This window comes from Thalassophryne amazonica, chromosome 2 (genome assembly GCF_902500255.1).
Source record: "Thalassophryne amazonica chromosome 2, fThaAma1.1, whole genome shotgun sequence".
NCBI lineage: Eukaryota > Metazoa > Chordata > Actinopteri > Batrachoidiformes > Batrachoididae > Thalassophryne > Thalassophryne amazonica.
Window position 1 is genome coordinate 148,882,224 of NC_047104.1, and position 68,958 is coordinate 148,951,181.

At 40.2% G+C, this 68,958-nt stretch overlaps 2 protein-coding genes across 3 annotated transcripts; one reads left to right on the forward strand and one right to left on the reverse strand.

Annotated features, from left to right (window-relative positions):
• Window positions 1–280: 280 nt before the first annotated feature.
• On the reverse strand, window positions 281–27,685 carry LOC117500626 (very-long-chain (3R)-3-hydroxyacyl-CoA dehydratase-like). 2 transcript variants are annotated; one of them, XM_034159372.1, is made up of 11 exons: window positions 27,521–27,685; window positions 23,310–23,352; window positions 22,881–22,954; window positions 17,611–17,775; window positions 9,990–10,044; window positions 9,698–9,808; window positions 6,729–6,856; window positions 3,287–3,399; window positions 3,105–3,211; window positions 1,727–1,858; window positions 281–569 (listed from the first exon to the last, which is right to left on the reverse strand). In XM_034159372.1, exons 1-11 carry the CDS (start codon window positions 27,599–27,601, stop codon window positions 493–495), a joined length of 1,086 nt encoding a protein of 361 aa, XP_034015263.1. In that variant the 5' UTR covers window positions 27,602–27,685; the 3' UTR covers window positions 281–492. The 2 variants fall into 2 exon arrangements, with proteins under 2 accessions (XP_034015263.1, XP_034015269.1); XM_034159378.1 differs by having other exon boundaries at window positions 282–569; window positions 9,990–10,041; window positions 27,521–27,684.
• Window positions 27,686–30,648: 2,963 nt separating this feature from the next.
• Window positions 30,649–65,899, forward strand: slc22a18 (solute carrier family 22 member 18). The gene is made up of 6 exons (XM_034163865.1): window positions 30,649–30,986; window positions 53,896–53,993; window positions 54,150–54,295; window positions 62,428–62,560; window positions 63,194–63,306; window positions 65,706–65,899. Exons 1-6 carry the CDS (start codon window positions 30,837–30,839, stop codon window positions 65,897–65,899), a joined length of 834 nt encoding a protein of 277 aa, XP_034019756.1. The 5' UTR covers window positions 30,649–30,836.
• Window positions 65,900–68,958: the final 3,059 nt, after the last annotated feature.

A 68,958-nucleotide genomic window follows, 5' to 3' on the forward strand; every position in this document is an offset into this window, starting at 1 on the left:
TCTACAAACATGACCGTGTGCAAGTGACTTATTCATGTGACACCCATGTAACATACAGAACTTGTATCAACTGTAAATGTATTTCTTGGCTGCCTCGGCCCATCTGAACTTTGATGCAGTTTTCTTGTGTCAAGTAAAAAAATTGCTTCCAACTGCCATGTAATAATAATTGCAGTAAGTAATGCATCTTTGGTAGTAAGAGTATTTGACAGGGACCCAACCATGTGTACCACACACACACACACACACACACACACACACGCAATTTACAAAATTCAATCAATTTGTACTTTATTTTAAAGTAATGTCCAAGCACAGGTAAAACTGGTCAGACCTACAGCATTTAGCCAAAGTGGGTTGGTAGTTTAACTCGTGGAAACGCATACACACAAAAAGTTAAAGGTAAACCACCATGACAGAAAATAAAAGAAGGCATTTGGGAATGAGGGAGAACAAAAAATAAGTTTCATCTTCATTTGGTGAGAAGTGTATTCATTTGACCTTCCTCTTCCTGGAACGGAATCGTCTCCTCCTTTGATGGTAGAGGTGCCGAAAATTGATAAAGAGGCCTGAAGATGAACAGAAACCTGTTAGTATTTACCTAATAAACTCAACGTTACATTGTTCATGAATAAACCAAAAAAACCGACAAGTACTTTAGTAGCTCCTCTGCACCCCCTTTAACATCCTCAAAAGTCTATGCAACTCCACCTCACGGGAAGCTCACAGTGACTTACGCTCCACCTCCAGAACACCCACATTAAATATTAATCCTTTGCCAAAAGAACACACTTAAAAAAAAAAAAAAACTAAAACATAGCGATGAAGACTTGGAGAGTGTTACCACACCTGAAAGTTCAAATCAATCTGCACTAAGGTCAGGGCTTATGGACTTCTTGCACAGTCACCTCCACGTTCTACGTAATAATGCTCTGTTGTTTCCTGTCGGACATTGGTAACATTCTAAACCCGCTGCCTGCAAGTTTCCAAAACTCAACCTCACCAACATTCATTCAGACCAGAAACAACCAAGCAGTACATCACAAACTCTCGTGCGTATAGTCCGCTACAAAAATGCAAAGTTTGATATTGACACAGATGTACAGATGGTTTCCTGTCCTCACCCACGTGTGCTGTAGTTGCCTATAGTTTCAAATGAATGGTTTGTGGAACAAACACACTTTACATCTGACATTGGTACTTCGTCAATTCTTAGAGAGTTTTCCAGTCAGATCAATAAGAGAAAAAGTGCAGCTTTATTTTAGCTCATTTCATTGCTGTTATAGTATCAATGATGGTATCACAACCAGCAGCAACAACTTCACCTGCAGTAGACTGAATCGGTAGCTCAATCTCATGCAAATTCTGCATCTTCGCAAATAGCAACAGTAGAAGGGCATGGTATTTGGTTTTTGGAGAGACCAATAAGGTGAATGACGACAGCCTACTTTATTAAGTGGTCTGAAAGAATCATCCACAAGATTTTCACACCATGAAATTTGACCCAGACTGAGCTCATCTCTCCAAGTCAGCCATAATTTGTCTGCCGAGTCCAAATCTTGGCCGGCGAGAGCTTTTACATTGCTCTGCCCAAACTGAAAAGTCCACAGTTATGAACCAAACAGTGTAGGTGCTAACATCCTCCAAAATGTCTTCATCTCAGTCTTTTCTTCAACTAACAAAACAGAGCTGAGGAATCAGTGAATGGTGTCTATCAATGTCTCACCCAGAAACATCAGGACCAGGTAGACTTGCAGAATGTAGGAAAAACTCAAAGAACGTCCCAGTGACTCAGGGAGGTAGAGGCTGAAGAGACGGGTCTCATCAAAAATGGGCAGGGACTGGATCACAGCCACCGCTGGGAAAGTGTACAGAACAACACAATGATCGAAGATGCTAGAAACCTATGCTGTAGACTAATGGGGTCCAATTTCAGCTATCTATGGCATATAGTCAAAAGAGCACAGTGCAAGCACATTAGGGGTACATAATCTGAGTACATAATCTGAATACAAAGTAGGTTGCAGTTTGCAAAGGGGATGTATTTAGTCCCTTAAATGAAAGTTGTACCAACAATTTAATGTCATTACATGTTGCACTAGCATCTCAGGAGGAAGACACTGGATTCCCTCTTCGGCCTCTCCAAGATAGAAAATATTTGTTTGCTACTATCTTAATGCACAAAAATGTATTTATACAACATTTACTCATTGGTGTGTTTTGGGTAATCTATATTATAATAGCCAAGTGGCCTCTGTGTGCATGCATACGTGTATATGGCTTTGATCACAGAGAAAACGGGGAGAGCTGACATTTGCCGTTTGGTATGCTTATGTATTTTGGGTCAAGGATGAACGCTGCAAAAACACAAAATTGATAGAACTAATATTTTTGGAGAAATTAGTGATAGTAGCTAACAACAGTGAACAATGGAGGTTGTGCTGCAATGCACCATGGGAGTTCAGGGTTTTAAACGTTATTGTGATTTATGCTAGTTTAACAGTCTGGTTAGTTTGATTGATTTATTGTTTTTCTTATTCAATTGGTTTAGTCAGTTTAGTTAAGTGTCATGTTGCTGTTACCATGAGTGAGAAGTGTAGTGTGTTTGATGTCTTCCTCCACCACTGTTTGCACCTGCGTGTAGCAGAATGCAGAAAAGACAAAAAGTGCTGCATTCGTGTGTGTGTGTGTGTGTGTGTGTGTGTGTGTGTGTGTGTGTGTATATATAACTTCGATCACGGACAAGCTGTGGAGAGCTTATATTTGCCGTTTAGTATACTTATATATTTTGGGCCAAGGATGAGAGCTGCCGAAACGGGACGTTGATAGCACTAAAATTTTTGGAGAAACTGCAGATATTAGCTAACAACACTGAACAAAGGATGTTGATAATAACATTCTGGTTATATTACACATCATTTAATAGTTTTCTTACGTGTACAAACCGAGAGAATGTGTCTCATGAACCTGGCTATGTCAGGTTAAACTGAACACTGTGCTGTTAAAATAGCAGAAGAGAATGGTGCTCAAATGAAACACTGGTTTGTGACCATTTTCTGAGTAAATGCAATACAGTGCACTGGAAGATACAAGCAGTCACTGACCTTCCGCTATCACACCCAGTGGGTACAGAGGGATCCAGAGACTATATCTCAGCCACGTTAACAGCTTCCACTCTGTGTCGATGCAGGACAGCATGTAAAAGGGATACCTGATGTAAAGAAGGAAACTTTGTTATGTTAGAGTACAACATATTCAACAGAGAAGCTGAAGAAATTAAGATGACCTGAAGATCTCAATGGTGCTCCACAGGTAGAACACAAAGAAGACAACAGGTTTGTTCTGCATCTGCTCCAGGCTACCAAAAATGGCAAACAGTATCACATTCCTCCCTGCCACCTGCAACCACACAGAGCACAACACAAATCAGTACACAAAGAATATACCTCTTACAGGAAAAAAACAAAAACACACACCTTATCGCACAATGATAAAGTCAACACCGAGTGCATGTTCTGGTGCTGCACACTGCTGCATCCACGACACCACAGAACTACCTTCTGTTCTGGATGCCATCCACACAGGCAAACAACTGATCCCCACATCTCCAGCATAATCATGTATCTGCTGGCCATCATAAACAATGTGATAACTAAGTTGTTTTAATCAATTGTTGCATATGAAGTCTAATAATCTAATCTCCCCTTGAAGATGTTTGACTGGAATTATGGTGGAGTACAATCGTGCAGTGTTTCGTTGAAATTCACCAAGAGGTTTTTGGAGCTGGGCTTATAAGACTCGCTGACAGACAGATGGACAGGGAGATTACTATTTTTCCTCCAAACCTTTATTTGCAGTGGTTATTAAAGTACAGACCTACGTGGACTTTGAATCCTCTTGATGTCGGTGCAATGGCAGTCCAGTTTGTAGAGTCTGTTGTTCACTCAGTGAATGGTCAGTGGGTGTCATCCCCAAATGTGATGGAGTTTCAAAGTTTGTTTAAGCAAGACATCGAACTGCTCAACCTTAGGGCACGCTGTGTCCTTCAACCCAGCACCAAAGTGAGACATACATATAAAGATAAAAAAATAACGCAATGCTAAAATACCCTTGGCAGTATGAGCATTGCGTTCTATATAATTTGCCATTGTTTAAGCAATTATTAGGTTCCAGAAGTGTTTCAGAAGTGTTAATTTCTTGCTAGCTTTTAAATAATATCTGAGAAAGGTGTTATTTCTAGCAAAAAAACAAAAAAACAAAGCGAAGTTAGCACCAAGCAATAGCAGGAAGAGACATCACCACACTCGCACACTAACATCTGCGAGATCATGCCATAAAATTAAGTACAGAATGTGACATTTTAACATCTTAAAATACCTCTTAAAATAGGTCAAGGTTAGCCATCTTCGAAGTTGTCCAAGGTCTTTGTCTGAAGAATGTTCTCTGTGAATTTGAAGACTCTGGCAGTAATAGAACTGGACTTATGCTGTACACAGACAGACGGACGGATGGAAGGTCTTCGCAATACCGATGGCCATATGTTGGCCTTGGGTAAAAATGGTTCTTGTGTCAACGTGAGAGCTCTGCATGAACATAAGTCACACTTGCTCCAAAATTAAATCAGTCTACTCTGATATATGTTTTCTTATTATATGTCTTATGATATGTCCATTTTCTTGAGCCGCTTGGGTGGGTAGGGAGAGTTCCCATGGGATAAAAAAAAAAAAAAAAAAAAAAAAAAAAAAAAAAAAAAAAAAAAAAAAGATTTTCAACCTACCATCCCTGGTTCTCAAGACCAGGCACAAGTGGCTCTACTCTATTCTACTCTTTGTTTGTATACACTAGTAGAGTTCTACCTTAGAAATGGAATATATTCTAGAAGACATACCTTACTGAATTTTCATGAGTGCCAAGTATCTATATTGAGAAAACTGTGAACTTTATTGAGAACTTGATTTCTTTGTGAACTTTATATTTGAGATATCTGCTCATTAAGTGCTTTTCTTTATCCTGGTACCTGGATGGGGAAGTAACCTGCAATGGACTGGTATCTCATCTGGGGGAAGTTGTAGACTCTCATACATATTAAGCAACAGAAACTAGGGGTAAGCGCCAAACCAATGAGCTTTGGTGCCTGTATAGGACCTATTAAGTGAAGAAAAAAAAAAATGTTTCAGTGCACCTTGATATTCAGGTCTCATAAAGTCTATGAGGTTTAACTGTAAGAGTGTGAGACCTGAATGCTAATTAGTGACCTTAGATGAGAATCATATTCTTCATCACAGGATCTCTCAAAATGGTCTTTGTTAATGAGTCCTGATTCGTCGGTGAACCTGAATGCATCATGAGGGAAGGCCATTTTTTTTTTTTTTTTTTTTTTTTTTTTTTTTTACAAAAGGCCCATGTACAGTTGTGGTTGTAAGTTTACGTTACACCCCTGAGGGGCATGAATTCTATGGTAATTTTGGGCTTTTAAACATGTTTTTTTAACTGTTCTTTTACCAGGGTGGAATGACTGTACAGCATCATTAACAAACGAATTGGGTGCACAAGTATGTATTTATTTTGGATCTTCTCTCATCCACATATGGTCAAAATTATACATACAGGTTCAAATATATAGGGTGTCCCAAAAAATATGCAACATTTAAAACACTCGGTTTGACCCTTAAATGCTACAAACTTAAATCACTTATGTTTCTTTTTTACTTGGAGAGACCCTGAAATTTATGTTGATGCCAAGCAAGACTCAGGCAAATGCCAAGACTAACCATACTACAGCGAGCAAAAATTGCTGAGTTTTGGCACTAGACCGAGAGTGTCAAACAGGTGCAGCGACTTTATGCTAGACTGACAAAATGCAGGGCCAATATCGACATAGGTATGAAAAACTTCAACCTTTCAGCTTTCTATCCAGTCATAAATTTATTTCCTAGACATATGCTTTGACCATTTTCTTTGCTGATAAAGTGTTGCATATTTTTTTGGGACACCTGATATACGTACACAGAATCACTCAAATATTTTAATAAGCAGTAATGAAGGATCTACAGTGTCTTAACGTAACAAGGCCAAGGCCCATTAACTGCTCCTTAGTGATTATGATTGACTACAACAGGTAATTTTGCTTTGGCAGCATAAAAAGTATGTGTTTGACAGCACTCATTAGACTGACCAATACTCAGAACAACACAACTCAGGTAAGATCTAAGATGGAGAATTGTAGAGTTATATAAGTTGGGAAGATCTCTTGGAGCCATTTCTAAACTGCAGATTCTAAGAGCATCAGTTCAAACAATAACGTTACATGGAGAATCGGCAAAGGTAGTCTTGAACTGGGAACCTTCTGATATAAAAACAAGCACACAATTAAATTATTCTCAGTTTGTTTTCTTCTTCTACTGTTTAATGGGTAACTATTACCTCCCATCTTCCTGTAATTTGTGCTAAAGTCCAAACTATCCAAAAGTGTTTTCACACTGCAAATGTACACCAGCCTATGGTTCAGCTTGATCCAGACAGAGAACTCTTTTGGTTGGACCAGATTTTGGCCATTTTGTGTGAATGGTGTTATGAGGCAGCTTTCACACCTGCTATTTTGGTTCGGACCAAAGTGAAAAATCTGAAAGTTCACATAAAAAAAAAAGGTATGTGTGAAAGCACCCTTAACCATCAGAGATGAAGATTAAAACCACAATATAATGAAAAGTGAGACTCCTGTGTCTTACCTGTATCATTGCTGGAAAAAATCCCGTCTTAACCAGGCCCAATAAGGGATTAATGACCTCGAGCACAGCCATCATCTGACAAAAATACATCATATCAGCCATGGTGTGGAAGGTATCGTAGAAAGAATCTGTGGAGGGAGAGAAAGAAAATTTAATAACATGGCGGGGTGCACTATTCATAACGCACATCAATGACAAAACAAATCCCAGCTGGTATTAGTACTCTCCATTCAGTCCAAATGTATGAATGCCTCCCCAGCAATAATCCCACAACCAACTGTGCAATTTGACCCCAAAATAAAAGGAAATTATATTCATGATATCCATAATAGGTAATGCGTCACATTTGCAGCATTCGGGAACCTAAAACAGGGTAAGATGCATCCCAGCAGACAGTTGCATTATTTGTGCAGGGTACTTTTAAGGCAACAGAGTATGTATAGATTGTAGATGCATTTGTCGCTGGTCTTCTCACAGTAATGCTCATTTTTCTTGTTTTCTCCCCACAGAAATAAAGATCACTGGTGTCATTTGGACACATTTTACCAGAAAATACATTGTAAGCAATCAAATGGCATCAAGACCACAAACAAGTCAGACACCAATGTAATCAAGGCCACCTTTTTAAATTTGTTTGGTAGATCAGATATAAATATGAGCGCCCAGACAATGTCACATAAGGCAGGTGAGATATGTGATCTTCTAATGTTCACACATTATAAAAACTTCAGTACATATTTGAGCTGTCACTTGAGAAAGCATCAAAGCAAAAACAACAACAAAAATCAGTTTAGACTCCTCACAAAGCAGAAGGATATACAAAGTTATCACAAAACAGTAACTTTGTATCATCAAGAAATTCAAAGCGAGCCACAAAGTACAGAACAAGCCTGACAGAGGTAGGAAGTGAAAAATGTGTCCAAAGACCCAAGAACAACTGCCAAGACACTAGTTAATGGCAGCCAAGTCAGGAATTGTAGACTCAAAGAAGATAATCACTAGAGCCCTGGACAGAAGTCGACTGCGAAGTTGCAGACCAAGAAAAATTCCACTTCTGCAGAAGAGACACCTTCAAGCCAGACTGACGTGTGCTGAGGACAACCTGGAGAAAGCTTACACATACTGGAAGAGTGTCCTTTAGTCAGATGAGATAAACTAGAGCTCGTTGGCCACAGAGATGCTGCTTATGTCTGGAGAAAGAAGGGAGAGACATATAACCCAAGGAACACAAGTCCACTCAGTGAAACACGGCAATGGGACGATTATGCTGTGGGGATGCTTCAGTGGGTCTCGAACTGGGAATCTCCTCAAGCTGGAAGGAATCATGAAGAAAGAAGGATGCATGAAGATTTTGAAAGAAAGCCTCAAGCAGTCAGCAGCAAAAGTGGATCTGGGTCATGGCTTTGTCTTCCAACATGGCAGTTGCCCAAAAAAATGTCAATCCTGGTGAAGAACTACATCCAGAAGATCAAAGTGAACCTTATGACTGACCTGCACAAAACCCTCACTTGAATCTCTTTGAAAATCTGTGGTGTGAACTAAAGACCAAAGCTCATGTCAGAAGACCATCAAGTCTGGAGGAGCTTGAGAGATTATCCAAAGACAAATGGGCTGGGATTCCTCAGGAGTCATGTCTGAGACTTGTTGAAAATGACAACAAATGACTACAGCAAAAAGGACACACAACTGACTTTTAGCATCAGGGTGATAATGATTTTGACCTTGGCAATTTATGGATTTTGTGAAATAGTTATGGATTTTGTGAAATAGTTTTTGTTCCTGTGTGCAAAGTAACATAATGTAAGTATCCAAAATAAAGCTAGGATGGTTCTGAAATGCTGTGTTGAAGGGAAGAAAAAACACTTGGGAAAGTTTTGAAGAAAACATTAACCCCCAATCTCAATTCTCTTTTGTACCCCTTCCCCTTGGCCCTACCCCTTCCCCTACGCCTACCCCTTTAAAACAATGGGTAAGGTGAAGGGGTATGCCTCTAGACCTATGAATTGAGACACCCCTCCGCCTTAGGAGGAAAAAAAAAACAAAAAAAAAACTGCCCGTGTCAAACTGCCATCTTCACTGTTTGTTAACATGGCAACCAAAATGCAACTTGTTGCAGTAGCCTGTTTGCTCTTTTTATTTTCTCGCCTTTCTGCGTAAATGCAAAGAAATAGAAGAAGTCGCAGATTTTTCTTTGATGCGTTGTAATCATGTCATGTTAATTAAATTAATTTGTAATTTAATTTTACGAGAATAAAGACATAATTTTATGAGAGAAAAACTCTGCATCCCAAAATTAGATCTGTGGAACGCTAAGTTGTACTTGAGTATAGGTTTTACAAATAAGGAATTACTTCCTCTTTTGGTCCATTGCACCACATTATCATTATCACTTCTCGTATAAATACAACTTTATTCTCGTAATATTACAACTTTTTTCACATAAAATTACAACTTTATTCTTGTAATATTATTACTTTATTCTCAAAGTCTAAAAAAACCCCCCCAAAACTCAATGTGGCCCTAAAACGCCGCTGTAGTTATATGTGTGCAGTACACATAGGTGTATGGTTTGGCTGTAAGCTGTTTCTGACTAATGTAATGAGTTAAAGTCCACAGATAGTAAAGAAGTTCCATTTTTTAAAGTAGTGAGTCATGTGTAATACATTATCACATTGAAAAACATTAGTGGGTAATGACCCCAACACTGACTGTGGGAATCCCAATATAAGACACTGATGTCTGCCTGCAAAAAGTCACTCTGCCAAGAGGAATTTTCAAAACAAGAACTTTTTGAGACTGGAATTGTAGTGTTTTGCTGACACTATTATTATGTTTTCCCCCAAAGCAAGCAAAATTCACATCAGGAGAGACCCGTAACTTCAAGTTAATCTAGAATATACCAGAGGTTCTGAGCACATTAAGCAGAACGGGGCTCATCCTTCTCAATGTCTGGCTACACATCTACAAACCTTGGCCAAGAATGAAAAGACGAACAGTCATGTTGATAAAGATCCAGGAGAATCCCAAGAACTGTACCAAGTTGTACATAAATAGATAGCCTTTCTTCAGACTCAGGTACGCTGAGGAGACAGAGGAGAAGTGGAAAATGACTATAATCATCCCTCCTGCAACACTCAATATAACAATTCTGTCCAATCAAGACGGCTATTTTACATTAGGAACAGCATTACCAACAAAACCTGACATTTAAATTATTTCTGAGTTCTTCTGATTGTAGGTGAGGTGTGTGGTGCGACTCACGGTCTTTACGAACTCTTGACTCCACACTTATCTTATTTATCTTCTCCTCCTCCTCCTGAAAGAAAACATTACCAAATTCTCATTCAAAAATAAAACACATTCTGCTTTATGTGCAGCCATCTGCAGCTGATGAAGTGGAGCAGACAAAGAATTTCTTTCACCAAAACTGGTCATTTGATAACATCTGGGTCAAAGGACAGGTAACATGGCAGTATGTCCGAAATGTGTCGCTACCACTCACTAACTTCCAACAGTTTGGGAGGGAGTACTAACCAACAGCATCTAAGTAATAAGTATTTGGCTGTATGGTAACAGTCAATACTGTGAATACACCAATCAGAATCTCAGGATTGACAAACAAAAGAGCCATGGGTCACTTCACTTGTTTGGGAACAATGGATCCAGAAAGGCCCCGAAGATAGATGACAGAAGAACATGAGGAACAGGGTGGGGTGGTGGTGGAAAAGCAAGAGCAATAGAGCCCAACCGATATATCGGCCGATATAAGCCCTTTTCAAAGTACTCAATATCGGCTGAAATTTTGCCAATAGAATGCCGACAATTTCTCATAAACAGAACAGTTACTGAAATAATGTTTGTGTCAGCAATGTAAAATGTCCTTGCACCGTTTGTCCAGTAGATGGAGCTCTGACTCCATTCAACTGAGAGCTGCTTACACCCCTGCTTAAATGTGTTTCCCACCGGCCCCCGTAGTTCGCCATCACAATGCACTGATCGGCTGACAAAACCATACAAGTAAGTTTATAAGGATCTATATCCTTATCCTGAACCTATATCTAAGTTACAACAACAAGAGGTACAAGATCAGATGCATTTCACAACTCTTTTTAAGGATATGTATTTGCTAATTTCACAAAGGTTTAATTCTTGATTGCATTTTTTTTAACTTGAAAATTCTTCTGTTATAAAGTTAATCAATATGAGGACAAAGCTTCAGCTTTTAGCTCATACCTTTTTTGTTAAGGGTCCAAAAAAAGAACATTTTATTCATTTAAAAAAAAAATATAATAATAATAATAATATCAGCTGATTTATCGGCTATCGACAAATCAGCCAATTTATCGATTATCAGCATTTTTTTCATCCAAATATCGTTATCGGCATCGGCCTAAAAAGAAAAAAAATCCATATCGGTCGGGCTCTAAAGAGCAAGGCAACAATTTTTTTGGGGAAGAAATTCATGCCACTCTTGTTGATCATGTCCTCGTCCATGGGATGTCGGTGAGGTAAGCAGAGCAAACTAGAACCGTTTTACAGTTGTTGCTATAATTTGCACCTTCAGAGAGGAAATTCAGGAGGTAATTTGCTTACCTCTCTCTACTTTACATAACTTTGTAATGCTGTAGTCTGCACTCTTACAGCACATACAAGGATGGTAGCCGTTTGCTTTGTTGCAATGTTTGCTGTCTGAAATGTGCTATACTGTACTATCTCAAATGTACTTCAAGTAACTATGTTTTTACTGTACGTTAGTGCAAAAATGGGTGCAGCACTTTTCCCCAGAACTGAGGTGGAGGCAGAAGAAAGCCATTTTCAGAGGAGCAAGAAAGGGAATTCACGAACATGGTCATTGCCAATAACGTCATTTAGGTGCAAAAGGAATTATAGAGGACAAACGAGTATTCCAGGGAATTCATGCACTCAGCATCTCTCGAGTAGACCACATTCTGTGAAGGAACAGGTCAAACATGAAACAGGCCTTGAAAGGAAGTTTAATACAACCCCTGGCAAAAATTATGGAATCACCAGCCTCGGAGGATGTTCATCCAGTTGTTTAATTTTGTAGAAAAAAAAGCAGATCACAGACATGACACAAAACTAAAGTCATTTCAAATGGCAACTTTCTGGCTTTAAGAAACACTATAAGAAATCAAGAAAAAAAGATTGTGGTAGTCAGTAACGGTTACTTTTTTAGACCAAGCAGAGGAAAAAAATATGGACTCACTCAATTCTGAGGAATAAATTATGGAATCACCCTGTAAATTTTCATCCACAAAACTAACACCTGCATCAAATCAGATCTGCTCGTTAGTCTGCATCTAAAAAGGAGTGATCACACCTTGGAGAGCTGTTGCACCAAGTGGACTGACATGAATCATGGCTCCAACACGAGAGATGTCAATTGAAACAAAGGAGAGGATTATCAAACTCTTAAAAGAGGGTAAATCATCACGTAATGTTGCAAAAGATGTTGGTTGTTCACAGTCAGCTGTGTCTAAACTCTGGACCAAATACAAACAACATGGGAAGGTTGTTAAAGGCAAACATACTGGTAGACCAAGGAGGACATCAAAGCGTCAAGACAGAAAACTTAAAGCAATATGTCTCAAAAATCAAAAATGCACAACAAAACAAATGAGGAACGAATGGGAGGAAACTGGAGTCAGCGTCTGTGACCGAACTGTAAGAAACCGCCTAAAGGAAATGGGATTTACATACAGAAAAGCTAAACGAAAGCCATCATTAACACCTAAACAGAAAAAAACAAGGTTACAATGGGCTAAAGAAAAGCAATCGTGGACTGTGGATGACTGGATGAAAGTCATATTCAGTGATGAATCTCGAATCTGCATTGGGCAAGGTGATGATGCTAGAACTTTTGTTTGGTGCCGTTCCAATGAGATTTATAAAGATGACTGCCTGAAGAGAACATGTAAATTTCCACAGTCATTGATGATATGGGGCTGCATGTCAGGTAAAGGCACTGGGGAGATGGCTGTCATTACATCATCAATAAATGCAAAGTTTACGTTGATATTTAGGACACTTTTCTAATGTTTGAGGATGATGAAATCATTTTTCAAGAAGATAATGCATCTTGCCATAGAGCAAAAACTGTGAAAACATTCCTTGCAAAAAGACACATAGGGTCAATTTCATGACATAGGGTCAATGTCAACAAGCAGATGTGATTTGATGCAGGTGTTAGTTTTGGGGATGGAAATTTACAGGGTGATTCCATAATTTATTCCTCAGAATTGAGTGAGTCCATATTTTTTTCCCTCTGCTTGGTCTAAAAAAGTAACCGTTACTGACTGCCACAATCTTTTTTTCTTGATTTCTTATAGTATTTCTTAAAGCCAGAAAGTTGCCATTTGAAATTACTTTAGTTTTGTGTCATGTCTGTGATCTGCTTTTTTTCTACAAAATTAAACAAGAGAATGAACATCCTCCGAGGCCGGTGATTCCATAATTTTTGCCAGGGGTTGTAGAATGAAGGATGTGCGTCTGGACTGCATGCAAGTTTGTTTTTGCACACTATGTGTTGGCTGACCTTTTCCACACTAACAATGTACGTATTTCAAAGTAGTCTTTTAATCTCCTGTGGTTCATGCATTTTGTAGAGAATCCTTGAAACCGAAAAAACACTTAATTCCTCATGACCGTTACTGCTACATTGTGAACAGCCCTGGGCAGCAATGGTTTTGCTGGGTTTTCTCAATGATGTTGATCATCTAGAGCCAGCATACCAGAGCAGTCACGGTACATTGTCATTTCAGACGTCGGCATCCAACCGGGGTGGTGTAGTTCGTGTTCACCAACAGCCTAAGGCAGGGGTGCCCAACCTTTTTTGAACCGAGATCTACTTTTAAAGTCAACAGTACATCGAGATCTACTGAGCCATATGGAACGCCACAGCGTAGCCGCAACATATTGTGCACCAATATAATAACACAATTTTCTGACAGGTTTTAACAATAATAATGCATCATTGAAGTAAATGTGCACGGTGGAAAAGAATAAGCACAAGTAGGCCTAGGACTGGCCTCAAGTTGGAAAAGTTGTTCCCCACCTTAGTGGGACTTCTGGCCCCGAGAGAAGGAAGCTGGTCTCTCATAGTCCGGACAGTAGGAGCTGAGTGCAGCCGTAAGCAGGCACTCAGACACTGTCTGCATTTGATTCCAGATTTGGACATTCATGCCAGGTGTTGCTCTGGATTTTATCTCAATGTCATTTTTCAGTGTGAGGATCCAGGTTGAAGAGTGATGCCACTTTGGACAATATACAGTCCACATCTATATTTTCCCCAAGTGGAAAACAGAGAAAACTGACAACAGGCTCTTTGGAGGCAAAGTCAGTGAAGCACCTGTCAAATTCTGACAAGATGCTCTGCACATGATCATCATAACGTGCACTCTTAGGATCCACGTGCTTTGTCCTGGTTCTTAGGTTCTGTGTCCATGTGTGTAAAGTTCTGCAGGTCACACTGTTGCAACCTGCTTGATAGCACGTGTAATTTGCTTTTAAACTTGCTTTCAAATCCAAAAGCTGTGCATGTTCTGTTCATGGTTTGAACATTTCAGAAATTCTTTAATTTCAGGCAGAAGACTGTTCCAGAAAGGGCTGGACTGAAAGGCGCAGAAGACCTGAAATGAAATAAAAAAAATAAAAAAAAACCTCGTGTGCCGTGGTGGCTGCTGTATCAATTGTATTACATTACTAAGTCAGATATACAAGGTCTATTAGAAAAGTATCCGACCTTATTATTTTTTTCAAAAACCATATGGATTTGAATCACGTGTGATTACATCAGACATGCTTGAACCCTCGTGGGCATGCGAGAGTTTTTTCACGCCTGTCGGTTACGTCATTCGCCTGTGGGCAGTCTTTGAGTGAGGAGTCGTCCACCCGCTCGTCGATTTTTTTTCATTGTTTAGGAATGGCTCCGAGACTGTTGCTTTGTTTGATAAAATTTTTTTCAAAACTGTAAGGCACAACTGAGTGGACACCATTCAATAAATTCAGCTGGTTTTCGGTAAAAATTTAACGGCTGATGAGAGATTTTGGTCTGGTAGTGTCGCTTTAAGGACGGTCCATGGCGCCTGATGGCGATCTGCGCTTCGAGGCGGCAGCGTCTCGCCGTTTCAAGTTGAAAACTTCCACATTTCAGGCTCTGTTGACGCAGTAAGTCGTCAGAGAACTTTCAGAAGAAGTCGGCATGAGGAGTTTATTCGGACATTCCATTGTTAACGGTCATTTTGTAATGAAAGAACGTGCGGGCAGAGTCGCATGTCGGGCTGGACCCGACCGCGGGGGGTCGCGGCAGGAAAAACACCTCCGTTGGAAATCTTAACGGGCAAGTTGGAACATGCCCAAGCTGTTAAACAATTTCTCAGTTACTCACTTGTTGAAAGCCATTAAAAGCCGCCTGAATTCTACAAATGGTTTTCAACACGGAGGTGTTTTTCCTGTCACGGCGCACACAGATTTGCCGAGTCGTCACGGAAACGACTCGGCGAATTTGCGCGTACGTCTTTCATTAAAAAAATGTCCTTAAACAGTGGAATGTCCGCATAAATTCCTCATGCCGGCCTCTTCTGAATCTTCTCTGTTCTCTCACGATGTCCTGGGTGAATTAAGCCTTAAATTAGGATGTTTTCAGCTCGAAACAGGCCGACGACAGCGCCTGGAAGCGCTGCAGGACGTCCCGCTCCGTGGGAAGTCCTTACACCGACAGAAACACCCCATAATCTCTCATCAGCCGTTAAAGCTTTCACAGAAAACCAGCTTAATTTCTCGAATAGTGTCCACTCGGATATTCCTCACAGGTCCAGAAAAAATTTTGATAAAGCAACGCGCGCCGTCTCGAGCAGCGTGTGAAACAAAGGAATTCAGCCGAGAGGGCGGGACCACATCTCACTCAAGGCCTGCCCACAGGGAAATGACGTCACCGACACGCGTGAAAAAACTCACGCATGCGCACGAGGGTTCAAGCATGATTGGTGTAATCGCATGTCATTCAAATCCATATAGTTAAAAAAAATAATAAAAGGGTCGGTTTATTATCTAAGAGACCTCGTATTGATTTATAACACAAAACTGTCAAAAGGGGTAACAGATATAAGTGTAAAGACGCTTGAATATATCATTGGAGCAGTAAATTGATCACTCCATGTGAACATCACGCAGAACGCTGCTGCGTTCAGGTACCATCGGAAATTACAGGACTATTGCTACGAGCAACAGCTGAGTTTGAAACAACTCAGCTGTTGCTCGTAGCAGGAATGTGGTTTTTGTTATATTTTTGGTATATATATAAAAAAAAAAAAATCATTGTATCCACACAAAATATTAATTCTGGCCTATATAAGGTGCCTGAGCCCAGTGAAGCAGATTGGATTATTTTGTATGTGGGTACATACAAAGTAATTCAAGCAAACAAGCTATAATTTCCGACGGTACATGAATGCAGCAAAGATCTGCGTGGTGTTCACGCGGACTGATCACTTTATTGCTCTGTTGATATATTCAAGCAGCTTTACACTTATATTTATTACCCCTTTTGACAGCTTTGTGTTATAAATCAATATATATGGCTTAGTAACGTAATACAGTGTTACAGCAGCCACCAGACCTCTGCCGAGCCACCTAACATCTGTTTGCAGCAAAAGTGCGTCTCCTCCAGGTGTGAACAGAATAAATGCATCCTCAGACTCCTGCCCCGAACAGAACACTGCGATCTTGTTCGCCACATTCATCACTCTTCATATTTATGGACCATGAACCATTGTGCTGCTCGCCGACTTTTCAATTCCTCTGCTTTTCGAGCGAGCAGAGGGGATTTTTCCGGGTTAGCATTAGAAGTTAGCATCTTATTTCTTGTGAATCGTCTGAAATGCCGCTCCAAATTACCTTTCTTCAGTAAAGCCACATTTATATTGCAGATAAGACAGATGGATTTGCCATAATCTAGGATGAAAATTAGAATTTTTCATTTCTTATCCACCACAGAAGAAGAGCTCTTCTTCTCTGGCATTTAACGGCAGCCGGCGTCCTTGGTAGTGCATTGCTGCCACCTGCTGCATGAGTCTGTTATAGCAGCACTAAATCCTTTCGAGTCCAGCGACAGATTTTTTTTTTTTTTCCCCATGCGATCGACTGGAACTCAGCCCGCGATCAACCAGCTGGGCACGCCAGGGCTAAGGTATACCATCCTTTTGCTTATTCCTCCTTTGTAAACCCCAAACAGGAGTCTATATTTCATCATGGCGGTGGAAGGTCTATGAATGAGACCCCTACATCTGACCTCCTCCAGGCTACGGAAGAAGCTTGTGAAGACTTCATGGTTGAAGCTGGCCAGGGGCTAGATAAGACATGAATGATGACTTTCCCCTCACTGCTTGACTCAAGCTAATATTGCATGTTATTCTCTGGTTTGACCAAAACCAGAGACAAGGGAAGAAAGAGTAAATTTCTTTTTTTCACCAATTTACATATATTTGTTGAGAAATTGTACTGTACAGAACAAAGAATGGGGAAAAAAAGCCAAACAGTCGTACATTTGCCATTTCTTTTACACCATCTTCAGAGGACGTTGTTGTAGGGAAAAGTTATACAGCTTTTTATGCAAGTTTCTACACCAGTGTTCTGAATTGATCCCACCACTCTGTAAGATTATGTTGTATGTGTTTTTGTCCGTTATCTGAGGCAAACTTTTTCAGCAAGACTACATGGATTTCAGTAGTTGTAATTTTGACTTGGAAGGTTGAAACTTGGGGTGTTGAGTGTGTAGTTGTGGATGTGTATACTTTCAGGAAAAAAAAAAAATCTTAGCAATCAAGAAAAACTGTAATAAAAAGGTATTTTACCAAGTCCATACCTTAGCTTGCAGCTCCATCTCAGCATCAGACTCGTCTAACCAGCGATCGAAGTCTGGAGCCAGAAACAGAGGCTTCTTTTCCTGCAGTGTCAGTCGATCCCACCAGTGCTCTTTCTGCTTCTTGATTTTGATGTCAACTTGACGCTGGGTGGACTTATGTCCAACCTGGATACGGTATGACGGAAACATTCTTAGAAAGTCATACCTTGCAACATGTCACCAATTTCTGAAAATATAATAAGGAAGATGTACACATACTACTTACTGTACATATTATTACATGAGTACTTATTAACAGCTAATTTAACGGAAGCTCATCTAGCTATAGTTAGCTCTTTCGTGATTTACTTATTTTACATGGTGTAGATTTTTAATATTCTTCGGTTTATGGGTTCTTTAATAGATAATAATATATAGTATCTAAGTTTGGGGTTTCCATTAGATAGCATATAGAATATGTATTTTGTCTTCCTACAGAAGCTAGAAGGGTGAACTTTAGATAGATACCTAAAACATATTACATCATAGTTCTGTCTCTATAATAAATTAACCAGTGGTGGGCACACTTCCGATAATCCGATAACAGATAATTATTGAAGATAATGTTTTCATTATTGGATTATCTTTTTAGATAAATATAAAAACCATCATCGGACTAATTACCTTCCAATGAATTACCGTACGATAACTTTTAGACCGATAACGTACTAAACTAAGATGAACAGTGAAAAACACTTTTAAAACTGTTAAAACTGTTGAGACCCACCTGTTAAAAGTTTCCTAATAAGCATGTTGTTCTATCCTCTGCAATCAGAACCCACTGTATCGTCTATAAGCAAAGAAGAACTGGTGACCAAAAAAAAAAGTCATTTCCTTTAACACCATACTAATATAATCACAATGTCACCAAGTCATCCAGAGGCATACATGTTTAACTTATGGTTCAAATTTTAACCACTCATTTTAGACAAGTTATTTAAAATTATTGTCATGTCTGAAGTTTATAAAGTGAAAATATCAGATATATGTTTTCGTTTTAAAGTAATGTGCTAATTTGTAAGGTTTTGTGAGCACATGCTGTGCCAGGCAGCAATGCATTATGGGTAGCATAAGGTAATCTCAGACGTTCACTACAGGACAAATACATTTCAGACACTCTGTTCAGGGTCCACAGATAACAGCATTAAACTCTAGTGCCTAAAACTCTCGTGAATATATTCTCTGGGTTTATAGACGTTAGTGTATTTGCGTTTGTTAAATTCCACGCATCTTAAATGTAGCAGACACGGATTATCTGGAATTTTGTTTGACATTTTTTTTCAAGGCCGCTACTGCCATCTACTGGTCAGGAGTGTTCATGGCAGTATTAAACGTCTGGGTACATGGCTGCTCTCAAAGTGTTGGTATTGTCCATTGTCCAGACACTTTTTGTGTGCATATATGTTAACTTTGTATCCTAAAACTACGGTTAGAAGTAATTCCGACTCCTTATCGGTTCACACGAACGAGGTTGGCGCCATGTTTTTAGTTTTTGTGGAAGTGACGACAAGAGAATAAGGCTCCTGATTGGATAGAATTTGAATCAGTACCGCCACCCAAAGGTTTGGCAGACTAATTACAACACATTTATACGGTTCAATGTGGATGGATTTTTTTTTTAAACGACGTAGTGTGGATGAAGTTTTTTCCCCAAACTGAAAGGGTAAGATATTCAGTTTTACAAATACCCGACAACGTGTGTACATGGCCTTATGTCTGTGAAAGGCACTATATAAATAAATTTACTTACTAATATTGAGTGCACGTTTTACAACATCATAAAAGTTTTAAAACATGCAATTGTGATGACACTTCCAGGGCTCCGTAAAAATGCCTGTTTTTACAAATAAAAATGGAATATTTTACAAAAGTACATTTATCTTTAAACCAACACACGACACGTCACATTAACGTGTTGGTTTACATAATGGATTACTGAACCAATCATTGTTTAGCACTTTTACCCAGAATGCTTTGTGGTCTGTGTTTGTTACAAAACCTCAGAATTAGTGCCTTATTCAACATTAAAAGATATATGTTATATTTTAACTTTGTACAAATGACAATTGACATTAATGGAGTTATTCTATCAGTATTTTCAAAAAACCATAAGTTAGTATGACTTTATTTTTCAAGTCGTCCGCCTGACCGGAGTGTTGAAATTGATAGGGAGCTGGCCTTATGGCTGCTCTTGGTGTGCATCAGGGGCAGAATGTAGAAAGAAAAATGATTATGATTAGAAAAGCCTTGACTTCGTGGGTGCTCTCAGGATTTGTCTGTGCTGCTTCCTGCAGGGGGCAGCATGGTCAAACATTCTTGCTTATTCTTTAAGTCTTTTACCGCGATCGTGTTAAAAATCAATTTCAGCTCTTTAGTAACTGCAAATGTCCCATAGACAACACCGGAATTTATCGGTTATTTGTAACTTCCGATACATTTTGGGTGGTTTATCGGTTTATCTTTATCAAAGATAACTTTTCAGTTATCAAAGTTAATTTTTTGGTTATCTGTGCCCACCACTGAAATGAACCATATTTATAGCTTAGCCTACTAGCTATAAATTTATTTTACTACTAGTCTACAGACTAGGTATACGTATAATATAATCTTGTCCTGTAAGAATATTTATGTTTTAGAAGCTAATTCCTATATATTATGTAGTACTATAATTCTTGTATATTTTGTTTATTACCCTTATTGTGTAAATATCACTTATACACACAATGTCAAATGTCTGGAGCCCCTTGGGTGGGTAGGGGAGTTCCCATGGGATAAAAAAAAAAGCTTTTGAACCTACCATCCCCCCTGGTTCTCAAGACCAGGCACCTAAGTGGCTCTACTCTACTCCACTCTTCTTTTTTTAGATATACCTTAGTATACACTAGTAGAGTTCTACTTTAGAATTGGAATATATTATAGAAGACATACCTTACTGAATTTTCATATATAATTATGCACTATGCCTGCAGTTACAAGAATTCTGGGATGAGGTTTTTTAAAGTTCAAATAAGACCTTTGGATGTTCCAGGGGAGCACCAGATGATTCTACATTCCTACACTGTGCACAGCACCATCTCCTTTCCTATGGTCTACTTTTTCCTCTTGCTTTGTGGGGTTGGAGGAAGAAGAAGTGTCAACTTTTAAATCCTGGATAACAATACTGGGTTAAGTATTAAGCAAGTGGCATCGTCAGAGAAACTTCATAAAAAGTGATAGATATCACAACAAGTATCTCATTTTCACAGAGATCCATACAGTTTTGATGTGACATGCCATTTCTCCATGTCCCGCCTTCCCACCCTCCATGTTTTGAGGTGTGATGTGGGCCTGGTTTTAGTGTTGTTCTGACTGTGTAAATACAAGGCTGCATCTGTGTTGCTCGTGGATTAGCTGCCCCCTCCTCAGGTGCTTACTTACAACTTTTTGCTAATTTGTGCTGCTCTTGGTAGATTGCATTGGTCATTTTAAAAATAAAGTAGCTGTTCATTCTGTGTTAATTCAAAACATGTCTCTCCCATCCACTTTTATTCATTTTAATCGCTGCCCTATAAGCATGAGGCAGCGATTAAAATGCAGTCTCATTTAAACCCTGAGTGATATCGCGGGATTTGACCACTTACGGGGATAGAGGCTCCCATTGCACAATATATACACAGCATAACTACACACGGGAAAATGGTGTACTGTTTTGTTTTCGGCTGCAGTCACCGAAACAGTCGCCAAAAGTGCAGGGGTTTTTTTTCAGTTCCCAGCGGAGAAGAGAAGATGAGGCAAATGCGAGAGGTCGTGTCAGTAAGTGTTAGCCTACACAGCTAACAAGAGTCGCTACTTTCTCTCACCTGCACAACCGCCTTCACACGTCTGAGCTCTGGGTCATAAACAAACCACAACACATGTCCATTTTTCACCGCATCGTCACTTTTTCTTTGCATTTTCACTTTGTGTGTGTGTAATTTGCTCAAAAACTCAGAAAGTGCTGCGTTCTGTCCCCGGAATTTGAGAAATTATGTCACATGCGTCATATTTTACCCATTTTGCGCTGCCCTCAAACGAGACTGCGCTGCCCAATTAGCCAAGTTGATTAAATCTGTGCCTGGGAGGAAAAAAAATATGATATGCTTCAAAATGCTTTACTCATTATGACACCATGCCTATTCAGTGACAAACTTAAAATTACACAAACTAATAATAGTCTAAAGCTGAAATGGAAAACGACAAATTACGTATAAGTTTAATTTTCCTCTTTATGTTGGCACAGAAGTGATTTGTGCTCATTATTACTAGGAGTGGGCAACATAGCCTTAAATTTAAATCATGACATTTCAGCTAAATTCACAGTAACATTTATGACAATATAGAAAAATATGACTTAATAGCGATCGGAGGAAGACACGCTTCTCTCGTTTTCAGACTTGATTGGGCTTGTGTCGTTATGTGTAAAATTCTAAACTGCACAAATGGAAACGCATGCATTTCAAAAAACAAACAAAATAAAAAACATAATGCAATACTAAAATACCCTTGGCCATAATGAGCATAAACATAGGAAACACAATGTGACCTTTTGACCTCTTAAAATAGGTCAAGGTTAGCCATCTTTGAACTTGTGCTGTTCTTGGGCAAGTGCCTGTGTGTGGATGGTTGCAGAGGATCTGTCACACTTCAAAACCAGTCAGCCTGGACAGTGAAGCAATTCTGATGCTTTACAAACTATATTCCACTCAAGTGCAACCTTTGTCCTCACAAGATGAAACGTTATTTTGACTGCGGCTCACTGCCTCTACCCTCCCCTGCTCGCGCTCTCACTCGAACGAGAAAGTGACTCGCTCATTTCTCAAGCACAGCGGCAAAAAAAACAAACAAACAACAACAACAAAAAAGACAAAACCTAGAGCACCACGCTCGTAGAATGCAAACCTCCGCCAACATTAGTTTACAATTCCACAAATTTTTACCTTGGAAAAATTTTCCAAGGTCAAAGTCCTGTTAGAAGTGGATATGCACAAGATAAAACATAATAATACAATAACATGCTTTTGGAGGGCAGGACTCTGAAAATGCATACCGCACGACAACTGCATGTTATTTGCATTATTTGCAAAAAAAAAAAAAGTGTTTAAATCAGTAACCAAGACTCTGCCCAGTGTAGCCCGTGTTCACTTATTCTGTTCAAACAAACACACATGGGGACAAACATAACGTCAACAGTAAAAGTAATAAGTAATCAATACCTCAGGTTTGACGGGTTCCAGGAACTCCAAACTGAACTCATATTCATTGTCTCCTTTCGCTCCATGACCCTGTGCTGTTGAACAATAGCAAAATTAGATTTACACACACACACACACACACATATATATATATATGAGTGTACTGGAACCTCAGTGTGTTTCATGCACAAACTACTGTACTGTGATAAAAGAAACAAACAAAAGAAACACTGGGATGGTTCTAAAAGTCTGTAACAGTGTTTTTAAAATGTTTTATTTTGAAATGGCTATTGTGCAACTGAAAAACGTCTCAAAGTCTGTAACAGTGTTTTTAAAATGTTTTATTTTGAAATGGCTATTGTGCAATTGAAAAACGGCTGCACAGTTCACCGACACTGTGTCCTTCCTTCACTTCCCTGTTGAAAGGACAAGCTCAAATTTAACACCTACCTCTGAAATGTAGTGTGTTGCCTTGCAGGTTGATGTTTAGATTCTGAAAGCACAAAAGTATTTTTTTAGTCCATTCAATGCCCTTTGAAAGACATGTTTTCCTTTTTTTCCTCCTTTCTTTTAAAAAATCATAGAAATAAAAATTTCAAACATCAACTGTCACATCTTGTTTGACAAACACTAACACTCAAGAAAAACATTTAGCCATTTTTGCCTGATTGCAGATTTAAATCAATTATCAAAATCATACGTGAACAAGAGGAATCAGAGATTTCTGACGTCCGCCAATCCACATCACCTCCAAAATTCAGTGGCATCTTCCATGTCCTAATATCTATCAGTGGTGCAAATTTGGTGAGAATCTGTGAAGTAGATATGACATGATCCTTCAAAGCCTAAATAAAGTGAAATCCTGATCCAGAATCCGGATCACCTCCAAAATTCAGTGGCGTCTTCCATGTCCTACCTAATATGTCGTAGTGTAGCGAAAATTTCTTCAAAATCCATGCAGTATAGTTTCAACGTAATTCTGCTAACAGACAGACAAATAAATAAACGCAGATGATTTTATTGCGTCCTTGGCGGACGTAATAATTTTGTGTTTACCAACTGAAGGGTGAACAGAATGTTTTCCCACTGTCTTACTGAAAGCAAGTGTTCCTCTCAAACGTGGTTTCAGGTGGTTGGCTGCAGTTACCAGGAAGCCATTATTCAAAAAGCTTAAATGAGGCCCTGTAAAACTCTCATGCATTTTTTATAAGATATTGGCGCAACATCTTGAGTTGCATCAGAAAGGGCACCTGATGAAAAACCTGTGCTGCAAACAATAAGCTGTTCATAAAGGACAAGAGATGGGTGATTCATGTAGATGAAAGAAAAAAAAAAAAAAAAAAACATACCATGCTGTTGGAAGTGAAATTAAATATATGCAGCACAGCAACATTTTTTAGCTAAGGTCTGTGTAAGACACACAGACACACACACACACACACACACACACACTGAATTACACTGTATAAAAGTGAATACAAAACCGACACTACAGCAGACTTTGCTGTCCAATCAATAGGTGCCAGTGCACATGCAGGCGCTGCTCCAACTGGAGCTTTTCCAGTTTACCATTCCTACGCTGGACATCGTGTTTCTCCCCATCTGCTGCTCGTTAGCCGACACCAATTTCATGGTCGGATATTTCATTAGCAAAAAAAAGTATCTTATGGGATTGATTTCGTGCATCAAATTTCACCCCAAAGTGATATTTGGGGTGGGTCCATCTATGTTGTTTGCTCTTTGTAAATTTGGTGAGTTATAAGAAGATGATAGCATTTAGTCATTTTGAGTTATCGTCTGCACAGCCTGGCTGAGACGGGACTCACTCACCTACCTATTTTTGCTGTACAAGCCCTGTGTGAATTACTGCATTTTCATGAGCCTTCAGAAACTATTAAATTGATTTCTGTGAAACGTGATGATGGAGTTGGTTTCATACTGAGACGGATCTTCAGAAAGGCGATGATAGCGGCTGACAGTGCATACATCCTCACAGATATGCGCATAGAATGCAAATTGGGACAATTTTTTTGCATTCCTGAACCTGACCACTATTTAGTGGTGCAGCACATTTACAGTTAGGGGTGTTAACAATACACAAAAATCATGGTTCGGTACATATCTCGGTTTGGTTACAGTATGGGAACAAAATGCAAAACCTAAATTTGCTTGTTGTTTAAACCAACAATTTATTGTAACATTATACAAACAGGAAAATAAAATAATTGCAAATTGCTGCCCGGTAAGTTAAATAAAATGTTCTCAAATAAATGACAAATGTATGAAATATTATTAAAAAAAAAAATACATTCCTAGTAAACAGCTTTTAACAAAACCTTTCCACAAGTACAGCGCAGCACAACAGTTCCAGCATGAAGTCCTGTTCAATTGCATTCAACATTCATATTTTTTGCCAGAAAAATTAACTTGTCCAAACTGTCACACTCTTTAAGGGATTTTTTTTTTAAGAGAATTAATGTTAAAGAATCCCTTTACTTTTGTACAATTTATTTTATATTCTTATCTCTTTGTATTAACTGTTCATTTAATGTTCGTTATATCTTTTTAAACAAAGTTTTGAAAACAAACACATTGTGGGAGAGGCAAAAAAGTGAGTAAAACCACCTTAAAATATTTAGAAGCACAAATAAACTTGATTCTTGGTTTGTTTATTTATTTTGCCATTAAAATTGGCCATCGCTTATTAAAATAAAATAACTTCTCAAGGGCAGGGCTTCTCAAAGTTTGGGGACTATTTAATCACAGCGCAGCAAATGAGGTCAGTAGGCTGAGTGAGTATGAGTGAGGAGGATTGTAGATATCCCTCCGATCAGTGCTTTACAGGCTGCTGCAGGCAGCCGAGGAGGCGGAGACCCGCTGCCACTCAGTGACAACAGAGACTTTCACTTTCAGTCACCAAATATCAGAAAAGTCTCCGGTAACACCAGGAAAAGTAGATTTGTCGCTAGTCATTTCTGAGAAAATAAGTTGTCAAGAGGGTTTGGAAAGTTGGCAGATTTAGTGAGAAAGTCGCTAAATTGGCAACAGTGAATGTAAACACACATAACGCAAACTCACCCGTCAACAGCTCTGTACCAAACCGAACGTCCCGTACCAAAAGGGTTCAATACAAATACATGTACCGTTTGCTGCACTGTGACTAATTAGTCTACAGACTTTGAGGATCCCTGACCTTGAGAAGTTATGTTATTTTGAGAAGTGATAGCCAATTTTAATGACAAAAAAGCACTTTGCACTGAAGCACTTGTCACTTTAATACAGTACTTTTGCACCTCAACACCCATCATAAAACTCCTTTGGCTCCTCCACCTGTCGGCTACTTATCTATCAATTATTGTTACCTTGTATTGTAAATATTTGTATGTATATTCTATTTTAATTGTTTTTCTGTCATGATTAATTTATTTTGGTATGTTGTGTAGTCTTAGTCTGTTTCTATGTTACTGGGACTATGGATGGAAATTAGCATCCTGCTATAATCCATCATATTTACATGTAACAATGTTCATTAATATGCACTGTCCCATTTCAAATAAACATATTTAAAAAAACAAACAAACAAACCAACATTCAAGTTTATTTGGAATTCAATATTATTAAGGTGTTTTTACTCACTTTTTTGTCTGTCACAACGTTTTGTTTTATTTCAAACAAATACATTAACAGTAAAACAAATAGCAAACGATCAAAGGACGAGGCCACAATAACACTCACAGTATTATCATTATAAATTACGACGGAGTTTTAGGGCCACATTTAATTTTTTTTTTTGGGGGGGGGGGGGGGGCTTCGAGAATAAAGTCACAATACTACGAGAATAAAGTCGTAATATTACGACTTTATTCTCGTAATATTACGACTTTATTCTCAAAGTCTAAAAAAAAAAAAATTCTATGTGGCCCTAAAACGCCGTCGTAATAAATAAAGAGACAGAAAAAACAAAACAAAACTGTACAATAACAAAAGTACGGGCATTCTTGAACAGTAGCTCCAAAAAATTCCTTCTAGAGTGTGCCAGTTTTATGACATTTGGGAGAGTTTATAAGTTTAATAAATTCATTCAGACATCTGTGTAAATTAATTTTCATTTGAATATGGAATTTACCAAACAATATTTAAACGTTGATTAACGTATTCAACAATCTCTCCCAAAATTGTTTTTTCCCTACAGCATCTGTGACGACATCATACTATGCAAATAATATGCAAATTAGCCGATGGCGTCATTTGGCGACTTTTAGCACAGCCAATAGATACTTATCTTGCTGAGGAGTTGGCAACACTGATCTGGTCCTGGGTCTTCCTCGGTACAAAATGGAAGGATTATATTTCCCAGGTGGTTTAGGAATGCCTCGGGAAGAGTCACGGGACTTAAAATGTGGGCTGAGTCACCGTGACCCAGACAAGCGGCAGAAAATGAATGAATGAGAAATATGGCCAAATATTTGATAGACTCTTAGGATTCATACCCTTCGTGTTCGGCTAACTACTTCCTTTTAGCTGAGGTGGGAACGTATCAGCTCCACTCAAATAAAAAAAGTGTGCATAAAAAATAAACCTTGTGAAAACTTAATGACATTATGGGACGGAAACGTTTGTACATTTTGCGTGGTGTGAAGCCGGTATGTTTGTCGTCTTACCTTAGCGTCGCTCAGTTCCACTCGGAGATAAATGTCTCCGTGACGCTGAGCCCAGTACACATGAGGGGTGAGAGTCTGCATCGCTCCTCCGCGTTTTATAAAAATCTACATGCCAAATACCGACAACCGAAAAGTGACGAACACGAACAGTGACGGAAGACTACAAAAGAAAAGACAACGGAAACATAGCTGCCCGAGCCCTTCAGATTAAAAGCATCAGAGCGCTGAACTCGTGATGCGTTCCAAGCAACTCGGAAAATGAACCTTCCAACCTTCAGGCCTTAGCAACACTGAGTCAGTCTATATAGATATAGATGATCAGATTAAACAGAGAATGATGAGTGAACGACTTTCCTCATTTTAAAACATACAATTGCAACCTTCACTTAAAGTTTTTTTTTTTTTTTTTTTTTTTTTTACAACAGTGTGGTTTCGCTCAACCCAACTTTTGGCAAAGACATGGGTCTAAAAACCGCCGGAATTTATGAGGTTTGTATCCCCTGCCATCCATAAAGACCAGTAGAGGGATATGAGACTGTACTCCGCCCATGCATGTGTGCCTCAGTCACACTTTCTTGTGCCGATGATAACATGAAAGAAATTTGGATGTATTATATAGTAGATATAGAATTACTCCCTGAATACTCCAACCCTCCATGGAGTGTGTGCTAGTGATGGTCGATACCACTGATTTCCATTCCAATCCGATACAGAGTAAAATTCAGGCTGGTACCAGCGATACCGATCTGATACCGAGACTTTGTGCAAATACAGCTAATGTGTATGGTAAATTTTAAAAAAAAGTAGTGTATTTCAGTTCATAGCTTCATAATGAATTACTTTGTCTTTGCATTCATCAAACAGCTTTACAAGATGTGTTTGAGGTTTTTTTTTTTGTGGGAGTTTATATTTTGGGTGAAGAGCTCTCACAAATCCTTGGAAACTTTGGTCTTCCTCTATGGACAGAGGCTGGAGATCCTTTGCAATCCTCTCTCCCAGGCTTCTTGTAAGTGTTGCTGCTCTTGGGGAATCATACGTATTCAAACTATTTAACAAATGATGGGGCTACTCTGCAATCCCCCCAGGTAGCCTACAATAAGGGGATACGATCACTTACTTTATATAATACTGGGTGACTCAAATTGAAATTGCCAGTAAAATATTTAATTAAATAAATAAATGCCACAATAATTTAAATCCTTATTGAGTGTTGTTAGAAGGAAAGGTGATGTAACACAGTGGTAAACATACCACTGTCCCAGCTTTTTGGAAACGTGTTGCAGGCATCCATTTCAAAATGAGCAAATATTTGCAGAAAAACAATAAAGTTTATCAGTTTGAATATTAAATATCTTGTCTCTGTGGTGTATTCAACTGAATATAGGTTGAAGAGGATTTACATATCATTGTATTCTGGTTTTATTTACATTTTACACAACGTCCAAACGTCATTGGAATTGGGGTTGTAACAGACAGACCTGAGTGGAATAGTGTCCTGCGTCATTGGAAGAGTTCACCATCAAGTTTAGAAAAAAAAATCTAATAGCCCAAAGTCTGTTTTTATTTGCCTGTGGGCCTGCACACAATTTGTTTTATAAACCGGTTATTGATTAATTTGCTTTTTTTTTTTATTCTCCCTGTCAATGATGTTGGATACTAACAAAAAAAACCTCCCAGTAATTAATGTATCAAACACAGAGATGTGCATGTACTGTAGAAACACTTATACTGTACTATGGATTATTTATTCAGGTAAAAGGGACCGTTTTAAGTAGCCACTAACTCGCGCTAACTGTTGCTAACATTGACTAACGTTGTTCATTACAGAATAGGCTACATACTAAAATAAGTCAACTCAGTCTTATATGTAAAACAAGAGCAATCAGGGATTTCTGACGTCCTCCAATACAGATCCAGATCACCTCCCAAATTCAGTGGAGTCTTCCATGCACTAATCTAATTTGGTGCAAATTTGGTGAGAATCTGTGAAGACGTTTTGACATAATCCTTCAAAGTGTATATAAAGTGAAATCTTAATCCAGAATCTGGATTTGGATCTGGATTGCCTCCAAAATTTAATGGAGTCTTCCATGGCCTAATATGTATCTGTGTTGAAAATATCATCAAAATCCGTGCAGTAGTTTTGATGTAATCTTGATAAAAGTAATCCTTCAAAGCCTATATAAAGTGAAACTTGATCCAGAATCTGGATCATCTCCAAAATGTAATGGGTTCTTCCATGGTCAAATATCTATATGTGGTGGAAATGTCATCAAAATCCGTGCAGTAGTTTTGATGTAATCCTGCTAAAATGAATCCTTCAAAACGTACTGTATATAAAGTGAAACTAGATCCAGAATCCGGATCCGGATCACTTCCAAAGTTTAATGGGTTCTTCCATCTAAAATAAACTGTATCCTTTGTCCCGTTTGGAGTGGGCTGTGGGAGTGTGTGTCTCTGTTAATCTGCACACATCTTGACAGGTCACTGTTGGAAGATCTAAAAGTGATTCTGTAAAAAGAGTAAACGTTCTTTCGCTTAGACTGACTCGCCGTTGTACCGGAAATCTCAACTGAGCAACCATACAAGGAGAAGAGTGAGGAAAGCCACAAATATATAGTAGGGGTGGTGGCCAAGTGGTTAATGCGCTTGGTTTCAGTGCAGAAGGTTCCGGGTTCAAATCCCACCCCTGCCACATTTCTCCATGTAATGTGGAGTTGCGTCAGGAAGGGCATCCGCCGTAAAACCTGTGCCAATTCAACATGCAGATCCATCTTGGATTTGCTGTGGCGACCCCGAGTGCAAACAAGGGAGCAGCCGAAGGGTCTTACTATATATATATATCCATGCAAAACCCACAAATATTAAAGAATTTGGTAATTCCATTTTTAAAATGCATTTTTCTTCATTAAAAAAAATGGTCTTTATCTAGCCATCTCACACATTTAGTTAGTTTAGTCAGAGCTGTAAAACACCATACAAACCACTCTGACATTTTATATAAAGCCTTTCAAATATAAATATTTGACATTTAACATTTAACAAGTTACTGCGCAAAACTTGCCCACCAGTAGACTTTTGTAGTATCGGTAACTGCGCCGCACGGCATCGATGTAAAAAATAAAAGCAGTTCCGCCTCCTTGTCGTCTCATTTTGGGACAAAGTACAACTTTATCAGGCGCCTTCACCATGACGTCAGCATTTTTTTTTTTTTTCGCTGACGTATGACAACATTTCTGCACTTTTCTTCGGCTTTGTCGGACTTTCACTGAGTGTTCTTAACGTGCCGCTCACAGAACTGAGACCAGGAAACAAAATGAGACAAAGAGATAAAACGACCGAGGAAACGACCAGAAACATGACTTCGGACATCAGTCCAGGACAGAGGAGAAAAACAGTTTTCATCGCCTTCATCATCGCTGCTTTGAATATGATCTGCATGTTTCTGACGTTTGCCGTCACCCCCGTAAGTGTTTCCCCTGTGTGCCGACAGCACTGCGGATTATTTCTCCACTAAAACTGGGTGAAGAAACTCCGTCAAGCTGCAGCGGAAAGAGGAATTCAAAAATGACACCTACAGCTGATTTGTCGAATGATGCGTTTGGAAGCTCGGATTTCAGACCCGAAGGCGTTCTAACGTGCGTTTTTCTTATATCTTTTTCAGTTGGAGTTGAAAGTAAATCATGAACACGTCAGCTTTACGTTAAGAGTATTAAATAGCAGAGTTTGGTATAGAAGTCATGAATCAGCAAGTCCCAAGTCAAGTCGTAATGACCACCAGTTGTTTGCAAGCTGACTTGAAACTTGACTTGGGACATGCAGATTGATGACTTGAGAATAACTTGACAGTGACTTCGCCCCCCTTAAACAGTAATTCTTAATCAGGTAATCTATGATGGAACCATAGGTTTACACAATCAGATTTGGCTGGAAATTTGTTAAAGCAAAGAAGAATAAAAATAAATAATTCAAGATTTGTAATGTTTTAACTACTGTAAGAGCACAACTCGAGCCAATTTGAGTTAAGGGTGAGATTTCATAGCTGTTAAAGGACTACGGAAAGCAACACTCTCCGTAGTCGGCAATGGATTCACCCTATTGAGGTTTCAAATCTCGTGAGGTCTCAGAGATGTATATTATATTGTATTATCATATATATATATATATATATGAATGAATGTTTATGAGTTCAGTGGTTCGGTAAAAGCTGGAACATACCATTCAACGAGGCATTCCATTGAAAGAATGTAAAAACATTCATTATTTGTTTTAGCTCTAAAATAGATCCTTGTCATTTGATATTTTATTAATTTATAAACAACACAAAAGGAACTTACATTTTGGTGTTCCACTGCTGCTAAAGTCCAAATTGTTACGTGGAGTCTGGTGATGCTGTGCACTGACTTCGGACTTCCATTAAAAAAACAACAAAAAAAAAAAAACAGACTTTGTGTCGTTCCTCAGTCCAGCCAAAAATCACGTCAGCTTTTCATGTAAACAGTTCTTCATGTATCCAGACGGCTTACAGCGGAGTGGATTTTGTGTGTGTATGTGTGTGTGTTACAAGAATTAGCAGCGTCAGTTAGCTCAATCAAATCGTCTCGGTAGAGTTGTTGTCCCCCGTGCATGCGCACACATGCAATCGGGTCGGCGCTTGTGCGCACGTGTACTGCCAAAAAAAAAAAGGCTGTGTACATCCTCAGTGCAGCAAAAAACAACAACAAAAATAATCATGTCCGAAATTAGTCCAGCTTTTCATTCCAACTTCCTGCTAACAGCCTCCAGACAGCACAATGGATTTGTTTTGTGTGTGTGTGTGTGTGTGTGTGTGTGTGTGTGTGTGTGTGTGTGTGCGCGCGCGCCTACGTGTGTGTGCATGTGTGCAGAGTGCAATGGTACCAAACGTATGGAACCAGCACGGTGAGTGTAAATATAAACTATTTTCATTAAATATATATTTTTAAGTTGGATTACAGCTCTTGTCGTTCGAGATGGATGACTTTACTATGCAGCATTTCTATTAATTTTTTTGACTAGTCACGCCACATGTCACGCCAGACCGCCGTCAATATTTTATCATTTTTTAGTTTGTTTAATTTTTGTGTAAATTACAGCATGTCATAAACCATCATCAAGATTAGGGCTGCAGCTATCGATTATTTTAGTAATCGAGTATTCTATTGATTATTCTGTTGATTAATCGAGTAATCGCATAAAAAGTACTTTTGAGTTTTAAAACATTAACAGTCCAGGGCTCTCCCTAAGTAATGGCACAATGTCACTGCGTCATCACGGAGACTGACAAATTTAGTGTATCCCTTTGTTTTTCTGGGTAATTATTTATTTTTTCACATCTTTACAAGTTTTGGATCTTTCCTAGTGTCAGAAGCTCAGTCAAAGTCTTGACATTTCGCTGAAATGGCGATGGGATGTGGCTTTCTATTTTTTGTTTTCCCCAGCTTGTAAAATTTAACCATTTTTATTTATTTATTTATTAAGGTTGTGGACTGGGTCCCTGCATGAATTTCTTTTTAACACTCTCTGCGATTCAGCCAGTGCATTTAATTTTCGGCTGGAGGCTGAACATGCAGCCTCGCAGTCACTGGTTTATGTATTATTATTATTTTATTTGAGTTCCCGTGTTTGTGAAGGATTGTGTGTTGCCCAAAAAAGCGAAACACTCATTGCGAGTCACACATAAGAAAGAGTGGACTTCTTCCAGAGACTGTGGCCGGGACGGAGCTCTGTGAGGGCAGTGCTGAGCCGCTCACACCGGGCAGAGAGAGACAGTAGCTGGCCGGCGCGCGTAGAGCGGCCAGCGAACGAAACTGTGTTTAAAAAAAAAAAAAAAAAAAAAAACACCCTGCTTTGCTTTAAATGCACTATTTCAGATGATCAGCGTGGACCGTCTTTTTCCTAAAAGGCTTTATTTCACTCTGTTTCACTCGCGTTGGAAAGCTGTAGCTTTTGTGCTAATTTGATTAGCGCTTGCTCTACTTCTTCTGTTTGTTTTTCTGGGGACATTACAGCGCCTGGCATATGTATTACAACATTTCGAACATTTTTTGTAATCGAATCATTCGAATTACTCGACTAATCGTTTCAGCCCTAATCAAGATTTTATCGATATTGATGCCATTATCAGTTCTGCTTATCCATCCAATTCCTTATCGATACCTCTTGTGAATTTTCTGTGTACTAAAAGTAGACTTTACAGATTTTCTATGTCAGCAACATTTTAAATTAGTCACTGGATCCTTGATCTCTGGGCATAAATAAAAATAAATAAAATCTGTAGTTTTTGTCAAAAGCATTTCCTTTCAGACATTTTGGCATGAATGTCTCTCCGTGCCTCTGAGCTGAGCTCAGCCGGCTGCTGCACGTCAGCGCAGGACATCTCGTTTTGGAAGGAAAAAAGGTTTTGATCGATTGCAGTTTGTTTGTAATACATTTGGAAAGAGGTGTCATTTGATTTAAACGGCGTTTCGCTTTGAATTTATTAATTCCGACTGGACTCTATCGTTCTAACTTGACTCGGCAGAGAGCCGCACAGCGTTTGGAGCTGTGTGAACAGAACGGAGGACGATTCTCGTTTCTTTCTCGCAACAAGACAGGAGTCCCAGTTAGTAACTTTAATCCACACAAAAGTGACTCACGATTGACATATTCAGGGATGAAAGTGGTGAAAAACAAAAAAGCTGAAACCCAAAATTACCCCCACCACCACCTGCATGAAAATGTTTAAATTCCAGAAGCTCTGAAATGCAATCTGGGACTATTCCAGACGATAAACTGCAGTGAGTCCAGCAACCATTTTGGTGAGAAAAAAACCCAACTTTCCTTATTCAAATCCATTCCAGTAGTATTCTGCTCTTACTAGGATGCAGCAGTTTTCTAGTTTGGCAGATAGTTCTGGAGGAAATCACTGAAGAAATTAACACATTGAAAATATGGTTTGACCGAAACAAACTGTCATTAAACTTAAATAAAACAGGGATGAAATGGAGGTGTGAGAGTTCTCACTGGAGGTGTTCACAGGAAACATTTATTTCTGTATGTATTTATTTATGTTCATTGTTATTTGGTTTTATATTTTCTGTTGTGTTTCTAATCAGGTTCTTTTGTCTCTTTCTCTAAAATTGTATTGTAGCATTATTAGTTATCACTATTGTTGTTGTTGCTCTTAGTATTATTATTATTATTAATAATATATAAAAAAAAATTAAAAAAATTACAGTTTGTAATACATTTGACTCTTTTACGACAACAAACGCTGTGCCATTAATTATTATACAGAAAACAAATGCTAAGATGCGAACAGCTTAATGCTAACTTTAACATTGAAAACGCCGTAGACATCCTAATGCGTTAGCATCGGTCCTGTTTTGAAGTTATAAAATACATCTATCAACTGTTTCAGAAGACCATAACAGGTCAGTTTAACATTAAAAAAGGTAAATATTACTCACAGACATATGGTCTTTGTGGTTTTAGTGGGGAAAAATTAAGATAAAGTGAAATAAAACAAAGAATGAACAAAGCAGCAGGTCGGATCAATTCTTCATTGCTTCAAGCTTCAAAGAAGAGTCATGCTGCAGAAACGGTTGATTACAGACCCTGCAGAGGTTCTATAATCAACGTAGAGGCATGATCATTTTCCTGACAAACACCCCAAAAACAATGGTCTCTCTGAAGGATCGATAAGGGAATTGTTAGTCAAAAAAGCTATCAATGTCGGTGGATCGAATAATTTCTTAACGATACTTTAAGAGAACGGGTTCTCGATACCCAACCCTAATTCTGTACCGATTAAAAATCATCGTAGACAGCAGCGCTATTCAGCGGACATACCATGCGTGAAATCTGACACCAGTTAATATAAAAAGTCAAATTAATAATAAGTCGTGTAATGTAATAAGTTGGTGGTGCTGTCGTAAATATGCATGCAGCGGTCTGATGTCATATGGAGAGAGTGATTCAACACAAATGTGGATCATGTGCTTTGGTTTTTCGGTAAAAAGTAAGTTTCCACTCTTAGGGTCCTTTTCACAGTCTGTGTTCACACACAGAGAAGAAAGCAGGAGAGAGGGACAGCAGCGATTCGCTGCCAGCAATGAGGAAAAACAAATGAAATGGAGGCAACGTTCTATTAAAAACTGATTTTTGAGAATGCACGTGATGTCCCAGCACGTCTCGTGGTGTAGCTGGGAAGATGGTACATAGTACATATAAACCTCATTAAGGGCCCCTTCACACATAACGCGAATGAGGCTGAATGGCGCACGGCGGAGGAATCGTATGCCATTCGTGAAAAATCGGAGCCACCTTGAATGCCTCGCACAGCAGTCGCCACAAACCATTTGCGCATAGCACATGCAGTCTACATTTGCAGGCAGAATCACCGGCCACCGGCATCCCCACACCACCAGAACACAGACAGAAATGAAAAACCCTGCTGCACAGGCTGCATGTCGCAGAGCAGGCCCCCCAGACAAGGGGGAAAAAAGGAAGCTAAAAACAATATGTCGCACGTGCAATGCGCTGCGCGACAGCACGCAATGCACGCACCATCAAGCAGCCTGGCCCATGTCAAAATATCCGACTGATCATCATGATTGGCCAGCTGCCCAAGCATATGTCACGCCCACCACATCGCAGTACACATGACACAGTCCCCAACGGCGAGCCGCGCAGCGACTGGCCAGGCAGTTGGACGCCCAATGTGTCATATTATTATTATTATTAATATTTCTGTTATTATCAATATTATTTTTGTTACTATTATTATAATTATTATTAGTATTATTAGGACTTTTATTTTATTATTCTTATTGTTCTTATTGTTTTATTTTGTCAATGTACATGTCAGTGAGTAGAGAGTTTCCAGCTGCTGGCAAATTTGTGTACGTATTGGATAACACACACTCTTTCAGGCACACAAAACAATCTCAGATTCAAGTCACTTCAGCTTGGAATGTGGACAGGGCTCCTGTCCTGTCTGGTGAGATTCCAACCCGTTGTGCCATCCTGTCTGTCCACTTTCACATGCCTTTTATTTCATTAACTAGCTGCGTACATCGTTCACTGGACTTGTACTTTATATCCCAGAGCTCAACGATCGACGAAGATATTGAGGAAAATGCCAAAGTTGCGACATCACCGTGATCGGTCATACTGTGCTGTGTGTAGGCCCGGATCCAGACCGGTTTGGACTGATGCAGTTGCATCGGTCAGATTTTTTTACGCTTCGTTTGTCATCGGTAAAAAAAAAAAATCTCTAATAATCCCGAATACTGCCGAACGTATCCCCATTGAACACAAAGAACACACTTTTGATTTGATCCCACAATGCACCACGCAGGTGTTCAAACCGGAATCAAACAAGTCGAGTCGATGATCATGGCATCCAGGAAAAAAGGTTTATAAATAGTTTTCAGACAATAGTGTGTTTGAAAGGCATTCTATGATGACTGAAATTACATTTTCGGTGGTTTTCCGACCATACATGTCAACCTATACGGATTGTCCCTAAATTATACGGATTTTTCCAAGTTTCAGAGTCATACGGACGTACAAATAAAGTCGGATATTCAGGGTTTGGTCTGCAGCGGCTCTGTAATCAACCGTTTCTGCAGCGCGACTCCACTTTGAAGCGTGAACCATTGAAGCAATGCTTTGATCCACTAGCTCGTTGGTTCTTTGATTCGCTGCTCTTCAGAAACGGCAAGTCCGCTTCTTAACCCCTCTCAAAGCCACTAAAATACCGTGAGACACTTTTGTGTGGATTAAAGTCACTAACTGGGACTCTTGTCTTGTTGCAGTCTGGTCCGGTCGGGTATTAATAACTTCAAAATGAATTGCCGCTTTAAATAAAATGACACCTCTTACAAACGTTGTAGTACAGACAAGAAACTACAATCGACTAAAAAACATTTTTTCCTCCGAAAATGAGACGTGCTGTATTTCTTTACAAATTACATCCTGACGTGCAGCAAGAGCTCAGCTCAGATATATGGAGATACATTCATGCCAATAATGTCTGAAAGGAAATGCTTTTGACAAAAACTACAGATTTTGTTTATTCCTATTTATGTCCAGAGATCAAGGATTCACCATGTCAATTTTTGTTATAGTGTTGTTTTTTTAGGACATCATATTTATACAAATAAGAAGCATTCACTATGGTCCATGAAGTATAATAAATATATTTTAAAAAGTGTGACAGTGTATGTTGCACACGAATAAAAGAATGATGATTATTGAATAACGACACGTACGAATTTTATTTTGTCATTGGGCAAAAAATGCATCTGTCAGATTTTCACTCTAGATTCAGCCCTGCTATGTGCTTTCCTGTTCAAATCAACTTCATCAATGTTTGATAGGCAGGGTAACGTGTAAAGAAAAATAGTGTTATTTTTGAAAAAGATTCTGGCATCCACCTCTTTTTTCATCCCCAATTTCTCAGGACTGCTTCAGCTTTCTTACATAAGAAACACAGAGGAACACGAGGAAGAGGGGGCGGGGCTTTAGAGATGACAAAAGACTGGTGTAGACATTGAGCTTGTTACTGCAATGTTTTTACTCGCTATCTAAGTATGTCAGTAATCAAAACCTGGCCCATACCCCCCCCCCCCAAAAAATTATAATATCATGTTGAAAGAAAAAAAAAAAGCTGAAACAGGCCCCTGGTGTTATTTCTGTTACAGTGAATGCTGGGTGAGAGCCTGTCAAAAATATCAATCAATCCTACAATGTATTAACATTTTTTAAAATGTGTGGACAAAAAATAGAAATAAAAATAACAATGCCAATACTACTACTAATACTACTAATAATAAAGACACGTGTGCCACTTTCCAGGCATACTGTATATACAAAGTGCCCCCTTCGAAGTGTAACTTGATTGGGATTTGTTGCTCGTAATGGTGCATTTACACATAGGCAAGACGTGTTACGAATGTCATATTTGTCTCATTCGTGGCACGTTCCTGACATTCTCAACATGGCTTAACGCATCTGAATAGGTTTATGCGTGTTGGTGCGTGATATTCGTGATTTTCATGGAGCATGTTTTTGGCTGTCAAAAAATCTTCCTCGAATGTCACGCACCACCCTAATTTTGCCTCATGTCGTGTAGGTCGCAACTGAGCGTGTTGCTCCATCTTGATTAGTGGTGATCCTTAATAGAGCGTGACAGTGTTCTTCTCTGATGTGCGCACAATTAAACCCTGCTGCACCGCATTCAGTTTCATTTCTGCAGTATGGTGAAGAAGGACAGTGGCACCAAGTCGGCTAAAAGTCTCGTTTCAGTGCTCCTCAGCATGCCCCTGCAGGTGTTCCACCTGCTGCATGGGCCTGATGTTTGGGAAAACGAGTGAGACAATAGCCGCATGAAACCACACATCTGGCTCTCTCCGTCTCCTCCTCCTCCTCTCTGTGCTTCTCCACAGCATAGAGCCCAACTATGCAGTCACAAAGTTCTTCTGCTGTGGATTTTGAGGAGCAAACTGGAGCAATCTCAGTTGTTCAGCAACTGACGATTGGATGAATATGGGGGTGTGTGTGGCGACAATTCGCCTCATTCACAACGTGACAGAACTTAACGACACACTGTTACGCGCGACAGCACACAACAATGCTGAACATTATTCTTAACCGTGCATAATGGTTTCTGATAATTCTCCAGCAACATGTGCCATTAATTGTAATGCATGGTAACAGGTTGCAGCAGTTCCTGAGGACACCTGACGCCTCTGTCTCAAATCATCACATTCGTGATCAGTGGCCAAGAATGTATACTTCGTGGCATTCGTGACTTGCCGTCGTTATGTGTAAATGCAGCTTAAAGCGCTTTAAGCATCTCTTAAATGAATGTAATATAACATCTTGATGGAACCTTTGGATTGTTGTGATATTTGCCAGAACCACCAGCTGGTGGGTTTTATGCAATAAATTGGGTACTGGCTAGAGTTTGTGATCTTGGTGTTGCTGCCAGTACAGGGCAGGGTCCCAAACCCATGACAGTCCTTCTCCCAAGTTGGAAGACAAAAATATCACAGAAAAGAGCTTAATGACCCCTCAAGATCATTGGGTCATCCAACTGTCAGGACAGACACTGAGCCAGCGTGCCACTCACTGCCCATGCTTTATGTGGCTAAAACACTGCCTTAGCTACAGTCCTGTCCTTGCCTGAACTATGGAAGCAATTTATTGTGGAGGTTAATGCTGCAGATGTGGGAGTAGGAATGGTGCTGTCTCAGCGCTCCTCTGAGGACACTGAGGTACATTCTTGTGCCTTTATTGCCAAGAAACTGTCATCAGTGGAGAAGAATTATGACATTGGAACTGGGAGTTGCTCGTGAATAAATTGGCTTTAGAAGAATGGAGATACTGGCTCAAGGGGTTCAGTCAACCATTTATTCTTTGTAATGAAACTTTTGAATACCTTCCATTGGCCAAGTGATATTATTCTCAAGCTAGGTGGCATCTGTTCTTCTCACACTTCAATTTCATGTTGTCCTGTCATTCAGGATCTCACAGTATTAAAGCTGATGCTGTGACTTGCCAGTTTTCCTTGTCTGTGTCCGTTAAAGATTATTTGAGTATCCTTCCCCCTGCCTTTGTTTTTTAATTTATCTTTGATTTCTTTTTAACAGAATGCAGTAGACCCCAGACCCGGGGTCTGAAGTTGTACCCTAGACTCTAGAGTTACCCTAACCATAGCTGGCACTGTATCGGAGGGCTGTCTTCAAGATGGTGATCGTTCCCTTACTTGCAGACACCTGCACCTCATGTGCGCTTGGGTGACCGGGGATTGCCTCAAGGTATATCTTCAGATTCTTCTTCATAAGGCCTGTTGCCCCCACCACAACTGGGATGATATCGATGTCTTTCAATGATTATGTTGTTTGTAGGTCATTTTTCAGGTCTTGGTATTAGATCTTGGTATCAGGTCTTGGTGGTTAGAGTTGTCATGGCAAATCCAACAGTTTGTCAGGCGCTCTTCAGAAAACATCTAGGTTCCTGGGGGCTGCCCAATTTGTGGATTGTTCATACTATACACACTTGGATCGTACTTCAGAGGAGGATTCATCAAAACCAACCTGTCATCTGGGTGTTAGCCTGGCCCATCAGTTTCTAGTGGCCCACTCTAGCTCATGATGTACAAGAATTCATTGTGGCCTGTACTATTTATGCACATTGTAAACCATCTAGACCAGTGCTTCCCAATCCTGGTCCTTGGGATCCAACATATTTATCCATCTACAGCCCCTCTCACCAGTGCCAGAATGTCTGGCTTCCATGGTGTCCTTTCCGTATTATTGTCCCATGTTTGATTTCCAGTTGCAGAATCTTGTAATCTCCTCATGTTTGCTGGCTTTGCCTTCCTTATTTGGTTGGTACGTTTGACTGCATTTTGATTCTCTGCCTTGTTTCCTGGTTGGCCTCTTTACTCATTCCCCCATGGACACTTTTGTAGTGCAGACTGCTTCCACCTGTGTTCCTAGAGTCCTTGTTTTCTAATGCCCTTATGTGTGCTGTGTTTCTGTGGACTGCTATTTTGTTGCCAGCAGACAATCTCCTGTGCTACAGCTACAAATAAAGTCTGTTGCTTTCATCTACTTGTTTTGCTACATTCATTACAGTATCTATGTATTGGTTTGGAAACAGGACTATTCATTAACTGCTCAACAGAATTCCATGGAATTTTCTGAAAAAAAGAAGAGTTTGTTGGAAACAGACGAGAGTGGGAAATCTATCTAAAATAATCCAGAGAACATTGTTAGGTTGGGGGTAGGGTGTGCTGGTCCTTGATGGAGTGATGGAGGTCCAGACAGTGTGTTTCCACTCACACAGATTCTGAGTCTGGTTTTGTATATAAAAAAATACCTCATTAACTTGCGCATGTTTACATCATGATTTGGCTTTACTCTTGGTTGATTTGTTGATCCAGAAAATTTAGACTACTGTAAAATAAAGGATTATTAACCAAGTGCGAGGTCTGTAAAAATATCAGACCGAGGTCACGGTGTAAGACGCTAATGCTTGGTCCATGCAAAAAACACCCAGATCTGATAATCCCGTACAGACTGAGCAAGCGAGGTTAATAATTTGTTTATTATATAGCTGTCTGTCTGTCTGTCTGTCTGTCTATCTATACTCAACAAAAATATAAATGCAACACTTTTGGTTTTGCTCCCATTTTGTATGAGATGAACTCAAAGATGTAAAACTTTTTCCACATACACAATATCACCATTTTCCTCAAATATTGTTCACAAACCAGTCTAAATCTGTGATAGTGAGCCCTTCTCCTTTGCTGAGATAATCCATCCCACCTCACAGGTGTGCCATACCAAGATGCTGATTAGACACCATGATTAGTGCACAGGTGTGCCTTAGACTGTCCACAATAAAAGGCCACTCTGAAAGGTGCAGTTTTGTTTTATTGGGGAGGGGGGATACTAGTCAGTATCTGGTGTGACCACCATTTGCCTCATGCAGTGCAACACATCTCCTTCGCATAGAATTGATCAGGTTGTCAGTTGTGGCCTGTGGAATGTTGGTCCACTCCTCTTCAATGGCTGTGCGAAGTTGCTGGATATTGGCAGGAACTGGTACACGCTGTCGTATACGCCGGTCCAGAGCATCCCAAACATGCTCAATGGGTGACATGTCCGGTGAGTATGCCGGCCATGCAAGAACTGGGACATTTTCAGCTTCCAAGAATTGTGTACAGATCCTTGCAACATGGGGCCGTGCATTATCCTGCTGCAACATGAGGTGATGTTTTGGATGTATGGCACAACAATGGGCCTCAGGATCTTGTCACGGTATCTCTGTGCATTCAAAATGCCATCAATAAAATGCACCTGTGTTCTTCGTCCATAACAGACACCTGCCCATACCATAACCCCACCGCCACCATGGGCCACTCGATCCACAACATTGACATCAGAAAACCGCTCACCCACACGACGCCACACACGCAGTCTGCCATCTGCCCTGAACAGTGTGAACCAGGATTCATCCGTGAAGAGAACATCTCTCCAGCGTGCCAAACGCCAGCGAATGTGAGCATTTGCCCACTCAAGTCGGTTACGACGACGAACTGGAGTCAGGTCGAGACCCCGATGAGGACGACGAGCATGCAGATGAGCTTCCCTGAGACGGTTTCTGACAGTTTGTGCAGAAATTCTTTGGTTATGCAAACCGATTATTTCAGCAGCTGTCCGAGTGGCTGGTCTCAGACGATCTTGGAGGTGAACATGCTGGATGTGGAGGTCCTGGGCTGGTTGGATGTACTGCCAAATTCTCTGAAATGCCTTTGGAGACGGCTTATGGTAGAGAAATGAACATTCAATACCCAAGCAACAGCTCTGGTTGACATTCCTGCTGTCAGCATTCCAATTGCACGCTCCCTCAAATCTTGCGACATCTGTGGCATTGTGCTGTGTGATAAAACTGCACCTTTCAGAGTGGCCTTTTATTGTGGGCAGTCTAAGGCACACCTGTGCACTAATCATGGTGTCTAATCTTGATATGGCACACCTGTGAGGTAGGATGAATTATCTCAGCAAAGGACAAGTGCTCACTATCACAGATTTAGACTGGTTTATGAACAATATTTGAGGGAAATGGTGATATTGTGTATGTGGAAAAAGTTTTAGATCTTTGAGTTCATCTCATACAAAATGGGAGAAAAACCAAAAGTGTTGCGTTTATATTTTTGTTGAGTGTATATACACAAACTTATGCAATTGCCCAAATATGAAAGCTGCTGATAGCTTTTGGGCTCGTAGTCAGACCTAGTCGCTTCACTTCTATGAAGAACTTGCTAACAGATGGTTCGATTGTTAGCTGGTGAGCTTTCAATCTGTGTGTTTTTAAATATTTATGGAGTATGTTCATGTCCGACTTGGTTTTTCTAATTGTGTTTTTGACTTTCTGGTCTATAACAAATGGGATACACGTTTCGGACTGATTGTCATGGTAACCGGTCGGATATGGCAAATGGACTGCATTTATATAGCGCTTTTCCATCTGCATCAGATGCTCAAAGCACTTTACAATAATGCCTCACATTCACCTGATGCCAGGGTGCTGCCATACAAGGCGCTCACTACACACCGGGAGCAACTAGGGGATTAAGGACCTTGCCCAAGGGCCCTTAGTGATTTTCCGGTCAGGCTGGGATTTGAATGAAGGATCCCCCCCCACCACCTTCTCACCTCACGTATATGGGAAAATATCAGACTGGAAATCAACCAATCAGAGTGCCCATAGGGTCGCAGCCATATAAAAACAGATTATATTTTTTATTTGTTGATGTTGGGCAACTTCATTAACTTGCGGTTTCAGATAACCCATGGCCCAATTTTGTGGACCCCAACTTGTGCGAGTTAACAGGGCTCACCTGTAATTAAATATTTTAAAAATGTATTAAGCTCATAAAATAAGTGTCACCCCAAATCAGAAAAGACAGTATAGAAAATTCAAAATGCAAGGAAAGAAAGCAGTGATCCTGACAGTTACTTTGACCTATTCAGTTGTAGACAGTATGAACCAAAGGTATTTGGTGTTTTATGTCATTACCTTCATTTTGTGTGGTAATATATACATCCATTCATGCATTAAGGCCTGCAACGCAATCCAAGAAAGATGGCACGGGGGAACTTAGGGCTAATAATGAGGTATGGTAAAGATGATGATGATGATGCTATTTCAAACAGGTGATTGTAACCTGGATTTGGTACAAAAGCAGTATAAAGGCTGAGTCTTTGAGAAGCAAATATGGCCAGTGTTCCTCAAAGAAAGATTCTAAGGGATCTGCATATTTTTTCCTTAACAGTTGGGCAGTCACAATTATTACAATATTCGCCAATCACGATTATTTTTCATATTCGCGACTACCGTGAATTATTTATTTTATCCACAAAGCATAAAACAACTCTGAATCTGACGTCATTGTGCTGCAGCCTCACTCACGTCTTAAGGCAGGACAATAACATGGAGGGTGAGGAGCGATCCGTCCTGCCATTTGGATAAGACGGCCGATTAAAACAGTGGTGTCTTCTTCAAAAGCCATCTAAAATGCGGAGTTTACCGAAGGAGCTGTGTGTGTGTGTGTGTGTGTATGTGTGTGTGTGTGCGGAGTCAACAGGCTGCAGACTTCGAGGGAGGGGTGGGTGAGGGAGATTACTGAATAGAGGTACAACACGCTGCTGAGAACCATCAGTGCACGTGAGACAGCGAGCGCGGAACAGAGAGAGGATTTTAACCCGAGTGAACACGTTAAAAAACAAAACCAAACCAAACCGTGGAGCTGCCTTTAACTCTCTCTGAACTTTCTCTCCTGGTGTGATTCTGCCGTTCCCGTCCTGTTCACACCATGTGCGTGTCGTGTACTGAATTTATGAGATCATGAGATGAAATAAACGGTCAGATATCTTTAAAAACTTATTTAAAAAATGAGAATATATGAATGAACGTGGAGAAGCTGTGGTGATGTTCAGACGCACAGATCACAGAAAGAAGGTGAGAACTCTGAACTTTAACAGCTGTTATTTTCCAAAGGTATTTATTTGTTCAATCTTGAGCTTAATGTAGTGTTTAAGCACAAAACGTGACTGATGTGGAGAAACAATTTCAGAAATGCAACAGAAACAACCACAAATCAGAAAAAGTTGGGACTGTATGTAAAATGAAGATAAAAATGTTGCACTATTCCTAGTTTCTCCACTCACAGAAGCCAAACATTCTTCCAGAGTTACTACGATAGTAGAATATAAAGAAGGGGGGAAAAAAGTAAAAAAATAGACAATATATTCATCAATTGCAATTATTTGTCTGACAATTAATCAAATTCCTAATTGTGACAGCCCTACTCGACAGTGCATAATATTATTAAATGAGTCAAGAAATCTGGCGCAATTTCAATACGTAAAAGTGAGGGTGCAAGCCTAATGGTCCCTTCACACAGTGCGAAGTGGAAGTGGAGCGGGGGAATGCACGACACACACACATACACACGTGTTGTGGGGTGAGCCGACGGCACGCCACATCTCGGCAACTCCACAGCCGTGTGGAACTTAGATAAATTCCACTTCCAGTATGACAGTGGTCATCTGCAGACTGCTGTCGTACCAAGAGTGCGACTGGCCACACGATTTCTAAGTGCCACACGAGCATTGTTAGGTGTTCATGCATGTCACCTGTAATTTGGCCGACACCTGCTGTGAGAGGGTGCGATGGGTTCGCACAACGCACACTTTGTCTTTCAGGCACTTGTGTGCGCAAATAGTTGTAGCTACAGGTGTACGAGGCGTTGGCGACAGGGACGACATTACACGGTTTGCACACGATTCCTGCATTATGTGCACTAAGTGTGCACTTTGTCCAAACTTCGCACTACGTGTGAAGGGGCCCTAAGCTGAACACCCGCGATCACAGATCCCTCACACAGCACTGCATCATGAACCGTAATAAATCAATAGCTGATATAACCACAAGGACAAAGCATTACTTTGGGAAACTACAGTGCAGAATTACATTCACAACTGGATCTCATTACTATTAGACCCTGGGTTCTTTGGGTCTGTCCTGAATCAATGAGACAGGAAAAACACCTCCGTGTTGATAACCATTTGTAAAATCCAGGCGGCTTTTGATGGCTTTCAGTGGAGTGAGTATATGAGAAATTGTTTAACAGCTGGACATGTTCCAACTTGTCCTTAAGGCTTCCAACAGAGGTGTTTTTCCTGTGGCGGAGCGTCGCGGCGGCTGCGAGCCGACGCTGCAATCCGCCCGCACGTCTTTCATTAAAAAAATCTCCTTTAACAGTGGAATAGCCGGATAAAATGGTGAAACCGACTTCTTCTGAAACTTCTCTGTTCTCTCACGACGTCCTGGATCAATAGAGCCTGAAATGTGGAGGTTTTCAGCTTGAAACAGGCTGACGACGGCGCCTGGGAGCGCTGTACGACGTCTCGCTCCGTGGGAAGTCCTTAAAGCGACAGTATCACCTCAAAATCTCTCATCAGCCGTTAAAATGTTCACCGAAAACCAGCTTAATTTTTCGAACCGTGTCCACTTCGATGTGTCTCACAGGTTTAGAAAAAATTTTGATCAAACAAAGCGCCAGTCTCTCAGCAGCTTCTCAGACAAAGGAATTCCGACGAGGGGCTGGACGACTCCTCCCACAAGGAGTGCTCACAGGCGAATGACGTCACCGACAGGCGTGGAAAAACTCACGCATGCGCACGAGGGTTCAAGCATGTCTGACGTAAAAACATATGAATGAAATCCATATAGTTTTTGAAAAAAATAAAAAGGACCTATACTTTATTGACAGACCTCGTATAAGTGCGTGTGCTTACATGATCAAAAAATGCCATGTTTAGGCCATGTGGCTAACTCGGTCAAGCTTGAAAGACGTGAAAAGCAGGGCCTTGTGTTCGTGGAATCGCTGCCTGCTGTTAACATGTTTTCACATGATAACAAGATAATTAAAACTGCTTAGTTTTTACAAGATAAACATTGGTGCAGACATAATATCCTGACAAGAGTACAGGTACTCACTGTGCAGATATTAAAAACATATTTACCCAGTGCAAAGTTGTGGCTGTCATCGTTCTTAACCTCTCATAACCCCAACAGAAATGCAACAATGTATTAACATGGGTTTAGAGTCTGAAATCAATCATATATGACACATGTATTTCTAAGTAATTTATTAACATTACTTTACTGTGCAAAAAAGAAGACTTGTCCAGATGTGACATTGGCATATCTAGGCTCAGAGACATCTGGTTTGGACCATGACACAGTGGAAATTTGTATTGTGGTCAAACAGATCTTTGTCTGGAGGAAATTGACTCTGTGTGCTCCAGACCAAAGATGAAGCAACGTGTTGATATGGTGTTGTACCCTTGGCAAACATAATTTACACTTTTGTGATGGTAGAATTAATGTGGAAAAGTACATTGAAATTTTAGAGCAACATACATATGGTGCCTTCAGGTCATCTTTTCCAGGGATGCCCATGCGTTTTTCAACAAGGAAATACAAAACTGCATTCTGCACACATTACAAAGGCAAGGCTGCAGAAGAAGATGATAAAGATACTAACTGGTCCCTGCAGTCCTGACCTGTTGCAATTAGCGAATGTGTGGATAATTTTTAAATGGGAAATGCATCCATAATAACCCAATATTGTTGCACACCATAAGACGTGCTTCCTGGAAGAATAGCACAAAATAACACCTGAAATACACCATTAGTTGGTATTCTCAAAGCAAAAACACCTTTTGAGTATTGTGAGAAGGAGTGGAAATGTTATAGAGTGGAAAAATCTTCAGCATTGCACATTTTGGGGGATATGTAGCAGGCAGTAAATACAGGAATGGATGTGCTGTCTACAGACTGCCAATGATTTTTTTAAATAAACTATTCAGAATTAAACTGCACTACATATTCATTTTAGTGCTCTCCTGTATCAATTGAAGGTGAACATTTAAGATCTATTTATTATCTAATAGGTTGTGTCGGATAACAAAGGTTTAATAGGTTGTGTGTCATTGGAAGATACAAACACTGTCTGAAATTAAAATTGCAAACTGTACATTCTGCACATTTGAGAAAAAGCAACATAATTCAAAGTTGGTGGAATTATACCTTGAATCAAGGAAATCCTAATAAGAATGTGATCTAAAAAAACTAAAAGTGTCTGCAATCTATATTGTGATTTACATGATATGCAGTCAGTACATTTCATTATTCAGGTTTTTATTACTGAGCCCAATACAGAATTCCTTAAACATCCTGAAATATACTCAACAAAATATAAACGCAACACTTTTGGTTTTGCTCCCATTTTGTATGAGATGAACTCAAAGATCTAAAACTTTTTCCACATACATAAATCACCATTTCCCTCAAATATTGTTCACAAACCAGTCTAAATCTGTGATAGTGAGCACTTCTCCTTTGCTGAGATAATCCATCCCACCTCATAGATGTGCCATATCAAGATGCTGATTAGACACCATGATTAGTGCACAGGTGTGCCTTAGACTGCCCACAATAAAAGGCCACTCTGAAAGGTGCAGTTTTGTTTTATTGGGGGGGGATACCAGTCAGTATCTGGTGTGACCACCATTTGCCTCATGCAGTGCAACACATCTCCTTCGCATCATCCGTGAAGAGAACATCTCTCCAACGTGACAAACGCCAGTGAATGTGAGCATTTGCCCACTCAAGTCGGTTACAACGACGAACTGGAGTCAGGTCAAGACCCCGATGAGGACGACGAGCATGCAGATGAGCTTCCCTGAGATGGTTTCTGACAGTTTGTGCAAACATTCTTTGGTTATGCAAACCGATTGTTTCAGCAGCTGTCCGAGTGGCTGGTCTCAGACGATCTTGGAGGTGAACATGCTGGATGTGGAGGTCCTGGGCTGGTGTGGTTACACGTGGTCTGCGGTTGTGAGGCTGGTTGGATGTACTGCCAAATTCTCTGAAACACCTTTGGAGACGGCTTATGGTAGAGACATGAACATTCAATACACGAGCAACAGCTCTGGTTGACATTCCTGCTGTCAGCATGCCAATTGCACACTCCCTCAAATCTTGCGACATCTGTGGCATTGTGCTGTGTGATAAAACTGCACCTTTCAGAGTGGCCTTTTATTGTGGGCAGTCTAAGGCACACCTGTGCACTAATCATGGTGTCTAATCAGCATCTTGGTATGGCACACCTGTGAGGTGGGATGGATTATCTCAGCAAAGGAGAAGTGCTCACTATCACAGATTTAGACTGGTTTGTGAACAATATTTGAGGGAAATGGTGATATTGTGTATGTGGAAAAAGTTTTAGATCTTTGAGTTCATCTCATACAAAATGGGAGCAAAACCAAAAGTGTTGCATTTATATTTTTGTTGAGTGTAAATTGGGGGGGGGGGGATAATAAATAATTAATTGATGTCAAATAAAGTAATTTTAGTCCAAAATATCTATATTATAATAGCCAAGCGACTAATATTTATTAGTTTTATTTTATTTATTTATTTTTTTTTTTTTTAGAAATTAGCTATATTAGCTAACAGCAGTGAGCAATGGACACTGTGCTGCAATGCACAATGGGAGTTCTGGGTTTTGGAGTTTGAAATGTTGCTATTGTGGTTCATGTTAGTTTAATAGTGTTGTTTGTGTTCTTGATATATTGTGCTTTTGTAATTCAGTTGGTTTAGTCAGGTAAGTGTCATGTTGCCATTGTTGCCATGAGTGAGAACTGTACTGCATTTGATGTCTTCCACCATGTCTCTGTTTGTGGGTGTGTAAAATTAAAAGCACCTGCTTGTGGCAGAATGCAGAAAAGACAAAAAGCTTTGCGTGTGTGCGTGCCTATAAGTTTGATCATAGACAAGTTGTGGAGAGCTGACGTAACCTACATAAAAATTGTGATAAATGCCTAAATATAATAATTCCTATTTTTTGCATGACCTTGAATGCACCTTTTACGTAACGTAATTACGGGCTCACGCATGCACAGTGGTCCAGCCAATCGTAGCACGTGTAGTGTAATTTAAGCCTTCTGCATTTCCCCCTCGGCAGACATGGGGAGAGGAGCCTAACGGACTAGCTGCTACAAACCTAGGAAACGTCCGCCATTTGGGGGCATCGGGTACTTGCTCATGACCTTTCAGAATTGGCCAGGGGCCTTGGGTACCGGTATAATGGCGAGCCAGGCAGAACCAACAACAGAAACAACATTAACATCTTCAAAACATCCGTCAGTTGTGTGGTAGGAGGTGAACAGCTGACCTCTCCCCATCTCATTCGTGCCGATTTTATCCGCACATAAACTGTGTGGCGCATTTGAGCCATTTGCAACTTTGCACGCACAAACTAAGTTCTCATGGACTTTTAGAATGCATTTACTGCCGAAGTGGCAGATTTTGAGAAAAGCTGTTTGTGATCCTACTGCAGTTATTTTTGGACTATTGTGACTGTTGTGTGTGAACTCCAAATAATTATCAGAACAAATGCACTTGGTTTCATAAAATCGGGATTAAATTTGTGTAGAAATCCAGGTAACATTTTTCTATATTTTTTTCTGAACTTCTCAGTGTCTTTGAGATACCTGTTTTCTCCAGACTTGTACAGTGGCTTGCAAAAGTATTCATACCCCTTGGTATTTCACACATTTTAATTTGTTTATGGTATTTCAAATACAAAAAGTAAATCAGGCTTCTCAATATAAAAATTCTAAATTATCTTCCTTAGACTCAAACTGAAAGTAAATCTCTACAACTTGATATAAATTAATTAAAAATACAAAAACAGAGGAGAGTTTTCTTTCAACAAAACATCAAATCTGGACTTGCATCTCAGATGTACCTTCTGGCAAATTGTAGCTGAACTTTCAGGTCTTCTTTTTAATAAAGTCCTCCTCTATACCACTTCATCATGAAGCTGTGTAACTGGTGATACAAAATGCAAAACATGCACTGTGGACAATTTCTCCAATCACAGCCACAGAAGCCTATAACTTCTTCTGGGTTGTCTGGGTGTCTTGGTGGCTTTCCTCACTCTTCTCCTTCTTGCACTATCACTCAGTTTTTGAGAACTGTCTACTCCACACAGATTTACCATAGAATGCCATACTGTTTATATTTCTTCATAACTGATGTAAATAAAGTTCAAGACATATTCATGGACTTGGAATTGTTCATGTATCCATCCCCTGACTTGTCTGAAGAAAACTGGCAATTAACTTGATTATTTACATGTATTATACCAAATGGGCTGATTGCGTATGCAACCCATCATCTTGGCTTTTATATTTTTAATTAATTTATATCAACTTGTTGAGATTTACTTTCAGTTTGAGTCTAAGGAAGATCATTTAGAAATTTTCTATTGAGAAGCCTGATTTGCTTTTTGTATTTGAAATGCCGTAAACAAATTAAAATGCGTGAAATACCAAGGGGTATGAATACTTTTGCAAGCCAGTGTATATACTGTAAATATCACCTTTTGCACAATATTCAGGCAACAGCCACATAAAAAGAAATACTGTTGTCCTCGCTTCATTATGCTGCAATGCACCTCCCAGAGACAAATCTTACATCTTCTGATCTGGCCCATTATCATTGCACCAAATTAATAATGCTTCCTTTCTCTAACAGTACAACCCCTGGCAAAAATTATGGAATCACCGGCCTCGGAGGATGTTCATTCAGTTGTTTAATTTTGTAGAAAAAAAGCAGATCACAGACACAAACACTATAAGAAATCAAGAAAAAAAGATTGTGGCAGTCAGTAACGGTTACTTTTTTAGACCAAGCAGAGGAAAAAAATATGGAATCACTCAATTCTGATAAATAATAAATTTTCATCCCCAAAACTAACACCTGCATCATATCAGATCTGCTCGTTAGTCTGCATCTAAAAAGGAGTGAACACACCTTGGAGAGCTGTTGCACCAAGTGGACTGACATGAATCATGGCTCCAACACGAGAGATGTCAATTGAAACAAAGGAGAGGATTATCAAACTCTTAAAAGAGAGTAAATCATCATGCAATGTTGCAAAAGATGTTGGTTGTTCACAGTCAGCTGTGTCTAAACTCTGGACCAAATACAAACAACATGGGAAGGTTGTTAAAGGCAAACATACTGGTAGACCAAGGAAGGCATCAAAGCGTCAAGACAGAAAACTTAAAGCAATATGTCTCAAAAATCGAAAAATGTACAACAAAACAAATGAGGAACGAATGGGAGGAAACTGGAGTCAACGTCTGTGACCGAACTGTAAGAAACCGCCTAAAGGAAATGGGATTTACATACAGAAAAGCTAAATGAAAGGCATCATTAACACCTAAACAGAAAAAAACAAGGTTACAATGGGCTAAGGAAAAGCAATTGTGGACTGTGGATGACTGGATGAAAGTCATATTCAGTGATGAATCTCAAATCTGCATTGGGCAAGGTGATGATGCTAGAACTTTTGTTTGGTGCCTTTCCATTGAGATTTATAAAGATGACTGCCTGAAGAGAACATGTAAATTTCCACAGTCATTGATGATATGGGGCTGCATGTCAGGTAAAGGCACTGGGGAGATGGCTGTCATTACATCATCAATAAATGCACAAGTTTATGTTGATATTTTGGACAATTGAAAGGATGTTTGGGGATGATGAAATCATTTTTCAAGATGATAATGCATCTTGCCATAGAGCAAAAACTGCAAAAACATTCCTTGCAAAAAGACACATAGGGTCAATGTCAATGAGCAGATCTGATTTGATGCAGGTGTTAATTTGGGGGATGAAAATTTACAGGGTGATTCCATAATTCTTTCCTCAGAATTGAGTGATTCCATATTTTTTTCCTCTGCTTGGTCTAAAAAATTAACCGTTACTGACTGCCACAATATTTTTTTTCTTGATTTCTTATAGTGTTTCTTAAAGCCAGAAAGTTGCCATTTGAAATGACTTTAGTTTTGTGTCATGTCTGTGATCTGCTTTTTTTCTACAAAATTAAACAACTGAATGAACATCCTCTGAGGCCGGTGATTCCATAATTTTTGCCAGGGGTTGTATTATCCATACTTTTTGGGTCAAGGATGAACGCCGCCAAAATGGAGCATCGATAGGAGAAACTACTGATATTAGCTAACAACACTGAACAATGGACTTTGCTAATTACATTCTGGACTCACACATCATTCCAGCAGGGGGCGGTAAATCATCTATATATTAAAAGCATGAGTGCGTGTGTGATTTTATTTAGTAAGATCAATGTAAGTACATAATATAATTGTAAATACGTTAAAAACACATGGATGACACAAGAAAGTGGAAACACTTGTTTCCATTGTGGTCCATTTATCAATTGACAAAATAGAAGTAACAATAAAATAATAAAAATGTGTATATGATAACAAGAACCTAAATACTTTATAAATACATTAACACAGTAAATTAACATAAACAAAATACATAATTAACATGAAATTAAAGGGTTGAGTTCTTCTAAAAAATTATTGAGGTCTAATGTCTAAGGTTATAAAATTATTTTGGACTCAGACGCCATTCCAACTCATTATAGTAACTTTGCACAATTTATTAACACCCTTAAAAAATGTCAGCTACCTATTTTATAAACCCTATCCAATCCCGAGCCTGTGGATCCCCACAGGTGACACACTAGTTTAAAATTTCAGGGAAAACGGTAGCCGAACCAGATAGTTATTTTGTCTTTAACACTTAACTCCCTGTGACAGTGTTATTAAGCCATATGTGTGCATTTTAAATAATTTCCATTATTTTATGTTTTTTTTTTTCTCAATCTGATATCTTCACAGTATTTGGCAAAGAAACTTGGCTTCGATGTCTTGTGGTTTGGCTATTTACAAACTACTGTAGGCATAGTTCAACTGATCGGGGGTCCAGTGTTTGGAAGGTAAGTACAATATGACAAATAGCTTGCTAGAGGCAGTTAAATGTACATTGAGAATATTTGTACCATCCACACTGCTGGTTTGGTGATATTGGTCCCCACTGTAACATTACTGAGGAAAAAATGTGGTGTCTACGTCTTGTGTTGTGGTGTTGGCAGGTTTGCAGATCTGGTTGGTGCCCAGGCAGCTTTGTCTGTGGCATGCAGTGCCACTGTTGTTTCTTTTCTACTCTTGGCAATAGCAGATCGTCCTGCCATGCTGTTCATCCACAAACTCCCCACAGTCTTCATGCACGTCCTACCGGGTGAGCAAATAATCATCTTGGACATCCAGACTTTTGAATGTGATTTCAAGAAAAACTAATTTTCTTCATTTAGACCTGTATGGTTTTGACTAGGATTTGGGATTTGTGGGTACTCATATAAATACTTCGTATCAAGTGTAAAAAAATAAATAAATAAATAGAAAAGGATTTGTTACAGTGTAGGAGTGTTCTGTTATTGAAGAATCAAGGTGAAGGTTAAAGATCAGGGGCCTCATTGATAACCACCATAAAAAGGGCCCTAAAAGATATGCATGACAATTTAAGTGCAAACATTTGTGAATTATAAAATCAAACATGATGGGAAAATGTTTGCATATGAACGCAAACTGTGACCCTTGTGGGTGAAAAGTAAGTCCCTTCGGCTGCTCCCTTATTTTCACTCGGGTCACCACAGCAAATTCAAGGTGGATCTGCATGTTGATTTGGCACAAATTTTACATTAGATGCCCTTCCTGATGCAATTCTACATTGCATGGAGAAATGTGGCAGGGGTGGGGTTTGAACTGGGAACCTTCCGCACTGTAACCAAGCACACTAACCACTTGGCCACCACCACTGCAACGGGTTTAATGACACATGTTCCATATACATCTACTTTATCATAAGTAAAACTTTAGCGTTTGATGTGAGAGTGAGCCATAATTATTGCAACGGAACATTTTAATTGTTACAATAAGCTGACTCAGATCTTACATCAAACCACATGTTTAATATTTCATCAGCAGTGGATTACTGCAGTCATTTGGACAAAGTCCTACCTGCTATAGTAGCATGAAGCAAATTGTTTCCCTCTTGCAATTTTATGTTAAAAATTAGCTCGTTATTTTTGCTGCTCAAATTTTATTAGGAGAGATTTTATCTTAATAAAAACAGCAGCACAAATGATTCTGAGCCAACTGTAATGATAAATAACTGCCTAGTTAGTCCGTTATTTGAAAAAAAAAAAACATGTCAGTTCTTGTGGTGAGGTTGTTAAAACTTGTTAAAGCATCTTAAAGCTCAAGTTATGTTCTAAATTAAAAAGAAACATGCTGCACCAAGAGTGAATAGTCGATACCAGTGGGTTGTGTTCAAGGCTATTTGTGCACACGGTGTTATCACCTAGTGTTGCCGCTTGAAGCATTTATTGTTTTTGTCCTCCCACTACTGTGACTACTGTGGACGCCGAAGGATTTTCAGGCTGTCTGCAGAAAGAAAGAGTCAAGACATTGACTGTTTGTCAAATAACAGGCTTATTAAGATGAAGTTTCAGACTCTGCATCAACCAGGGTGTTCTGATTGGAACAGTGTAAATTGTGGCTTTCTGAGCGCTGCTTTTATCCAAATGTCAGGGCAGGGGGCAGTTATACAGTGTCTAAAGAATGCATCTGTTCAAACATAAACACAGAGTTAATTAAAAAGAAACAGGTTGTTAAAACAAAGTCCCAACTGAAGACTGAATGATTGTCCTATCTACAAGAACAACAGGGCTGTGATGATCAAAGATTCCCTTTCATCTGCGAGAATGTCTTTTTCATCGTGGCACGGATCAGGGGTCACTTGGACGTTGTGAACAATTTCCCACTGTGACACTTGTCTATTTAACCCCCTGGAGTCAAATGACGTGCCCTCACGTCAAAAGTTGCGTGATCTAATTAAGCAGACGTAGCACAAAATCTGCTCCACCCTGAGGGTCTGTTTGAAGGCGTGTTGAAAGTGGAGACCTCATCCTCCAAACCACTTTTTAAATTTTGTTAATAGGCCAAGTATAACTTGAAATATGATTAATAATTTACGCAAGTTTTTTTTTTTTGTTTTTTTTTTTGGATATTCTCATATTCACTGCGCGTTTTGCAGACAGCTGCAGCAAAACGATTAATTTCCTCCTTTCAGCTGGAGGACCAGAGGGCTGGGAAGAAATACCCCTCCCTCATTATTTCAATAACAAGCAAGATACTCGCATGAATCCCTTATCTGCCGTAAACTTGGAATGTTCTCCATCAGGCAGTTTCACAACTTTTCCACGTAGTCACCTTCCCTTTCCGCATTCTTACTCCAGTGGTGCACAGGTTTTTGCATTCTATCGGTGAAGAAATTGAGCATTTTCTCAGCACCAGCGACACACAACTGCTTGCACCTTTACATTATTTGTGTAGCTGTGTCCCTTCAGGTGTTCTTTCAGCTTGGGAAAAAAGGACAAAGTCAGAAGGTGTGAGATCCAGACTGTATTGCAGGTTTGGTTAGAGCTCATTAAAATTTGAGCCTCTGCAATGCATCGTCATGTTGAAAAACTGTCTTTTCTAGGTTAAACCCGCTTCAACCCGCTTGCTTCTGATGGATTGTTTGTTGCTGTGACACCACTCTGAACTTCACGGTTGTATACGCTTTATTTATTTCTGTTAGCACTCTTCTGGTTATTAATTGTATCGACTCTGAACGTTATTTAACAACAGTCTTGTTGTGAATCACTAGCATTTAGCATTCACTAGCGGTTAGCATTCACTAGCGGTTAGCTTTCGCTAGCTAGGTCGACACCTCCCCTCTCCGTTGTTACTTTTTATAGCTATTTCTTTTCTACCCGTTTAATACTTCTGTTCGTTTTTCAGTTGAACTGCTGTGAATTTTAAGTAATTTTTACTCCTGTGTAAAATCTTAGGAGTGGCTAGCATTTTCGCTAGCGGTTAGCTTGCGTTAGCTATTTCTGACCCTTGCCATTTTTTCATTTCATTTTTTTACACTCCTGTTAGTTAATTAACTGTTTAGTGTATTTTATAGCTGCTACTTTTTTTTTACCTGTTTAATACGTCTGTTAGTTTTTCAGTTTAACTGCTGTGAATTTTAATTCATTTATCTGCGTCTGTGTGAGCCTTAGGAGTGGTTAGCTTATCCATGATTGGTGTTAGCTCGTGTTTGCTTGGCTCCATTTTTGAATTTCTTAGTGTACAAAGTACACTACTAATTCTACTTTACACCCTCCGTAAATCCTGCATGATGTTGGAAAATAGGGTGGCTCTCTTAGACAGCCGTGTCCGTAAGTTAGAGCAGCTTCTTAGCACAGTGGAGTTAGATGTTACAGGCACTCCAGATGAGGTTAGTGTTGGGCCGGCTAGCGAGCCCATTAGCATCAGCTTAGAAATGCCGGCTGTGGAGGACGGCTTTTGGACTGTGGCTAGGCGGAGGAAGCGCCGTAGGGCTTGGTGCCCGGTTGTGGCACCCCGATCACACTCGCCAGTGCGAACTGTGAATCGGTTCTCCCCCTTGGATTTGCCAGATGTAAATTCTATGAGTCCAAGCGTGACGTCCACTCCTGTCTCCAGGCCGAAACACTGGACTTTAGTGATAGGGGATTCTATCACCCGCAAAGTCAGGTTACAGACGCCAGCTGACGTTAAATGTATTCCTGGGGCCAGAGCTCCCGACATTGCATCTCATCTTAGGGTGCTGAAGCTGCAGAAGGGAAGACAGATGAAGGAACATGACATGAGATATAGTCACATAGTTATTCACGTTGGCACCAATGATATCAGGATGAAGCACTCAGAGGTCACAAAAATGGACATAGAGAGGACTTGTGACCTTGCCAGAAAGATGTGTCGGCATTGATTAATAGTCTCTGGTCCCCTCCCCTCCCGGGGTACTGATGACAACCACCTGTAGTTCGCTCTCCTTTTACAGCACAAGATTTCCTGGATTACTTTGAGAAGAAAATAGATAACATTAGGTTGAACATATCCCAGCATGCCTTAACCCAGCCACTACACCCTGCTATTGAAGTGGGCGCCACTACTGAGGTATTACCTAGATTTACAGAATTTGACGGTATCTCTCTAGACATGCTGATGAAACTCGTAACGTCAACAAAAAGCACAACCTGTTTATTTGATCCTATACCAACAAAACTGTTTAAGGACCTGTGGCCCACTCTTGGGCCGATTGTGCTGGAAATTATTAATCTTTCTTTAACTTCTGGATCTGTTCCTAAACGTTTCAAATATGCAGTGATTAAACCATTACTTAAGAAACCTAATCTTGACCCTAGTGTATTGAAAAACTATCGGCCGATAACAAATCTATCATTTTGCTCTAAAATTCTGGAAAAAGTGGTGTCACGGCAGCTAGTAGACTGTCTTACTGAGAATAATCTCTTTGAGCCGCTGCAGTCTGCTTTTAGAAAATATCATTCCACAGAAACGGCTCTCACTAAAGAAGTGAATGATCTTCTACTTACAATGGATTCGGACACCACTACGGTTCTGTTGCTGTTAGTTCTCAGTGCTGCATTTGATACAGTGGATCATCATATTCTTCTTGATAGGCTGGAAAATCATTTTGGGATTACTGGGAGTGCCCTTGCATGGCTGACGTCATACTTGACCAGTCGTTCTCACTGTGTTTTGTACAGTAACACTACCTCTAACCTTAGTGACATAAATTTGGGGTTCCTCAGGGGTCTGTCTTAGGCCCCTTGCTTTTCTCCCTTTGTATAGCACCCCTTGGGCACATATTGCGGCATTTTTGGATTACCTTTCACTGCTATGCAGATGATACTCAGTTATATATGCCAATAACTGCTGGTAATCTCGTTCACATAAAATCCTTAGAAGATTGCCTTGCAGCAGTGAGAAGTTGGATGTCTAGAAACTTCCTACTTTTAAACTCTGAAAAGACTGAAATGATGGTTCTTGGTCCAGTGAGACATCGGCATCCATTTGACCAGTTAACACTCAGCCTAGGCCTAGGTGTGTCATACATCACACTGACAAAGTGAGGAACCTTGGGGTAATTTTTGATCCTTCGTTGTCCTTTGGTCTCCATATTAGAAATATTACTAGGACTGCTTTCTTCCACCTGCGAAATATAGCAAAGATTCGTCCCATCCTGTCTATGGCTGATGCTGAAACCCTGATCCATGCGTTCATCTCTTCTAGATTGGACTACTGCAATGTTCTATTTTCTGGTTTACCGCAGTCTAGCATTAGGGGTCTCCAATTGGTTCAGAATGCTGCAGCCAGACTTTTGACATGAAGCAGAAAGTTTGACCACATTACACCCATTTTGGCATCTCTTCACTGGCTTCCTGTCCCAGTGAGATCAGATTTTAAGGTTCTGCTACTAACCTATAAAATTATTCATGGACTGGCACCTCCCTACTAGCTGACCTAATTAAACCTTACGTACCGGCCCGGGCTTTACGTTCTCAGGGTGCAGGACTACTTTGTGTCCCTAAGGTGAATAAGAAGTCTGCGGGTCACAGAGCTTTCTCTTATCGTGCCCCTGTTCTGTGGTATGATCTCCCTGCATCAATAAAACAATCAGATTCTGTGGAGACATTCAAGTCCAGACTTAAGACGCACTTATTTTCCCTTTCATATGGCTAGCATACTGGTGCAGTTTTGTTTTACGCTTTTTACTCTTTTAATTCATGTTATTAGTAATTGAAGTGGGCCGCGGCCTCAACTTCACCTAAATTCTGGGTCTTTTAGTGACGCTTAGGGCTAGTGGCCGGCGATCACCTTAGTATTTCTTCTGTTTTTCTTGTTGATTAATGCTGGCAAATTATACAGTATTTTGTCTTTCTGATGCCTGATTCTGTTTTTTCTCTGTTTAAGGTGCAGCTCCATCCAGAGATGGGAGTTGTGTTTGTGTTGGTGATCCTCCTGTCCTGTACACAACAACAATTCTTGTATATTCGTCCGTGAATTGTTCTGTGAGTTATTTCTGTAATTTATGTTTGTAGCATGGCCCAAGCAGAGGGTCACCCCTTTGAGTCTGGTCTGCTTGAGGTTTCTTCCTCAGAGGGAGTTTTTCCTTACCACTGTTGCTCTGGGGGTTGGTAAGGTTAGACCTTACCTGTGTGAAGCGCCTTGAGGCAACTTTGTTGTGATTTGGCGCTATATGAAGGAAATTAATTGAAATTCAAAAGTGTACGCAGCTTAGACAAAGTGTCCACATACTGGTAGGTGTCGACAGTGTTGTCGTGTTCCAAACATAATGCGATGATGTAATCGCACCGGCACTTGATGTTGTGCATCTGTGGCTGTTATGGGCCACTAGCTGTGGGCCTGATCATACAGACTCATTGTGGCTGGACTGTCACCCTTCAAACTCCTTGCTAACATCCTGTTTTGACATTCACACAGACGTCGCCACAGAGAACACTCATATGTCAATGAATGCCCCCTGGTGCACAACCCTCCACCACGCAGAATTCAGTAATAGCACATTGTTTGAAAAGCACATCCATGCGCATTGGCATTTTTTACCAACTGCTGTGGGCATGTGTAACATTGAAGGTAGAGAAGCTTGAATCTTCGACTGGACTGGGTTGCTTGACGTGAGGACGTTTCGCTTCAAATCACAGAAGCTTCCTCAGCTAAAATTCTTGCTCTGGTAGTCTGACTTCTGTCTTGACTCTTGTAGAGAAGAATAAACCAGAAGCCAACAAAAGCTGGAGTTTTTTAACCTAACCAGACCCCACCTACCGAGAGGCTGACTGCTATAGGCTAGTGACTAAACAATAGCTCTAATTAGCACCTATTGTGCTCTAGTTAGCACTCTCCTAATGACAGGACGGAAGCCTCCCCTGATGGCTCCCTTGACGACTCTCTCCTGATGACGTGAATGACTCATTACCATGAACAAAAGAGTGAAACTGCTTTGACCTGAGTACCACATTGTAAACAAGGGACAAAGCATGTCTGAGACACGCGCCGCGGTTAAGGCTGGGTTTCAACCGTTTTACAAAGAATGCTTCCTTGACACCTCTCTCAAACCATTTCTTCTCTCTGGCTAAGATTTTAACTTCCTTGTCCTCAAACGTATGGTTAGTGTCTTTCAGGTGGAGATGAACTGCAGACTGAGGTCCACTGGCGACCTCTCTGCGGTGCTGGTATAGCCTCTTGTGTAAAAGTTGCTTCGTCTCACCTATGTAGTGTTCATTACAGTTTTCCTGACACTTGATATGATACACTACATTGCTCTGTTTGTAACTAGGGATCCTGTCCTTAGGGTGAACTAATTTTTGTCTCAAGGTGTTGACTGGTTTAAAGTAAACTGGGATTTTGTGCTGTCTGAAGATCCTCTGTAGTTTTTCCCATACTCCTGCTAAATAAAGGAGAGACACTCCTCTTCTTCTTGTCTCTGTCTCCGGAGCACCGCACCGCAGAGAGGTCGCCAGTGGACCTCAGTCTGCAGTTCATCTCCACCTGAAAGACACTAACCACACGTTTGAGGACAAGGAAGTTAAAATCTTAGCCAGAGAGAAGAAATGGTTTGAGAGAGGTGTCAAGGAAGCATTCTTTGTAAAACAGTTGAAACCCAGCCTTAACCGAGGAGCAGGTCTCAGACACGCTTTGTCCCCTGTTTATAATGTGGTACTCAGGTCAAAGCAGTTTCAGTCTTTTGTTCATGGTAATGAGTCATTCATGTCATCAGGAGAGAGTCGTCAAGGGAGCCATCAGGGGAGGCTTCCGTCCTGTCATTAGGAGAGTGCTAACTAGAGCACAATAGGTGCTAATCAGAGCTATTGTTTAGTCACTAGCCTATAGCAGTCAGCCTCTCGGTAGGTGGGGTCTGGTTAGGTTAAAAAACTCCAGCTTTTGTTGGCTTCTGGTTTATTCTTCTCTACAAGAGTCAAGACAGAAGTCAGACTACCAGAGCAAGAATTTTAGCTGAGGAAGCTTCTGTGATTTGAAGCGAAACGTCCTCACGTCAAGCAACCCAGTCCAGTCGAAGATTCAAGCTTCTCTACTATGGAAACCACCTGGACAACTGAGAGCCTACACAGTAACATTGAAGGTGATTGTGCACATGCCTGAAAAGGCAGGTAAAAACTGTTTGGTGAAGCAATAGTCAATAAGGAAAAGATTGTTCTCATCCCAGTTTCACTTCAGTATCTTGCTTATAACTGAAATACTTGCATGGAAGGCAGAACTTTTCAGCCAACCCCCATATTTGTCCCTTTGCTGCATTTGTAACTGAAAAGACATTTTATATAATATTTAAGTGCCACAGTGAAATTTTAATAATGTTATTTACAAAAGAATCATGTAATCATGGAAGAGAAAGAAACCCCAACACAATACAATAAATTCATTGTGATTTGCTTATTTTGTTTATATTCCTCTCGGCAGTAACTCAGATGGTCGTGACAGACCTTTCAGAACCACAAAAACGGACAGATGCTTTATCCAAACTCAGTCTGTGCTTTGGCATTGGTCTGATAGTTGGCTCTCCACTAGGTGGCACACTCAGCACACGTTACGGGTGAGTGTTTGTGTATGTGTGTGTGTAAGTATATACTATGTTTGGAGATAAAGAGACTAAAGTGATATTATCATCACCTAAAAAAGCATTTGAGGATTTCATATTGTTAAACATTGGAAAAGCGGATACTATTAAAAAAAATGTTTTATGCTCTTTGTTTCCATAAAATTAAACAATAATTACTCTCAAGTAACCCTTATGGAGGCTGTCATAACTCCTCGAGCAGGATCGTACATGTGAATGTGACATAGTCTCCAGCTGACTGTTGTCATTTACTGTTCTTGCAACAAAGGACAAAACTGGCTTATTGATTCTTGATTGTAAATTCTACATTGTATTGCATATAGGTTAGTGTTGGGAATCGGAGCTTTTTTTGCTCTCTGGGGTGCTCAACAGTTTATTACAGCGAGCTCTCAAGCCGACTTGAGCAATTAAAAGTTGTAAATGGTGTTCTCTCACTATGTAAATGATACTCCTGATCTGAGTCTCCCTAAGCAACCCTTTGTTTGCCATATTCCAGTGAAGAAACCCAGAACCAAAATGTCTGATCTATTGATCTAAAGATGTATGTTCATCTACTCTCATGTCCATTGTCCACTCATGATTGTTTTTCCCACATATTTCATTTTACAGGGAGACCTTTGCTGCCTGCTTTGGTGCTGTGGTGGCTTTCGCCAGTTTAATTTTGGTTCATATGTTTATCCCCAAATCCACAAAAGTACAAGCTCCAAGAAGCAAGACAGATGGTAAGATGTTTATTACGCCCGTCTGATCTTCTTATCGGGATGTTTAGAGTGAAATGAGATATTTGTGCACAAGTGATTGTCTTTGACTGTGTGAAGATGGCTATGGCATCATGACAATCAAGGGTCAGGAGAACTACAGTGACTGGATCAGGATAACACCCTTTTTTCAGCCATATGTGGTTATAAATATGTTAAGACTGCAGCGGGACCTTTTATATACATACAGAGATCTTCAACCGCTTATCCGGGATCAGGTCGAGGTGACAACAGCCCCAGCAGGGGACCCTAAATGTCCCTTTCCCGGTCGACATTAGCCACCTCTGACTGGGGGATACTGGGGGATCCGGTGTAAAACAAGCCAACCCAACCATGCACAGTACAAATTGAGGCCCGGGTTAACAATGACCGCCACTGGTACTGTTACCCAACAAGGTACCGGCAGAAGTCGGGCTACTGTGGGCAGAAGACGAAGAAGAGGACCAGAACGTGTCCACAAAGAGTGGGAGAAGAGGAAAAGTAGAAGGGTGGAAGTGAGAGTCAGGACATTGAATGTTGGTAGTATGACTGGTAAAGGGAGAGCGCTGGCTGATATGATGGAGAGGAGAAAGATCGACATGTGTGCAAGATACCAAGTGGAATGGAAGTAAGAACATAATTTCTCCACTTAGAGATCAATAAAGTATATCTCATCAGGAACACAGGCAGTGGGTTCAAGTTGTTGTATTGTGGTGTGGATAGGATGAGAAATGGTGTTGGGTCATTTTAAAGGAAGAGTATGTTAAGAGGGTTTAGGAAGTTAAGCGAATGTCCGACAGGGTGATGAGCGAGAAGTTGGAAATTAAAGGGGTAATGATGAATGTTATCGGTGCATATGCACAGGTAGGATGCAAGATGAAGGAGAAAGAAGATTTCTGGAGTGAGTTAGACGAGGCGGTGAAGAGTGTGTCAGCATGGAAGAGTGGTGTTTGGAACGGAATTTCAATGGGCATCTTGGTGAAGGGAATAGAGGTGATGTGAAAGTAATGGGTAGATATGGTATCAAGGACAAGAATGTGGAAGGGCAGATGGTAGTTGATTTTGCAAAAACGATGGAAATTACTGTGGTGAATACCTACTTTAAGAAAAGGGAGGAGCACAGGGTAACATATAAGAGTGGAGGAAGGGGCAAACAGATGGACTACATTCTTTGTAGGAGATGCAAGCTAAAAGAAACTCGGACTTTAATGTTGCGGCAGGGGAGAGTGTAGGTAGACAACACTGAATGGTATTTTGTAGGATGACTTTAGAGGTAAAGAAGAAGAAGAGGGTGAGAGCTCAACAAAGGATCAGATGGTGGAAGCTGAAGAAGGAAGACTGTTCTGTCAAATTCGGTGAGCAGCTGAGAGAGGCACTGGACATAGGGGAAGCAGTTTTGGACAACTGGAAAAGCAGATGTGGTGAGGGAGGCTGCAACGAAGGTACTGGGTGTGACATCTGGTCAGCGGAAGGAAGACAAGGAAACCTGGTGGTGGAACGAAGATGTTCAGGAAAGCATATGGAGAAAGAAGTTGGTGAAAAAGAATTGAGATAGTTGGAGTGATGAAGAAAGTAGACTGCAGTACAAGGAGATGCAGCATAAAGCAAAAAGAGAAGTGGCAACAGTTAAGGAAAAGGCATATTGTGAGATGTACAAGGAGTTGAGTAGTAAGGAAGGAGAAAAGGTCTTGTACTGATTGGTCAAACAAAGGCACAGAGCTAGAAAGGATGTGCAGAAGGTAAGGGTGGTAAAAGATGCCGATGGTAATGTGCTGACAAGCGTGGAGAGTGTGTTGAGAAGGTGGAGGGAATATTTTGAGGAGCTGATGAATGAAGAAAATGAGAGACAGATAAAGCTGGATGATGTGGTGAGAGTAAGTCAGGAAGTACAAGAGATTAGTAAGGAAGAAGTGATGGCTGCTATGAAGAGGATGAAGAGTGGAAAGACAGTTGGTCAAGAGAGGATCTGTGGAGAGGGTGGAACAGCTGTCTTACATGGCCAACCAGGAAGATATGTCACAAAAACGTTTTGTTGACAAATCCAGATATCAGACAATTGATCATAAACAAAAATGACAGTGTTCTATGTTGAACAGCTGATCTGTACCAGTAAAATGACTAGAAGTGGGTCAGGTCATAACCTTAAGCATGCACACGTGCTCTGCACGAGCGTGACAAAGGAAGACAATATTTAGTTTGGAATTCCTGAAAATAATTATGTCCTTTTTGATTTCAGAGTTGGCCTTATTTTTTACAGTAAAACGTTCAGCCTTTCTTTCACATTCAATCATTTGTTTCTGATTCAGTCTAGTCAAGCAACTGTTGTTTTTGTTTGTTTTGTTTTTTTGTCAAAGTTTTGTTTTTAATTTTTAAATTCTCTGCAGATAAGAAGAAAAATGAATCCTTATTCAGTCTGAGAGAGATCACGAGACTGATGACGTTTCCAGGTGTGATCTCCACTTTTGTTGTGAAGATGGTCGCTGGTTTACCTTCAGGTGAGAGTTATGGTGAAAAGCACTTTTGGCCATTCAGTAAAAAAAACATGACAGATGCTGTCATGCATGGACTGCTCGAATAAATAAAGACATAGAATAAAAGGAGAGAATAAAAGTCCAAGGTGTGTGATAGTGATAAATTGGATTTGGAAAAAAAAATATTGATAACTGTCTCTGTATCTGTATATACACAGCATAGATTAAATAAAGGACACAGGATACTACACATATCAAGATGCTACAAGAATAAAGTTGCTACCAGATGCTACAGTACATTCTGTATTGCACAGTTCTTTCTATCGATTTGTAGTTAACTGTCTTATGGCCGTTGGGTAAAAGCTGTCCCTGAATTTGTGTGTTTTGCACCTAACGGTACAATACCATCTACCTGAGGGAAAAAAAATTGTTAAAGGGATGTGAAGTGACCCTGATTATCCTTCTTGCCCTGGACAAGCAGTGCTGTTCTGCTAGTTCACCAGTAGTTGGCAGCGTGGCCCTATGGACAATTTAAAGTTTCCAATTCACCGAACATGCATTTCAGCATCTGCTGATTGAAAATGATTAAATTTGCACACAAGCATTAAATGTTAAGCAATAATTGTTCAACTGTCTAGTGTCTGTTGAACATTTATTTTGTTTATATGGATATATCTTGACATATAGCTTTTCCTTATTTCTCACCAGGCCAATGATACAATAATTTTAGCCTTCAGTTCAATTCAATATAGCACCAAATCACAACAAAGACACCTCAAAGTACTTCACATGAGTAAGGCCAAAGCAACCCCCTGAGCAAGCCCAAGATGACAGTGTTAAGGAAACCCTCCCTCTGGTCGACTGCTAAGGCCATTCTAACAGTAACAGAGAGCATGAAACAAAGTGCAAATGAACAAAATCAATCAATCAATCAATCAATTTTTTTTTTTATATAGCGCCAAATCACAACAAACAGTTGCCCCAAGGCGCTCAGCTTACAAAACTATACAGTACGTGCAGAGCAGATCTGAATTCTAAAAAGGCCAAGGTATTGGTCATGCTTAAATGTTGTAGATCAGCATCTGCCTGATTCTGGACAAAGAGTGGGTGTAACTTTGTCCAGTGGTGGTGTCATTCATCATTCTGTATGTCCTCGTTTGGTGCCGGCACCCAAAGATGCAATGTCAGATACCCCAGGTATACATTTAACATCAGGTGGCATGTCTTGTCAGACTTTGTGGGTGGTGGAATCCTCTATTACTAACGCATGGTGTTTTGGCCTGGGGATGGGGGTGGAAGTTGCCCAAAAGCTTGGAGAGCTATCAACAGGCATCTCAAGGGTAAAAAAAAGGTTCACGGTTGGCAAGGGTGACTACAGGTGCCACGACTGGAGCTTTTCGGGCTTTCTTACACCTAACCACAGTCTGGAAACCATTGTCTTTTACTGGTGGTCCTAAACTAATGGTAATGGCTATGCTAGCCACCCCAACACAAAGTTAATCTGGGGTGCCCATAGCAACTAATGCCACAGAAGTAAGAAGCTGCTCTATCTTATGGACATGACTGTCTAGGGTTTGCCACCCTCTCTGCCAGCATTGCACTAACTAAAATAAACCTTTCTGCATGAAGTAAACACAGAAACTGACTGAGTAGTTGATTTCTTAGCAGCTACAGTATAAGTTGTAAATAACAAGATTAATGCGCAGGTAGCTGTAAAAGAGAAACGGAGGAGTGCATTCGCATCGTTCAAGTCATCAGCTGCACAGGAGCTCTGTCCAAGATAGTGATCCAGCAGAAACTAGCAGCGGTAGAAGCAGTGAGAATATACGAGGGCTGTCAATAAAGTATAGGTCCTTTTTATTTTTTTCAAAAACTATATGGATTTCATTCATATGTTTTTACGTCAGACATGCTTGAACCCTCGTGCACATGCATGAGTTTTTCCACGCCTGTCGGTGACGTCATTCGCCTGTGAGCACTCCTTGTGGGAGGAGTCGTCCAGCCCCTCGTCGGAATTCCTTTGTCTGAGAAGTTGCTGAGAGACTGGCGCTTTGTTTGATCAAAATTTTTTCTAAACCTGTGAGACACATCGAAGTGGACACGGTTCGAAAAATTATTCTGGTTTTCGGAGAAAATTTTAACGGCTGATGAGAGATTTTGAGGTGATACTGTCGCTTTAAGGACTTCCCACGGTGTGAGACGTCGCGCAGCGCTCTTAGGCGCCGTCGTCGGGACGCAGCCGGCGTGGTGCGGCGGCACAGGAAAAACACCTCCGTGTTGATAACCATTTGTAAAATCCAGGCGGCTTTTGATGGCTTTCAGTGGAGTGAGTATATGAGAAATTGTTTAACAGCTGGACATGTTCCAACTTGTCCTTAAGGCTTCCAACGGAGGTGTTTTTCCTGTGGCGGAGCGTCGCGGCGGCTGGGAGCCGATGCTGCAATCCGTCCGCATGTCTTTCATTAAAAAAAATCTCCTTTAACAGTGGAATATCCGGATAAAATGCTGAAACCGACTTCTTCTGAAACTTCTCTGTTCTCTCACGACGTCCTGGATCAATAGAGCCTGAAATGTGGAGGTTTTCAGCTTGAAACAGGCTGACGACGGCGCCTGAGAGCGCTGCGCGACATCTCGCACCGTGGGAAGTCCTTAAAGCGACAGTATCGCCTCAAAATCTCTCATCAGCCGTTAACATTTTCACTGAAAACCAGCTTAATTTTTCGAACCGTGTCCACTTCGATGTGTCTCACAGGTTTAGAAAAAATTTTGATCAAACAAAGCGCCAGTCTCTCAGCAACTTCTCAGACAAAGGAATTCCGACGAGGGGCTGGACGACTCCTCCCACAAGGAGTGCTCACAGGCGAATGACGTCACCGACAGGCGTGGAAAAACTCATGCATGTGCACGAGGGTTCAAGCATGTCTGACGTAAAAACATATGAATGAAATCCATATAGTTTTTGAAAAAAATAAAAAGGACCTATACTTTATTGACAGACCTCGTATTTTTGTCAATTTTCAAATTGTAAAAGGTGATCAATTTTATGAACCATTAGTGGGACCGGATGCATACTGTGCTGAAAGCAACAATAATGTTCAACTGCTATTGCTTGTTATCATAATTTTTGCCAAAAAAACCTGAAAGAAAACAAAAAACCCGAATCATT

What these genes read in the sequence shown, in the direction of transcription:
- LOC117500626 (XM_034159372.1), bottom strand. Translation starts at nt 27,601, where the DNA reads ATGCAGACTCTCACCCCTCATGTGTACTGGGCTCAGCGTCACGGAGAC. An exon ending in ACTGGGTGTGATAGCGGAAG is followed by an intron (nt 1,859 to 3,104) that starts GTCAGTGACTGC and finishes ACACTTTCCCAG; the next exon opens with CGGTGGCTGTGATCCAGTCC. An exon ending in CCTGGTCCTGATGTTTCTGG is followed by an intron (nt 570 to 1,726) that starts GTGAGACATTGA and finishes GTTCATCTTCAG; the next exon opens with GCCTCTTTATCAATTTTCGG.
- slc22a18 (XM_034163865.1), top strand. Translation starts at nt 30,837, where the DNA reads ATGAGACAAAGAGATAAAACGACCGAGGAAACGACCAGAAACATGACT. An exon ending in GGGGGTCCAGTGTTTGGAAG is followed by an intron (nt 53,994 to 54,149) that starts GTAAGTACAATA and finishes TGGTGTTGGCAG; the next exon opens with GTTTGCAGATCTGGTTGGTG. An exon ending in CTTCATGCACGTCCTACCGG is followed by an intron (nt 54,296 to 62,427) that starts GTGAGCAAATAA and finishes TCCTCTCGGCAG; the next exon opens with TAACTCAGATGGTCGTGACA.